Here is a 72,089-nt window from a genome sequence, read left to right as displayed (position 1 = left end):
TGTAGGTACTGTATATACTCGTGGATAAGCTGAGAATTTTAGCTTCCAAAATACATCCCCACAAATGGGTTCCGCCTATCTGCAGATGGGCTTATCCATGAGTATGTATGGTAATTTTTAATCAAAATAATTTGAAAAATGTGCCATCCGCGGATAAACCAATTGTGAAAATTAAAACATGAAAATGTTAAGGGTCAGCTTATCCATGGATGGGCTTATGTGTGAGTATAGAGCCCAGTACTTCGTTTATAAGTGTGCCCCAGCCTGGAGAAACACTAAGTCCTAGAAGTTAAAGGACAGCAGACCGGTCCTTCCTGATTAGGGCTACCGGATGTGTGGCAAAAGGAGAACATGTCCTCCTTTTTGGCCTCATATCCTTCGTCTGGCAGGCATAGCCTTAAATCAAATATTGTCCAGCTTTTTGAGTGTCTTGGTGGTTCTTTGGATCTTTTGGGGGGTGGGACTGTTTTCACAGCAGAAGTCGTTTAAACTTTCGGTTATTGTGACCTTGTGAATTGCCTGCTTCTTTCTTTTCCTCATTTGTCGACAGACTCAACAGCCTAAATGTACGTAATTTATTTCCTGATTCCAGCAATTGGCTTCAATCCAGCCCCTTCAAATCTATGCTCACTGTAGTCTATAGACTACATGACTCTTCATATGTTTCTAGGGTGAAATTTGAAAAGTGCATTGTCGATTCTATGTTATCCTAGCATTAATTCTTGAAAATAAATATTTGTTGAAAAAATATTGCAATTGGAAAACCAGTCTTTCTGATGCTGGAAAAAATAATTTCATATACACGCAGGCTGAAGTATTTTTTAAAATTAAAGAGTTAGTGTGTCCTCCTTCGCCTCACCCTTTGTCCTCCTTTCCAATTGTCCATGTCCACCTTTGCCTGTTCAGATACCCAGTAACCCTATTTCCAATTGGTCTTCTACTAATTTGATCTTTGAGACTGGCCATTTGTGGCACTCTGCTCTTGCTTTGAGCTCTCAAAACATCAAACGTGCTTACTGGCCCTTGACACTTATTTACTAATTTATAGCATTTATATGACTGCCCAACTCAGTGTGACTCTGGATGGGGAACGAAAGCCAGTAGACTAAAATGCAAGAGAGAAACAAGCATATACAACTCAGTTGCCATTCTGTATTTGTATTATTTTTTATTATACAGTCTCTGTTAACTGCCCAGAGTCACTACTGTGAGATGGCTGGCCATATAAATTGATTAAAATCTAAATAAAATGATGAAATGGCAATTTAATTGTTCAGAAGCTAAAGTCGGTTATATCCCATAACATGGGAACTCTTCTGATCCTAACACAAGTGCCCAAGGAAAGAGCTAGATCTTAACTGCCCCTCTAAAGGCCTGCAGGGTTGGGGTCAACCATGTTTGGGAGGAGGGTGTTCCAAAGGGTTGGCACTGCCATAGAGAAGGCACATCCCACAAAACGCCATTGTTCCAAAGATGGGACATAGAGCATGCCCTCCCTATTCAAGTATGTAGGATGGGCAGATACCCTTGAGAAAAGGTGGTCCCACAACTAACCCAGTGCTATGCCAGGCAGGACTTTATAGGTGATAACCAGCATCTTGGAGTGCCCTCAGAAGTCTATAGGAAGCCAATGTAGCTTACACTGTAATAGAGTTTAACTGAACATGGCAGACTGCAGCTGAAAGGTGGGGAGAATGGCAGGAAAAAGATGGCACAACAATGTTCCAGAATTGACAGATACTTTCTTCCTTTTTGCCTAACATCAATATGCCTCTTCTTTAAAACCCAGCAATCTGGAATTTCATCTTTGGTCAACTATGCATGTCATTCATATGGTATATGTCACCTGAAGGACCTTCCAGTACTTAATATCTTTCTAGTTAGTCTGGAGAAATAAGACATCATTTGTACTGACATAGAACTCATAGGTTAGGCGAATTCCACTCTTTAAAAACAAGCATGTGTGCACGCCTGCACACACACATACACAATCTAATATTAGGCATGGTGTGTTACAAAGTAAACTTTCTTTCCACATGTAGGGCAAGTGGTTTCTATAGAAACTAATGCTTTACTTGCAGTAAATTCTACTTCAGAGTTGCTATAGTAATATATCAAAAGAGTTAAATGAAACATATAAGAGAACTTAATTTCACATCATCTCTCTCTATTTTTACTGTATCCCTTATGCTGGTGGAGTTCAAGTATGGAAGATATTTTCTTGGAACAGGAACAGTCTGAAAAGAATTTCTCACCACCAAGAGACACACACTTCCTTGAATCTCTTCAGTTAAGTGAAATGACTCACCCCAAATCAATTGAATGCTTCATGCAGTACATTCAGATAGCAAGTTTGAAATGGCTAAAACACGTTTATTCACTACCTGGTTGTGCTGTGTGATTGACCAACACCCATGTTGGAAGAGCATGGAGCTTGGGAGTCAGGAGTGGGGTACATAGCTATAGTATCCTGGTAGTGTCAACCCATGGGAGATTTAGCAGGAGATATTGGGCAGTCTGTTCCAGGAAAAGGATAATCTCTAACTTGGTGGCAATCTTCTCTTTTAACTCGGAAATCCGATCCTGGGGTCCTGGTGGCTGGATTGTTGCTGTGCCTGATGTATCTTCAATAAGGCCACATCCATTCAGGTTTAGGTGGTGGATGAGCAGCAGACCTGGAGGGTGCTACTGAGACCTGGCTGGCCAAGTTTGCTCTCTCTGAAATCAGTTTTGGGACATGCATCAGCCTCAAGGCAAGAGCCAGGAAAGGGGATGTCATTGATCTATCACAAGACCTTACCTGTGAACAGGTTTCCTGTTCCTGCAGTGGCAGGCTTACATGAGGTGGTCAAGCCAGATATCCTGTTGGCATGCCAGTTGCCCAGCAGAATCCCTCCCTGGGCTTATTGGATTGGAGGCAGAGATCTCCATCTTTCGGTATTAAGGGATTTCAACCCTCATGTTATGGGTGCTAGGTTCAGTTAGGCCCAGGAGTTCATGGCATCCCTGGCAACCATCGGCTTCTCTCAGATGATCTCAAGCCTGACTCACGTAGGCAAACACACTTGGACCTTGCCTTTGTTTCAGAGCAGTTGTAATATGAGCTGGATGTGGGATCCCTTTGCCATAGTTAGATCACTTAGTGATCTAAATACAATTGACTGCCACCAGGACCTTCATAGAGCCAGGCCTATGTGAATGGTCCATCCTGGGAACTAGATGGCTTTCAGCAGATGCTTTCTTACAATCAGGCAGATGAATCCATTGAGGTCCTGTTATACTATTGACATCATGAGGTGACCCAAGCCTTTGACCATATTATCCCTTCCTTCCCTCTAGTGCTATAGTGCCTCATACCCTTGTCATCACTCACTTAGACTACTGCAGTAGCTCTACATGGAGCTACTTGAAGATCCCTCAGAGGCTGAAGTTGGTTCAGAGTGCAAAGACCCTTTTATTGACCAGAATTCACTGGTGGGAGCACATTTCACCAGTGCTTTGGGCCCTACATTGTTTACTAATAGGCTTCCAGGTACAATTTAAAGTGCTGGTGCTAAAGCTGTACATAGCTTTGTGTCTAGTTATTTGCAGGCCTACATTCTTCTATTGGAATCAATCTACTGCTAGCAGGGCCCCACTTTGGGGGTGAGGGGGAGCCAAGGCTTGGAAGCACTGTTCTCTGATCATTGCACCAGAGCTTTGGAACAACCTCCCAGTGGACATCTGGTTGGCTTCCATCCTGGCTGAAGCAGCTCAAACAGAGCTCTTCCCTAGGGTGTTTGGACCTTGATTCCATCTTTGTTGGGTTATAGTTTGGTTTGTTAATTTAGTTTTTTTCCCCCCTATGTTATCATTGGTCTGTGGACCTTTTATTTGTGTATTTTTATTGTATGTTGTTTATTGTGCATTTTCTCTTGTCTACTGCCAAGAGTTCTTTGGGATTTGGTAGTCTACAAATGTGATAAATAAAACAAATAAGCAAACAAACCAGTGACTAACTTCCAAATCTAATTCATTATTGTGTTCCTTTATCTTCTGGACAGCAACATGAACAACAAATGGTGTATGGGAAGATAGTAACTATGTTCACATTGTGCACCAAGATGCAAGGGAAGCTGGAGCACTCATCATTTTCAGCCTGGGCACTTCCTAGAAGCAAACCAGGAATAAAACATAGTTTACTATCCATCTTCAAGGGAACAACAATCCAAGGATCTGACAGCACATACATACTTTTTTTTTCATTTTCCTGGGTTATATTCCAAAGCGAATAAGGGCACCAATTCAAGAGGATAGCCACAAACAAGCAATCCCTCTAAAGCATATTGATACTGTCACGTGGGTGACTGCACCATGAAAATGTTTCGCCGTCATACAGAGATAGAGTAAGGTCATACAACATCTGCCTTGTAAAGAACAAAAAAAATTATTGAGGAAACTCCAGCAAAGTCAAGTAAGCTGATTATAGGTATAAATGGTGCCACACCCTGGATTTACTCATTTTGAGCCAATTTTCTGAGACCACCCTTATCAAGCCCATTAACCTACGGACTTGTTTGCACTCTACTGAAGCATGGCTTAACATTAAAGATGTGTATGATACCTACCCAAACCACACAGAAAACCACAACCGGTCTCCTTTTCTTCCATTAATATTGCTAATCTTTTCAAGGTAGCTTAGCCATTTTTTTTCTCAGAACAAAACAAAAATCCTACAAAAAACATGTAGGCTCATCCTTCCCATTGTGGTCAGGACACTGTGCAGAGGGTGGGGGAAAGCTAAATAGCTCCTCACTGTTTCTGTTCACAATACAGCTCCACATCCTCGTCAGCAGATGAAAATAAAGCAGGGTAGCAAAGACGCTGTTGCAAGAGCGCCTCCCTTTGCAGTCGCTCCTGCATCATCATTTTCCTGGCACTAATCACTTCTTAACCGTAAACTAGCTATTTCTCTGGGTTCCAAAGGCCTGCTAAAGTAAGCTAACCTGAACCAAGCAATGGTTACAGTTCCTGGTTAAGATGCTGCTCCTTAACCATAATTAAGGAATGGATTAGACTCGGATGAAATATTAAGCCCAATTGTGATATGGCTTAATGTGTTCTGTGAACAAGATTGCATATCCAAGTTATAAATGTAGGTTAGATGGTGCCTTTGGACCAATTCCCAATAGTTCAATTAATGGGAAGAGATTTATATCTCTTCCTTGCAGGATTATAATAGCTTTTCATTTTTGTTTGAAAATTGTTTGTGTTTCTAATTGTGCATATAATGAAAAACCTACTGTAACCCATATTGGACTTTGAAGGTTCTCCCCTTTATGATCAAGCATATCAATTATCAGTTAATGCCATTTCAGAATCAGCTTTTGAACCCTTCTCTCTCTCTCTGCACAGGTCTAGAATAACAAAAAGTCAAGGCCGATATTGACCTAAGAAACCTATCCTAAGATTCTTTATCCCAGTTTAGGCCAACACGATTACATTTCAAAATTTAAAAATGGCATAATCCAGACAAGCATATTTTTTGCATCATCATATTCCCATCAAATAGGTGATCAGGGCCCCACCCCTTTTTACACATGTGGCAAAAGGGGCAGTACTTAGATAGTCATGACCACCATCGTGACCTTTCTGAAGCTCTTAAGAAAAGTAGGCAGGAGAAAGTCCGTCTAATACCCATTAATAACTGTTATGCTTACAATATATGTAATGGTGAAAGAACCAAACTGAGTAATAAATTTGTACATTATTAGGATATATCTGCTTTCCTGGATTATGTTAAGGTAGCAGTATTAACAGAAAGTACAAACCTATGACGTTTAAAAAATTATTTTTATTGTCCTGCACATACCTATAGTGCATATCACTATTGACTCTGTATTTCCAATACATGGCTGGGAAAATTATAAATCACTGAATGACAAATATGGCTTCTTACAAGGAATAGGCTATAGAATCTTACAACGATAAATAATCTGTTTAAAAAAGGAACCTCAAAGGCATGTCTTCTATAACACAGTTCTTCACAAGGCCAGAATTTTTCATCTAGCGATTCAGTTTAGGGTTCAAATTATGCTAACATTAATACTGGTTAATCAATGATAATAATAACTCAAATGCACAAATCATAGCTGAAATGTAAGGGTTCATGCACAACCTCTTGATTGATTGATTATGTGCCATCAAGTTGTTTTCAACTCCTAGCAACCACATAGATAGATTTTTCTCCATGACAATCTGTCCCTAACCTGTTCTTTCAAGTCTCCCAATGGTGCATTCATTGCCACTGCAGCTGAGTCCATCCATCTCACTGCCGGTCATCCTCTTTTTCTCTTTCCTTCCATCTTTCTAAACATTAGAGCCTTTTTCAGAGAGCTGGTCTTCACATAATGTGTCTGAAGTAGGATAATTTGAGCCTGGTCATTTGTGCTTCGAGCAAGAACTCTGGGTTAATTTGTTTGATGATCCATCAGTTTGTTTTCTTGGCTGTCCTTGGCATTCTCAGGAGTCTTCTCCAACACCAGAGTTCACAGGTGTCAATACTTTTCCTATCCTACTTCTTTAAAGTCCAACTTTTGCTTCCATAGAGTGTCACAGGGAATACCACGACTTGCATGATTCCGATCTTTGTAGGTACAGATACACCATGGCATTTGAATATTTTATCCAAGGTCTTCATGACTGCTCTACCAAGTGCTAGTCTACAGTGTATTTCTTGACTGCTTGTTCCTTTAATGTTGATGGTTGATCCTAATAGGCAGAAGCCATCCACCACTTCAATATCTTCATTGCCAATTCTAAGGCTGGTTGTTCTACCTGTTGTTATTAGTTTGGTCTTTATATTTAATTTCAGTCCCATTTTTTCACAGTGCTCTTTGACTTTTAGTACTAGGGCTTGCAGATCCTTTGCATTTTCAGCTATCAGGGTAGTGTCATCAACATAGTGCAGGTTATTGATGTTTCTTCCTCCAGTTTTAAAACCATGCTCATCTTCCTCCAGACCAGCTTCCCTTAATATATATTCAGCATATAGATTGAATAAATAAGGGGAGAGTATACAGCCTTGTCACACTCCTTTGCCAACCTGGATCCAGTCTATTTTGCCATGTTCTGTCTGTTTTCATTGCTTCCTGACCCCTATGTAAGTTTATCATGAGGATAATGAGATGTTTTGGGATTCCCATTTTTCTGAGCACTTTCCACAGCTTGACATGATTGACACAATCAAAGGATTTCTATAATTGATGAAGCACATACTTCATTTCATAAATTCTTTTTGAAATTCTTTGGCTTTCTCATCAGCAATAATATCTCATGTTCCTCGGCTTTTTTAAAGCCAGCTTGAACATCTGGCATCTATTTTTCCATGCAGAGCTATAATCTACATTGGCTTATCCTAAGCATTATTTTGCTAGCATGTGAAATTAAGCATATTGAACAATAGTTTGTACCCTCTGTTAAGTCTCCGTTGTTGTTGTTGGTTTTTTTGGTATTGGAATGTAGATTGACCTCTTCCAATCATTTGGCCACTATGTTGTTCTCCAGATTTGCTGGCACAGCTTGGTTAGAACTTTGACTGATTCTTTTTCTGTTGCTTGCCATATTTCAGTAGGTATTCCATCAGCTCCTGCAGCCTTCTGGCTTGGTAATGAGTGGAGTGCTGACCTTCTTGTAGGGTTGAGGTTCTTGTCAGTAAGGAATATCTTCTAAGGTATCTTCGATGTTGACATTCTACTGTTTAGTGTTTCAGTATACTACTTCCATCTTCCTTTGATCTCCTTTGAATTCGTTATTATCTGTCCATTTATGTCCTTTAGCATACCAATTCAAGGTTGGAACCTACTTCTGAGTTCAGAGATCTTTTGAAAAACTTTCCTTGTTTTTCCATGGCTGTTTCCATCTTCAGTGTCTTTACATATGTTGTTGTAATACTGCCTCTTGTCTTTTCCAACAGCTCTCTGAAACTCTTAAGTTCCTTTCTGAGATTTTTGTCTTACTTGGCTTTGGCTTCTCTTTTCTTCTTGGCAATTTCCATGGTTTGTTCTGACATCCAGTTTGCTTTCTTCTCTTTCTTAATTTTTGGCAGTCTCTTTTCACATTCATCCTTAATGGTTTCTTTAAGTTCATTCCATAATTCCTCTGGTTCTCTATCAATGAAGTTCAGGACTTCAGAGCGATTCCTGACGTTCTCCTTCAAAATGGTAGGTATATGTTCAAGATCATATCATGGAAACTGACTGGCTTTCTTCTTCTTCTTGGGGTTGTGTTAGCATATACTGTACATCAGGGAGTTATGTAAATTGTAGTCCAATACATCTGGAAGGTATTAGGTTACTTCTCAAAGTTCATCCTTCTCTCCATCATTAAGACCAAACTATCTGCAAGTGGTGGTTATGATCTGGCCACTCTTTGTCTTTCCCAGGGCAGCATGTGAGTATGTGCATAGACACTACACATAATGTAGCAATGCCAACTTAACGTGATGGTAGGAATATGCTACCTGTAAAACACTGGGAGTAGCTTTCTGTTGGAAGCATTGGGAATCAACTACCACTTCCTACACCCCTTTTCTGGACATACAGAATGAGTGAACATGCAGACCCTTTAACATGGACACCAGGGAGCTATATAGATTACCATTGTTCCTTCTTGATTCTTGGATTGTTGTAGAAAAACATTTAGATGCATATTTCTGCCAAAGGAAGTAGAATGAGTAATTCCTGTCGCATATTTCATTTAATAACACTATAGTGTTGTTACATTAAATTACTCAGTGTGAGTAATTTGTTGGTATTACAAGATGGGATCTTTGGAAAGTTTATACCCAAATGTGTTGGAGAGAAACAGGCAAGTCCTCCTTTCTTAACTGATGGATCAATCACTAGTTATTGATTATTTTTCATCTTTAAAGAGCAATGGGCTTATTTCAGTACAATGTGTAATTATGTGGTAATTTTTCTACTCAAATATGCCTATATTTTACATTTTAATTACTATACATATAAACACTAAATATTCACCATATATAGCATCAGATATAATAAATACTTAAAACTGAAAAAATGAGTGTGCATAGTTTCTCATGGAAAAATGTTTAATTACACATCCTAAATCAAAAGATGTACAATTATTAATCAGTAGTGAAATCTCTCTCATGAAAGATAGCACTAATTAAAATCTGATTTTAAATATCTACATTTATAATCTGCAGCTATTGCATTTGTTGAGTAAGTCAACTGACGTGTTCTTTTATCAACCTATTAAAAATCAACCTATTAAAAACAATCTATTTAACTTCATTTTCTATCAATTTTGATAGATCTATTTGCATAATTTATTTAGTCACAATGTATAGAGATAAAACTTGGTTGATGTGATCATAGATGTATAAATATCAGAGTAATCCTATACTTGCTGTCTTGCAACAGACAGACTTTATGATGTGCATGGTACTCTGCAAAGGGGAATGAAAAACCACTCAAGCATTTTGGGTGTATCTGCTCCAGTAGTACAAATATGGCACTATGTCTGAAACTGGGAAGAGTTGTGAATGGAATGGACATGGCCCAAAGATGGAGCATCTTGATGCTATATACAATATGCAGCCAGATCTCAGTCACAACCCGCTCCGATGCAGAATTTTACATCAGCTATGGCCTTCATACAAGAAATTTGCAGGTTTTCTGATCTGATTACAGTTTTTAAAATATCTGCAATAAACTTGCTTATTGTGAGTTGTGTCCTGCAAGCTTTCTAGTTTGAGTATTATTGTTCTGGGTGAAGCCTGATCAAGCCTGAATCAGACTCATGGAATTGGATATGGCCACTGAGGTCACTGAACCAAACCTCTGCGTAATGCAGAAATCTAAATTAAGTCTTACCCAACTGATGGCTGTCAAGCTTTGCTTGAGCACATTCACAGGAGAGGCCACCATTCTTCTGGGTAATTGGTTTCATTGTCAGACTGCTCTAATGACTGTGACTTTTTTCTAACAGCCAGAATGTCTGTTATTTAATTTAAGGCCACTATGTCATGTCCTGCCTCCTGGGACAAGAGAAAAGAGGGCCTGACCTTCTGAGTGCCACTCATTAGATCCAGGTTTCTCAACCTTAGTAACTTTAAGATGTGCGAACTTCAATTTCCAGAATTGAATTCTGGGAGTTGAAGTCCACACATCTTAAAGTTGCCAAGGCTGAGAAACCTTGCTTTAGAGACTTGAGAAGTGCTGTGCTACCATCACTGTTTTGTTTTTTCTCAAGTCTAAACTTTTCAGTGTAAAACTTAACATTAAACAGGCAGCAACTGATGGCGAATGTTTGGAATTCTAATGTCTCATAAGGAAATTACATTTATCTTTTTTTTTAAAAAGCAGATCAAAACTATGGCAAAGTTAATTATCTTCTTGTCATTGAAAGACAAAAATACCAGCTTCGGTCTCCCACACAGTTACCTCTCAGGATTTTAAATGCTACCGCAGAATATGCTGAAGCTACAGGCATCTTTTGTATAAAACAAATACAACTGGTTCCATTTTGAGGTTTAGAATTGCATTATTAAAAGTTTCTTTTTCTCAACCAAATGGAAATTTATAGTCAACTTATGTGTTACAGAAGCAAGTGCGGGAGAGGGCTTGGCAAATAAAAATAAATTATTGATTATAACAGAACAGAAGAGGCTTCAGTTATGTTTTGTAAAGTTGCATGCGTAAAAACAGGTCTATATTTAAGAACAAGGACATTCTAATAAAAATGTTTCTATTTTCATCTGGGAAGTGTGAATTGGAAATTATGTTTTAAGATGAGGTGGACAACCTGTGGACCAAACACAGCTCAGCACAGGTGTCCACGGGGTATGGCAAAAAAAATTGAGATGGCATTTCCAATGGTGCAGTCAAAGCTTTGCCCTTTTTATATGCAACCCAAGGAATTTGTTTTCTGCAACTACCGAAACATATGTGCAGTGCACCACTGCATCAGATTCATGAAATGTTTTAGAAATATTCATGAACTGTCTATGAAAATTGATAAGCATACAACTAAACTATGGAGTCTTCGGGGTTCTCTGAGCTTGGTTGTTTTCTTGTAAACATTTCATTACCTGGCTAGGTAACATCTTCAGTGCTCTGAAGATACCTAGTCGGGTAATTAAACATTTGCAAGAAAACAATCAAGCTCAGAGAACCCCAAGGACTGCACAGTTCAACCCTGAGCTACACATATTCGCTTCTATTGGTACAGTTAAACTAGCTGGGGAGACAGGGGATCATTTTTTTTAAAAAAATAGGTAGAACAAAAAAAGGAAAACAAAAGGCAACACACACTAACAGAATACAAAAGAACACAAGATCCATTTAGAACATGAGAGCCCTCCTGATGATATAATTTTTTTTTTCCTGGATAGATAAACTTCAATATTCGACACCTGCATTCCTGAATCATATAAAAAGTGTTGTGATCTAAAATTCTAATTCTTACCCAGTTCTGATCCTCTGGGAAGCAAGGTGGTCAAACTGGTGGAAAGACTCTAGCTCCAGAATGGAAACATCTGGGCTCAACAGAACAGATGCAGGATTAAGAGTGTGTATGCATGTACGTATGCACGTGTATGTATGTGTGTGTGTGTGTGTGTGTAACCACAATATTAAAAATGATCCCATCATGCTGATGTATACTCCATTGAGAAATACCAGACCATAAAGTGGAGCCTAAGAAGGTGGAAAAGTTGCTTGGCCATGTTTACTTGCATGACTGCCCTTCTTTGCTTATTACATCAAATAAGGCAAGGAATATCCAGCTGGGCTCAGAACACTGAAAATTCTTCGTTGTCAGACAAAGTACAAATTGCTTTTTAAAATGCTGTGATTAGCCCATTTTTGAAAAGACCTCACCCGAACCCAGAAAATGAAACAAGCCCTGGCCAATGCCCTCTTCTTGCACACGATATTTCAATGGGTGGTTGCTGATCAATTTTGGATGAAACTGATTTACTAGATCCATTTCAGACCTAAATTTATGAGGGCTGGGCAGATGGAAAATAAAACTGGAAAAGCAGTTCTAAGCCACTGTTTGCCGTAAATCTGGAAGCTGAAGCATTGTGTGGTTAGTCCAAACCACTCTGTGATCTCTGGATCGATCCACTGACTGCAGATCTTCCACACCAGAACTGTTATATCCTGTTGCTTTTCAGAACCTCTGCAGCCATCTTCCATTATATATGAGAAAGTTTGACCAAGAGTATTGCTGGAAATTTCACACTTTCACAAGCAAGAGTAACATAAGTAATGTCATAGGGTTTCGTTTCCTCTGAATGAGAAAATCAGTTCCTTATGATGAATTTTTAATAACTTCCCTCCCTATGCAAATATACAAAAAATGTATATTTAGAGTCCCCAAGGACTCTACAATACAAAAATGTGCACAAAAGGAGCAAACACATTTTTAGAGCCAACAGGACAACTCCTAACTGTATCAGATCCCCAAAGGCAGTAGGACAGTGATAGCCAAGGCTGCCTCCAGTCTATCTGTTATGTTACCCAAAAGACAAATGCCCCCTCCCACCAGTCTGAAAAAACAGTCTTACCTTTTTGTTCACTAGCCATTAATTTACAATTCTGCTCTCAGTGATTTCTCAATGTATCCTTCAACTCTGATGGAGGCTGGAAGTAGGTCACTACAGAAGATTCCAGCTCCTTTAGCAACTCCATGTTTACTATCGTCTTCATCAAGAGACAAGCTCATTCCCAAAAAAACAGAGGGGGATCAGATTGGTCCTAGAAATTTGGAAGGAACCTCAAAGGTTATCAGGTCCAACTTTCTACATGTGCAAAAAATCTGTAATAACAGCATCCTTGATTAAAAACTCCCCCCAACCCCAGCTCTCGCCTTTCCTTCCCTCCACCTTTACCCACAACTTCTTGGTTACTTTGTAGGATGTAAGCAGAACAAAATGCTATCAAGATCTTGACACTAAGACAAGACCTTCATTTTGGGCTTCCAAGTCCATCTTTCTTCTGAACCCCATGGTCTCCTCCTTTCATCACACCAGTTCTTGACTCCTCTACCCTTTCCATAAAAGATCAATTTATTGCAAAGAAACCAGCCTGCTCCTCTGCCTCGTCCTGCACTATAGTGAGCCCCCAAAAACACAGACTGGTATGAGATACCAAAATACGAAGAGGCCACCAAAATTTCCACCACAGCAAACTATGAAGGGCACAGTGACGCATACACAGCATATTAATTAGTGTGGAGTGAGAAGCAGGGTAGCTTGTATTTTAAATCTCAATTAATAGAAATGTTCCATTTCATCATCTACATCTGTAAAAGAAGCTATTAGCATATTTTATATTATTCCATCGAAATGCCAAGCAACAGATTACTTGGCTGGCATAAAGGACTGAGCCACAATTATAAAATGTATTTAGCAAACATTAATCCTGGGAAGTTTTGATAATAATGATGTTAATTTGGCCAGCCAAACAAGCAAGCAAGCTTTCATTCCACTAATTAAACCCAAGCCCATCAAATAAACACCACTGATTAACTTGCACATGACTCCTACCAGAGGCAAGGGGAATCTAAGTGGCACCTATCCTGCCCTACATTATTTAAGAGCATAGGCCAGGCAGGAACCCATGAAAAGGTTCTGCTTTCTTGGGCTCAGCATCCAATATTTTCCCTCTCCAGATTATAATAATTGATGTTTTGCGTTCCTTTCTTCCCCTTTTTGAATAAGCATTTAAACTGGGATGCTTGCAAACAAAGATTTTGCATCCCAACTCTCTAAATCACTCACAGAAATCTGTAGGGAACAAAACCATGTTGAAAAATGAAAGAGGTTGTTCTCTCTCTCCTGTAATGATGATGCCTTAAAACCACTCAGCCAAGCTAAACAATGGGAGATTCTAAACAGATAAAAAGAAATGTCTCTTCACATAGTACGTGGTTTTAGTGTGAAGTTCACTTCCAAAAGTAAAGCCACCTTGGATGGCTTAGAACGCCTGCAAAGTAAGGCTACCTATGACGATGAATCACAATGGCAGATGGTGTAGCTGCTGTTCTAATCCTGAAGTTGTCTTGAGTTCAAGAAACCGAAATCCCAGATGGGATCTCTCCAGTTCTTTTTCAATTTGCTTTAAACAAAGCCTGCTGCTGAGCCTTTAGCCAACAAGGAGGGAAGTTTTGGGAGATTTCCCTCCTGCCCTCTTTTGAAAATCTAAGAAAAAACCTCTGTGAAAAGTAAGAACAGCTTTACTACTTGCGATAAACAAACAACTAATATATTATTATCACACAGGTAAAAGAATAACTTGAAACAACACTTATCTGCTGAACTTGTTGAGGCGCATCAACAAGAGAAGGCTGGCTGAGATCTAGCAATCCAACTTCTGTCTCATATACATGGGTGTCCACAGGGGGGGGTCAAAGAAGTCAACATGGTGGTCCTTCCTGGCAAAGTCCTTCCTGTGAAGTTTGTCAGCCTCTCATCCCTTGGTTGAGCACTGCCAACCAGTATTCTTCCTCCAGTTACAAACTCAGATCCTTGGCACCCAGATTTTAATTTTCATACTTCTGCTGAACTCCTACCAGTTTGAATCAAATTTTTACTGTTTTAATTATTTCTCAATACTACCATAACTAAGCAGGTTGCCTATATTATCTCTTGTAACTAGGGAATATGAGATAGCCCTTTCCTCTGATTTAGCAGAGTTCTCTTATGTTCCTTATCTTTCTGTGTCTTTACATCTTTTCTACTTTTTTTAACTCCCCCTCCAAAAAAAAAAAAAATCAAAAAGGAAAAGATGGAATAGCTTTGCAATATCTTTTGACTGACAGCACTGAGTCTCCTTGGACTGAAAGCAACCTAGGTTAGCAGTGGAGTTGGTACATTGCTTTCTTTCAATATGCAGTGAGATATGAAATACACAGTTCCAGTTAAATAGAGATTAGGACTGTGCAACACTTTGATTTTATCCCTAAATGTACTTTGGAGCACATAGAAGCACAAACATGGCACTTAAAGCAGCTGTATCTTTTCCTGTGGTCACATGTCAGCCAGGAAAAGGCTATGTGCAATATTCACATTCCTGCATGCTCGGAAACACTTTGAGGAGATCAATTCCAAAGTGTTGCACAGCTCTAGTGAAGATAATAATTGCACTGCATTACATTTACATCTCACTTTTCCTGTGCCAGTACCATTTTGATATTGGTTTTACCTTTTATTACCCAGAGACCCTTTTGGTTCTGTAAATTGGAATAGAAATCCCTGACTCTGTAAATTGAGCTATTTCTATAAATCAGTGTTTTTCAAACTTGGCAACTTTAAGATGTGTAGACTTTAACTCCCAGAATTCAGTACCAAATTCAGTACCAAAATACACAAATCTCCCCAAACATTGGATCATTGTTCACTGCTACTGTTAAAAGTGTTGATTTTTATGCTAACAACAAGGTTAAACCTAGGTTCTAAAAACTTCTGTCTGATGGGATATTAAAGTTGTCAAGTTTGAAAAACCCTGCTATCAATGGAGCTACTGGAGTAAACACCCTAAGCCAGTATCTCTCAAGATGTGGCAAAGGGATTAGTGGCTGGTTCTGTGGCTGAAGAAACAAGCTGGGGGAGATGAATGGGGATGAGTGGAGATTACTCATCTTTTTCTGTGTGCTAAACAAAGAAACCAAGAACTAACAGAGGTGAATATGTGTAGCTCAGGGTTGAACTGTGGAGTCTTTGGGGTTCTCTGAGCTTGAGATGCTATGTATAGTATGTAGATGTAGATTAACAGCATCTACATACTATTCAAAAGAGACAAAAGACCAGAAGATCGCCTCACCAACAATCAATCACCAGCAATCATCACCCAGATAAGCAAAGGTTACCCACCAGGCACACAATCAAGCAGCAAACATATGCTAATCAAAGAACTACCGGAGGAGCAAAACAAAACCCCTACCCCCACCAGCACTGGCAAGGCAGGCCACAGCACATAAATAGAGAGCAAACCCCAACCCATTTTAGCACTGAAGACGTTACCTAGCCAGGTAATGAAACGTTTGCAAGAAAAGAACCAAGCTCAGAGAGCCCCAAGGACTCCACAAACCAAGAACTGTCTTTATCTTAAGAAACCTATGATATATGTGCTTCCCTGGAAATCTGATGGATGTGGCTGTGTGGATCACATCTGGTCCACTGTCCAAGGTCATGACTGATCTGTAGAAGCTACCTGTTTACTTTATTTATTTAAAAGATGTGCATGGGCACCCATCTTAAAGCACAACTCTGGGTGGCTCACAGCCATGTTCTTATAAATAGGGCAGCCACTCTGCTCCTGTCTTTAGAAACAAGGTACCACTTTGCTCTGGTATTTCTGCATGAAAGTATACTGCATGTTCAACCTAGCATATATTCCCAAGGTATCCTTCTAGGTTGGACAGCAAGGCATCCAGGCTGGCCAGCCTCTGCCTTGACTTTCCTGTTGAAGTTAACCATTGTCTCCATTTCTTCTGACAGCATCCTAGGACCGCACTTCCAAAATACTGTTTAATTTTTTTTTTTTTTTTTGGTAATGCTTCTGTAGCCCTTGAGAAAATTCTAGAATCAGTCCCTGATATTTTTTGCCAAAAGCTTTTCTGGTGCCTTCCCATCAACGAAGAACCTCATGACTGAGACAAATAGCAGAAAATAAAGTTCTGCTCTTCAGCTCCGACTCTTCAGATTTTGGCACAATTGCAATGATCCAAAAATATTTATCACAAGTATGGGATGCATTAATTATCAAGAAAAAAAATGAGAGGAAGAGATGCCTAGAAAGTACCAACACGATGAAAGCATCTGTTTCAGGTCAGGTTTGCTCATGGATGTAGTTAGCTACAGTAGTCAATGGAAAGGCTTATTTAAAATCCTGAAAGCTTTAACAGCCAGTAACAGACAATTAATGACTTCTTCACTCTCTTCTTGTTTCTATTTATAAGTTATATGTATACATAATGGCATCCTTTGCCCCTTTCTCACTGCATTCCATGTGCCAGAGCAGTGACTCCGATAAAAATAGAAACAGCTTTCCCATTTCAACCCCATGAGCTGACAAACAAGTAAATGAGGTCAGAACAATGTGTTGCCTTTGCCAACACATCACCGTGGCAAACAAAAGCATGGAGAGGCATTTGTATGGATGCATCAAGTAGGAAGCGAAGCAGCATCTTGAGAGGACACTTTCTGCATCTGAACAACCTCCCTCGCAATTCTACCCTGAAGCTTGTTTTACTGTAGTTCAGTTTGCTAATGATATAGAAGTCCAGGTGGGGGGGAAAGAAACTAAAAATGGAACGGCACCCATTCAGTAGAGAAGAGAATCAATTGGTGGGTATGAATTGGTCCAGCTTTCTCCAGTCCAATACTATCCAAGGATGTGACTACAGTTTTCGTGACCAGTATAAGGACGCTATTTGGAGATGATGTGATTAAGCCAAATATGATATGACCATTATAGAACAAATATATTCAGATTAATCTAATAAACTAGTATCTAAGAAATTAGGAGAGGGAGAAGGCTCTATAAACCCACACAAAATACTGCAGAGAAATGTGAGTTAGAAGCACATGAAGTTGTTTTACACCAAGTCAACCTTATGATTTGTCTGCTTTGCATTGTCCACAATGACCCGCAGGTCCCTCCAAGGCTTCAAACAGGAGTCTTTTATGAAAATGCTAAAAAGACAGTTAAATTTGAATTTTTTTTTTTTTTTACCTTTCTCATTCTATCAGCTGAAAAAGAAATTGCTTTGGACCATTTTTTTTCCAAAAGAGAAGGAAAAAAATCTGTTAAATTTCTATGGGTGGAGATTAGGGCTTTGAGCTCACCTTGATTACATGATGGCCATGGAGACAGATCTGCCACGTGTTTCTGTTTCCACTGATCTGCACCCTTGCTGACTTCTCATGCTTCCAATAAATCCCAAGAAAAGTCATCCTGAGGGAATTCCTTCCAGGGGCCTTTTTTCATGTCATAAAGCAAGGTTTGCTAATGCTGCAGTGTGAAAGACAGGAATAACAGAAAACAGCAACACTACCCTGTGCCACATTGCAGCTGTAAAATAAGTTCAGAAATATTGTACTGCTAAATATTCCATAGAAACTTTAACGTGCACTGAGAATGAAGTTTAAAAGCAAAAGCCTCTTTTGTAGGACAGAGAACACTCTCAGGAAATTAGAAGAAAGATTTCATCATAACATTATTTCCCAACCTCGTCTGCAGAAGCTACATGCTTTTGTATGCAAAGCAGTTGTTCTATTCACTGAGCTATAATCTTCTTTCTGGTATTCTGGATTTAAGAGGGACAATTACACGATAACCTATAGATGCCTGTAGAACTCCAGTATATGCAGAGCAAATGGTGATGATCTTATCTGGGTGGCATTTAAGTAAAGTCATTTGGTTCATTGTGAACAACCTTGAGGGGATCAAATTTCTGCCCCTAAACTATAATGATAGAGCCAATATGATGTGGTGGTTAAAGGTACTAGACTCAAAGCTGGGAGACCATGAGTTCTTCTCCTGCCTTAGGCACAAACACCAGCTGGATGACTTTGGGCCAGTCACTCTTTCTCAGCCCTAGGAAGAAGTAACTGGTAAGCCACTTCTGAAAATGTTGCCTAGAAAACTGCATGGACTTCTCCATATAGCTGCAGTCCATGTAGACTGACTCAAAGGCACAAAACAGAACGACTAAGTTATCTAGAAGAGCATGATTAGAGATTCTCAAAGATGTGGTTAGATAAAATTCAAACCAAAGGTTAGTTAATTTAAACAACAATTACCATAAGCCATAACCATCATAATCGATGGTCATGCATTTTAGACGTTGTAGACCATAACTTATATTGCAGCCCTGAACATGGACAGTACCAGATTATCTAACCAAGGGGAAAAAATAAACTCTCCTTGCCTTCATTTGGCTTCCTCACTTGGTAGCATATACTGTACATCCACTACTATCCATTTCATCCACTTTTAAATATGTTTAAATGTTTATGTTCTAAAGATTTATACTGAAACATTTCTTCCTTCTTGATTTTTTTTTAATGGGGCATCATCTTGTCCTGTAAAAGAGCAGCTGAAAGCAATCTCCACATCTTATTTAGCAGGCTATAATCAACCTTCACAGTGTTGAACAGAAATGCTTATTACTTGGATGGAGAGGGGGTGGGGTATGGGTAGAATTTTTAATTTTCGTGGTGTGTTAGAAGCCCTGCACCTGATAATAATATTCCATCTGTTCCAATTAAGGAAGAGGAGGAGAATTCCATGGAAAATGGGGAGTGACCCAAACATTTCAATAGAATTATGGCACACTAATATCTGCATAGCTGTGATTTAGAAAGTATAATATTTTGTAGGTTTGCAATCATTGTGTTTTGAGGGGTGTGTTTAAAACCTGTATTTAAGCAAAAAGGCAGAAACTATTTAGACGTTGGAGGTAGGATGTTGGATCATGAGCCTTCCTAAACTAGCATTCTCCAGATGTTCTTAACTATCATTCTCTGAATGACCACTGGTGATTTGGATCATAGTCTCTGCAGGTGGTGACAGGATGACAGCTGGGGGAAAATTGGATTGGTTGCTCTATGCATATGAATTATCACCAGTAAAGTGCCCATTCTTGGATACAGAATCTAGAGCTGGAGGCCATCAGTTCAACTCCTGCTCAATACATAATACAAATTAAAGGATCTCCAGCAGATGAGCGTCCATTCAACTTGGATGTATCAAGTCAAGGGATCCCACAACCAAGAGAGGTTATCTAAATTAGGCAACAACTGGCCTCTACAAATGTTCACAACTCGCAGAGGGAGGAGCCAGATTTGGTCTGGCAGGCAGAAAGCTAGCTTCACTTGTTGGACTCCATGGCGCAGGATACGATTGGCTTGGTGTGCTCCTGCTGGGCATGCAGGGCTGTTGCAAATACTACCACCACCTCAAGCCACCACTGTTTTCATAGGTGTGTTCCTATGTAAGACTGGGGTCTCCTCCCCTTGGCTCTGGGGCCAGGCCACCCCACAGAGGCTATTATTAAAAGGTCTGGAGGATGCAACACCACATGGATAATATCAGCAGTGCCCAAGGTAAGTTGATATCAAAGTGCATGCAATGTGCCTCATCGGGGGGCTGGTCAGAGCCCTTTCTTTAGAAGGGAGCCCAGTCTTACTCCAGGCTGTCCATTTAACACTTGGTTTGCATTCACTGGACTGAACTAGCTAGATAACATCCCTGCTCACAATCTTGCTGGATAACTGATTCTACTGTTGAACAGCTTTTACTGTCAGAATTTCTCTTCCAGAATTTTGTTCTGTATTAACCATGAGGGCAGATTTTAAGAAAGAAGTCCAGTGCTTCGAACAGAAGAGTGAGCAGGAAGATTGTCCAAGGGACCTAGATCGACTGAAAACATTTAAAAGTGAAATATAAAGACATTGTACTTGCCCCCATACTTCTGTAAGACCATTACACTGAGAACCTAAAATTGTCAAACTGCACAATAGGCTAACAGAGATGGGCTAAAAAATTCCAGAAAAATATAAGATGACAGCAAAGATTTAGGGTTTCCATATTTCTTTGCTGACTTTTAGTGGTGGTCTGGATTCTTGCAAGCCAGATCTGGTAGCCCTTTTTTAAAAAAGTATATTCTTTACACAAATATTCAAAACAAGAAACTGAAACAAACAGGAAAAAGAGTGAAGAAAGAAGTGAAGACAAAAAAGTGCATCTTTATCTTGTTTAAATTACAAACAATTCTGTTTTTAAATACAACATTAAACCTGGATTACATGGAATGCTCCTGATCAGCTTTTCATTTCATTCCATTGATAGAGGACTAGACCACAAGTACAGAGCAAACATCAATCCAAGATTGTAAATTCAGGGTGGCACAATTTTAGAATTATCCATTTTGCTAAACCCCTTGCTTGATAAATCCACAATTCATATATTGATATATTCAAAAGGTTTAATATGTACCACATTCACACCTTCAAACTCTTATTATTTTTCCTAAAATATTCACAAACATATGCATCTTAAACTAAAACAGGACAATAATGGGGTGTGTCCATATCATAAATATAACTGTCCCTTCTCTCATATTACATTTCTGGCATAATAGTGTTGAAAAATAACTCTTTTAAAATATCATTTGAAATGGCTAATTAATTTGAAAAAAAAAAGCTGAATTGACTCATCTTAAGATCATAAGAAATATACTTAATATTATTTATGTTCCTTCAACATTAGGTTTTTAACATGGAACATTCCAACTCTGTATTCCAAAGATCTTGCAAATTATTAATATTTGCCTTAAAAATATTATGTTGTTCATAATACCTTATTTCCTCCTTGTAATTTAAAATTGTTCAAAATACATTGCCGTGCTGATAATAATTCAGGAGTTCTAGATGTTGCTAATGTGCCTGGATGAAACATTGAAAGCAAAAGGTGTTTTAATTGAATATATTGCTGTTCTGCATTTTAGACAAAATTCCTTTTGCAGTAACTCAAAAGTTTAAATTTTGATTAGCAATTAAGTGATTTAAAATATTAATATAATTATTCTCCCATGAGTTCAAAAACAGGTTTAAACTGGGTTTGTCCAAAACTGTAAATAAAAGTCAGAATTAAGTGTATATCCCAGACTGCAGTGCTGGACCTACAGTAGAATTTTACTAAATGAAGACCAAACCCCATTGTATCCATATCGTTTTTTGAACATAGTGACTGAATTCCATGAAAAAATAGAAATAATGTGTGTGTGTGTGTGGGGGGGGGTGTATCCTATATCCTAAAAGCTGAAAGCAGAAAAGTTAAAACTCCTGTCCTCATATGATAGCTGCAATTTAGAGTTTTAAAAATCTAGGGGACTGTCCTCCCTATTAAAACTTTCCTAATAACTTCTCAATCTGTTTAAAATTAATCTGGTGGCCATAAGCATACCAATTTTGGGGAATAGGGCTGAGATGTCACCATTAAGCAGTGGCGTCTACATTGTCACAACTGCTGTCCTGCTTTTTTTTTTTTATTCCCCCCACATACGCCCCTCTCTTTAAGCCGCATTTATGGGCTTCCCAAAGGCACCTGATTGGCTGTTATGAGAAACAAGTTATTCCACTAGTTGGATCTTTGATATGACTCAAGCAGCGTTCTTCTCATCTTCTTATAAATTGTACTTAGTATAAGGAAAGGGGGAGAGGGGGAAAGAAATAAATGGTAGAAGACTGACCTTTTTATATACCTGTTTTATCGCTCTGTGGGAAATTGTTCTTTTAATTTATAGTCTGGCAGAAGGAAGAAAAGCTATTTTCCACAGACTAAAACCTCATTGTCAGACTTAAAATATGAAATCTACATCCTGTGAAGATTGCTGGTTATTTGCAAGCACAAACGTTTGAAGAGATTTCATTTGCTGTGCTGAACCAGCAGAGGAAGGGAGGGTTGGATATGCTCTAACAGAAGGAAGGGCAGATAATTTAACAAGCTCTCTTTTGGTTGCTGCTGTCAGTAAGAGCTTCCTTTTCCTTCAGCCCTTCTTTCATAGAAGACATTTGCTCATCCATTCCTGATTACCTGGCTTGACATTTGCAGTCAAATAATGCGTAAGTTTTAATCTCTGAAATTAAAAAAAAAAGTATTTCCTTGGAAAAACATTGGGTGGACATGATTAACATAACCTGCTTCAATTAAAGTAGGCTTAAAGCTGTTGTTAATAAATTACTGCAGTACAATCCTAAGAATATGTACTTAGAAGGAAACTACACTGTATTCAATGTACAATCTGCAAGCCTTATGGTCCCTTCCTTCATTTTTATTATTGTTTTTGGTCCAATAAGTTTTAAAAGTTTTGGTAGCTTCCAAATCGAGATAATTCGTTTGGTACAAATATATGGTAGAGATGAACAGTGAGGGATTTTATGTATGTATGTATGTATGTATGTATGTATGTATGTATGTATGTATGTATTTATCTTTCTATCTATCTATCTATCTATCTATCTATCTATCTATCTATCTATCTATCTATCTATCCATCCAGTTGATATGGCCACACATTTCAAACATATGTCTCTGGGCGGCTAACCAAGAATAAAAACAAGCTAAAATCATCATAAAAAACAATAAAGGACAAGTATAGGAGCCAAGATAAAAACACTGGCAACATAAGCAAGATATGGGCTCAACCCCACAACCCGGGCCCCAGGCTTGGCAACAAAACAAGGTTTTTAAGGCCTTACAGAAAGCCAATAGGATTAGGGCAAGTCTAATCTCTGGGGGAATGATGTTCTAGAGCAGTGTCTCTCAATCTTAGTAGCTTGAAGATGGGTGGACTTCAACTCCCAGAATTCCCCAGCTAGAATTCTTCAGCCAGAATTCTCTAGCCAGAATTCTAGGAGTTGAAGTCCACCCATCTTCAAGCTGCCAAGTTTGAAAAATACTGCTCTAGTCACATGAGATAACACAAAAAAAATCAACTCCAATGAGATTGTAGCGTTTGTCTGTGTGAGTGAGTGACAGGGAAAATGAAGAGGGTCCACAGAGAACTAAATCTGAAATTGCCACAATTAAGGCCAGTGCTATAGTCAATACTAAACCATCTGGGCATAAGTCTTACACAAACACACACACACACACATCTTTTGCTGCTAAATGCACACCAGTTGAACTGCTCTTTCAGGTGTCGCTGAGCACAAGTTCCAGCAGCTCCTGGCAATAGTGAGCGATATTGGAAGAGCATTCAGCAACATCTGGAGAGAAGAAGATTCATACTCTTGTCCTAAAAGCTTGACACAGACTAATGAGACTCTTTTACCTTAACAAATAGATAGCCCACCCTCTTCAAATTCAGCATGCCAAGTTTATGGGGTAGAAGTAGAGTGTCCGCAAGGTATGGTCAAAAATGTCAATGTGGCAGATGTGACACACATAAAAAACAGGCAGAGTTTCAAGCACAATATTGTGGGTGCCATCTTGACTTTTTTGACCATAACCTGAGGACACTCCTAGGTAGAAGGACAGGACCACACTCTCCAGGATGACCGAGTGGAGTAATCAAATATTACAGGATTGGTTTGTTGCATTTTGAGTGAAATGGAAGTAACATTTGATAAACTAAAGTGTTTATTCACCAGGGCTTGTTTTAGATGGGGATGATCTAGTAACCGCCCAACATCCCATAGGCCATGGACCCTCCATGTAAAATATAGTTCCATATTTGCAGTAAACAGATGGATTAATGCCTTTTACTCAGTGCTGCTTAACTAATCAAATTAATTAAAGCATAATTGCAAGGATAATTTTAGTGTTTTGAGTTTTTCCTAACTTTAACAATTACATACAATGAGATGTTTAGTGGAAGGGTCAGATGAATATTCTGCCTCCAAGGTACCCAGCATCTTAAAGGGAACCTTCACAATAATCCAGGATTTATGCACAGGCCCGTGCCTTCTCCCGGATTTTTAAAAAATCTTAGGAGAAGGCACGGGCCTGTGTATAAAGTCACCAGAAGTCAAGCTTTACTTTGTTTTACCTCCTAAATCAGTAAATCCAAAATTTAAAGATGCGCCACTACTCAACCACACTTTCTATGGGCATCCAGCGGTCAACAAACAGGCACATTAAGGTCTTTCTTCTCTGCAAACAGTAGTTAAGTAACTTGCGTTTCTCTGCAGCACTTGTCCTCAAAATACCTGGGCACCAATTTTCCTGTTAAACCTAGCTGTTTCTCCATTTCCTCTGATTAACTGTGTTAGTCAAACTGACAGGATAAATGACATTAACCTAATATGTATTTATCACCTAAATGATGTATTTAAAATAAAGCTGCAGTGAAATTGCACACCATTCTACATGACAACATCTCAGAGATATGCTGTAGGCAGACTAAAATCCACAGAGAAAAATTATAAAAGTCTCATCTTTTTTTTCACACTTAATGAACACAGGATTTCTGGCTGCTATTTTGAAACTGGAAACTGACAATAGTTTTGTCTTTCCCTTAATAATTTCTTGAGGCAGACTTCCTTTTCCAGGTACTCCTCTGAATAAAGTATCTGTACAAAGATCATTTCTCATCTGGCTCCACCTCCTTTGTCTACAGCCTTGCAGGCCATGATTGCTCAGTCAAATGCAAACCAAGGTTTGGCTTGGGTGGGAAGATGCATTAAGATGCTCTCAGATGCATTCTGCAGAATCTCACTGTGAAATACAGTTTTAATTTTTTTTTTAAATTTTACAGAAGCTGAAATCTTCTACAGGTTGTTGATGTTGAAGATTTTTGGTACTCTTGGATGAGACCTTGCAAATGTGGGGGTGGGAATGTTACAGTTTTGCAAGATTGCCTGGGATGTTTTCATTCTTACTTGACTGTATGCAAGATCTTGAGCAAGAGATCACCAAAACCTTGCATGAGATTATCTTCACTGTGTGTATGAGAGAGACAGATATACAGAGAGAAAACTAATGTTATCATATGATATGGTGGCTGAAAACCTTGCAGATCTCTGGCTTTGTGAGATGGGTTGTTATCTTTGCCAAGTGAAGACGGTAATTGAGAAGCCCTTGAGAGATCAGCAATGGCTTCTTCATGGCTGGTTTACAGTAGAAGCTCTTCAGTTCTGAACTGGTTTATACTGACTGGGAATTCTCAGAGATGTAATCCCAACAAAGGATGTCCATGACAGGAAATAAAAAAAATAAATAAAAGATGGTGGGCATGATCATGTGATCAAAGCCCTGCCCCTTTTTTTTGTATCATAAAAGTCAAAATGGCAGCACATACTATGTGATGCATCTACAAAAAGGGTGAGGTTTTGATTATACTGTACTGTCACAGGTGCCATCTTGATTTTTTTATGAATTCCCTCTGTGGACAACTGTGCTCCAACCCATCTGGTTGGGATCTGATTATGGAAAACTGAAAGCACTAGGCTAAAGTGTAGAAAGGGACTCTTGTATCCACTTATCAACTGAGTATTATTCATTGAAACGTTATCAGGATGTCACCACTGTCCATAGTGATGAATAAGGCTTTCTTTACCCTAAACAAGATTTTAAGACTGTCTGTTAAAGATAAACTTGATTAACTGCCACAGCTCTCCTGCCTCCCACTGCATAAACTCTAGGGCACAGCATGCTTCAAAAATAAGCAAGATGTCATAAGAATCCAGTAACTCCTTAATAGTCATTAAATTAGCCCATTTTTTTCAACCTGCACAGAAGCCTGAAAAAAGATGAGCTGTTTTAATGAACCACACAGAACTGCTGTGCTTGTGCTCATATGAGATCTGAAGCACATCTTCTTAAGCATTTTCAGAGTTTGAATAAATTCTTGCTTGTTGTCATCCTCTCTGGCCCCCAGCTAGATCACTCAACTCCAGCAGGTGCAAATCTGCCATTTGTTTTCATCATTTGGGATTCAGACCTGTGGAAATCCAGGTCACATTGGAGGGGAAAAAAAGGAAAACAGATGCGACTCTATCATATACAAAATAGGCTTCTTCTCTTCAAAGGTTGTGAAATTTCATCCATATGAAGTAGCCAGTGAGAGAATTTTGCTGATTTTACTGTTAAAAACTAACTTCTTCTCCAGACCCCAAAACATTCCTCCTTAAAATGAGATATTCATCTCAGAATACTTTAGAATACAGTAAAAAAGGGAAGTGGAGGATTTTACCTTCCTTTTTTTAAACAGTGGATTTTCTTAAATTTAGGAGCAAATTTCCTTAAATACAGTAATTTGCTCATTAATGATTCGGCCGTATTTTTATTCCTAAAAGACAATCGTGGCCTTACCTAGTAAAACTCCTTTACATTAGAGGCAGATTGCAAGCTTTTAGCCCAGGATGAGTCCCTAAGCAGAAAAAGATGCATGTAATTCGAAAGGAGAGATGGAGATTCAGGCAGATGTTTATTTTTAGATAAAGGTTTAGAAAGTTCAGGAAATGAGGAAGATTTATGGTACAATTACCGTGAAGTACCATGATCAGATTCTTGTGTCCGCTTAATAAAGAACTTATTTTAGAATAATGTTTCCAAGATTTAATTTGTGAGGGCAAGAGTCATTACCCAGATAGCTGGACTGCATTTTGTGATAATTTTGCTCTGTGCAAGCCATATCTGCACAATTGTATTATGTAGGATTGATATATTTGTGTCTTTGTACGTTTTAATGCTGAATTAGAAGAAACACAAACACTGCTTGAATTTTTCATTATCTCCCCAACCCCATTATTATAACCATCTGTTCTTTACTCTCAGCTGAATAAATCAGTACAACTACCTTATATTCTTAAATTCATTGGTGTAAGTAGAGTGGAGGCAGGGGAGGCAGGGGAGGCAGCTGTCTTGGGACCCACCAGCACAAGGGGCCTGCTGGCTCTCCCTTGCCCCTCACTCCTTGCCCCACACTTGCAATAAACTTGGTCTAACAATGTAGGGCTATCACAGCTGAGCTGCAAAACATGGGATAACTGCTAGATGGCAGCAACAAGTTAAGAGTTTTCTGTATCTCTGTGAGGGAATGTATCTACGAGGAGGAGAGTGAGGTGGGAGATCAAGGCTGTCAGGAAGGAGGGGGTGCATTCCAGGAGGGGAAAGGAGACAAGAGACAACACAGTCCGCAGGGGGAGTGTGGGAAGTGAAAGAGGTTCAGGATAGCCACTCCCTAGAATCTCACAGGGTATATCCACTAGTTGCTGTAGTATAGATTTAGTTTGGCAAGATTCTGTCTCTAAGGTGTAAGCTAATAAAGGAATGGACTGGACTGGATTGTTTCATCCTTGTTCTTGGGCTGGGCCTGACAATTTCTTTGCTGCACTTAGGAGCTGTAGCAGAAGTGCAGTGAGGAAGGAAGGAAGGAAGGAAGGAAGGAAGGAAGGAAGGAAGGAAGGAAGGAAGGAAGGAAGGAAGGAAGGAAGGAAGGAAGGAAGGAAGGAAGGAAGGAAGGAAGGAAGGAAGGAGTCAGTCACTGGTGCTGGAGAAGCCATTGCACAGCTATATTGTTTTCAAACACCTTATACAAATGCTTTCATGCTGTTTGTCCATTTTGTCCCACTCCACTGTATGGTTCTCCCTTCCTGGCTTCCAAATTTAATTTCAGGAAAAAAACAGGAATCCCCAACAACCTTTCTAGTGAGGGGCCCCTTTCCTTGATGCCACCATCTCCCACTCCTTCTATTCTACCATTTCTGCCCCTACTTACCTTCTCACCTGAAAAGAGAAGTCCCACAGAAGGAGGTGCTAACCTAAACTACAGCTCTGTGCATCCAGTCGAGGAAGTGATGCAACCAGAATTCCAGAAGGGAGCATTTTCCTCCTTACTCCAACACTATCCAAGGGCAGCCTCACGGTGTATAAGGTCTATTAAGCTTTGTCATCCTTTACCCTGAGGGAGCTGTCAGGGTGAGATAGGGATAGGTAATGAAGTCAGAAAATTTCAGGTAAGTGTAATTTACTGTCCGACTCAGTCATGGATGGATACTATTAAGTAATGGATAAAAAGCTCTTCATCATTCAGTAATCAGATCTTCAACTCTGGGCTTCTTCTGAAGAAGAGATTGACAGAAAAACAGAAAGGAGCAGCTTTTTTACAAGACCTTGGTATGAATTCTGAAGAATATTAAAAAGAAAAAAAAGTGCATATTTTTTGATGCTACTTTAAATGGAGAGGTAAGAAAACTAAGCAAATGAATAAGTGATGTTTGTTATTGCTCATTAAATGTCAGTTTTACCCATAGAGATTGCTTCTGTCAGTCATGTTTTCATGTAGGGCATTTCTAGGATGAGCAGTGGCTACTTTCTACTGTTGCAGGGAAAAACATTCTCCTCTCCCCGCCCTCCCTAATAGTTGCCATTCCATTTGATGAAAGTGAAATTGCATTTGAAGATTCTTCAAAGAACAAAGAACTGGAGAAATTCTTATGGGTGGAGTGCCATCTCGCTTAGCAGTAAGTGTGTGAACAAGGCTCTATCTTTCATTGTACAAGCTTCTCTCCTGCAGCCTGTAGCCTCCCTGGCTTCCCATATTTCAATTAAATCATATGGAAAGACATCACAAGGCTTTTTTCATACTCAGAAGGGTGGACAGCCAGATGCAGGCCAATATGAAGGAAGGATGTATAACAGAAGATAATCGCAATAGTCCCCTCAACCAACAATAAAGAAAGCTCAAAACACCACCAAAAGAAGCTCAAAAGAAATTTTGAAACACCCCAAAAATATGGCAAAAAAATAGAGGTCTCCAATAGAAGAGAATATCTGTAGTTCAGGGTTGAATTGTGGAGTTCTTGTTGCTCTCTGAGCTTTATTGTTTGCTTGCAGACGTTTCATTACCCAACTAGGTAGCATCATCAGGGTGAGTGAGTGTGGGGTTTTCTGCCTCTTTATATGCAGTAACTTGCCCTGCAAGCTTTAGGGGGGGTATAGTTTTCTCCTGGATGGTTCCTTGACAGATGGGATGAAGCAAAGGGTCTCCCTCTCCCTCACCAAAGGCCTGGGTGAAGAGCCAGGTCTTCACAGCTCTTCTAAACAAGCAATCAATTCCTGAAGCACCTAGCTGACCTTGGATGATCTCAAAAGAAGCTAAGCAAGGTCAGATTTGATTAATACTTGACTGGGAAACCACCAGGCTAGAAATCTTGGAAAAAGGCAATGACAGGCCTTTTCCTTATTATTGCTTTCCAAAATGGGCATAGGCATCAAGTCACCAGGAACTGATATTGACTTGAAGGAGAATTTACTGATGCTAGCCCTGACCTTTCTCTGTATAGGGTTAATCACAGCATACAGTTATGTCTGGCGATGCATATTTGTACTCGCCAGTAACCCTACATTTGAAAAAAGAGCTTGAAATCAATTTCTAATCCTGATTCAGCAATACAACACAGCATGTGGTTACTCCCAATAAGTACACATAGGAACGCAAATTCTGATTGAATAGCTCATTGTGGTTAGCAGAAACCGTGATTAAGCTTATGCAGAGATAATACTGGGCTGTTGCTGACATTAGCCAGGGAGGAGGGGAGACCTTCACCAATGATGGAGAGATCCAGCAGGAAAACGTGGCCTGCCATTATATTACAGTCAGATCTAAGTTCCCAATGTGTTTTCTCCCAGAAGGAACTAATAACATGAAAAAGTTGTCCTGGGTTTCCCACTGGTTGACTTAGGCCAGGAGGAGGAACACACAGCAGCACTATTCTCCAACAATAACTTTCCAAGAAGTTTTGCCACTCTCAAAATTATGGTAATTTATTTCTCTGTGCAGCCTTCAGTCTAATCAAACTAGTATATTTCAATTAAAAAAATAGCAGAGCAGCACAATGTGAACGGTATAATGAAATGCTCATTCATGCGGCCTCAGTTAAAGAACAGAGCAAAACACAAAAAAACAGCAAGAAACTTTTTCAGGGAACAGACGGGAAATGAGCAGATCCACATGGTTGCTAGGGCACGTTATAGATACAAAGGGAAAAGTTACTAAAGGAAAAAAAAACCGCAAACCATTAAGAGGGGCAGGGAAGAAATTTAGATTAGGCAAGATGAAGTAATTTGGATGCCTTGGAAGGAGAAAAGTCATGGCTAAAACAGAAAGGCAAGATAAGGGCCAGTCAGTTTATGGCAGCTTTCCCCAATGTGGTAGTCTTCATATCGGCTGGAAATCAACGTATTATGGTGTCTGGGAATTCTAGACGCTGCCATTCGCTTCAGGGCCTTTTAAGAGAGGGAGTTGCCTTGGGGCACACCTGCTGAGGACGTCATCTCAAATAAAGTTCTTTATTTCAGATGATCAGATGGAATGAGGTTTTCCATTCAAAGCACTAAATTTAGTCTGCCAAAATATAAATCAAAGAGTTATTCAGTAAGTCGGGCTGTGCAGGCAGGAGCATCCTCAGGGAGTGGTATAAATATTCAAGATGGTGGTGACCACCATGTGATCAAAGCCTTGCTCTTTTTTATGAGCATTGCAACAGGACTTCAACTGCATGATTCTGGCTGCCATCTTGACTTTTTTGACCACCTCCCCCCACAGACACTGCTGTGTGCAGGAAAACTTCCAAACAAATGATTCAGCTCAGATATGCAACTTTCTAGATTGTGGTCCTTGTGAAGGAAGCAAAGGTATATTGTCTTCAGTTTCATTTATATTCTTGTTCTGAAAGGTTATTTATTTTCACAGTGCTTGAACAAATGAGGGGAAAAATATTTTTCTTAAATTAATTTCAGATTAATTTTATATACATTAATTTGAAAAACTCAGGACACTCTGTACAACTAAGCAATAAAACAGGCATTATACTGAATGTTTTATATATATTTACAGATAAAATATGTTCTTAATTCAAGAAAACCCTGCAGTTTTTCCTCTGTAGGTGAAAAAATATGCTTTCTGTCTGGAATTCTCTCCCCACCTCCATCCTCACCAATATCTATAAGACGCCTCCTAGCATATACAGTATTTTAGGCACCTACTGAAAACATCCTCTTCGCTCATGATTTCCATGTGTGAATGTAATGAGTCTCTGTGTGTGATTTCTCCTCCTTTCCCTGTTTGAAAGCATGTTTTTATGTGAACTATTTTTCATTCATATTAATTTTATTGTTGTATCTGAATAATTTTCATGATGATATATGGACGCTGTTTTAGGCTGACTATATGGGAAGAGATGGATGGATGGATGGATGGATGGATGGATGGAAGGAAGGAAGGAAGGAAGGAAGGAAGGAAGGAAGGAAGGAAGGAAGGAAGGAAGGAAGATTTTAAACTCTTCTAGGGAAACAACTGTTTAATGAGTGATCTGGAATGTGGATTACAGGTTTGAACCCATCTCTGTAAGCCTCTTTCCTCTCATGTGCTCCATCCTAAAGCAGCCTTTTTCATTGTAAGGAAGACCCTGGAAGTCATAGTACTTCACCTCTGGGTCATCCAGTGATGCTAAGAAGTAAAAGGTTCATGGATGATAAAAGCAAATAATTTTTTACCCAACAAGAGGTTTATCCACAGCAAACTTCAAAAGTATTCACAGATACATGTCTGGACACTTCTTTCCCTCATAAGTTTTTGTGCCTTCGAGTCAGTGTTGACTCTTGGCGACTGCCTGGAGAAATCCCTGCAGTTTTCTTAGGAAGATTTCAGAACTGGCTTGCTACTGCCTTCTTCTTCCTAAGGCTGAGAGAGGGGGACTGGCCCAAGGTTACCCAGCTGGCATTGTACCTAGGGCGGGACTAGAACTCATGGCTTCCCGGATTCTATCCTGGTGCCTTAACACTACACCAAACTGGCTCTTTTCCCTCATAAAGTTACTGCAAAAAGGATAAAATGACTATTAATATTTTATTGTATTGTATCAAATGCATATTGATTTGTCAAGAAATAATCTCTAGCTTTTGTAAACATTTAGTGAGTTAAGAGCAGTTTCTTTGCTCACAATTCTTTTAATCTCCCCTGAGAAATAAGTTCATTCTGAAATCCATTCCACATGGTATCTTGCAATAACTTCATCTCCACCAATGGAGTTTAACCAGATGCATCTGCCTAGAGATGGGTTGACTTGGGAACATAAACAGACATGTTGCAGTTGCAAATGACAGCTGTATGTCGACTTCTCTCTTTTCAGCCTTCATCACTGCTTTATCCCATCTCCTTTGTATGCCATTCACTATCATCTAGTTGGGCAAGAAGTAAAGATATAGAAAATGTCATGTTCAAAAGAGGACAAGGCCTGAAGATAATACAGCATCCCGTCCAGAAGGAGGTCAGTGTTCATTGTATAACACTGTAGTTTTTTTTTTAAAGTACATTTTCTTGATATACTGTTTCTTAAATAAAAACGGAAAATAAGAAGGCCATTAGACAAATTCATGGTGGATAAGTGTATCAGAAACTGTGTTTCTGTAAATAGCAGTTGTAATTGGAGGATACCTTTAGACATACTGTATATCATGTTTATAAGCTTCTTATCAGGTTGGCGTCTGTGAAAACAAACACTGGTTAGATAAATCTTTGGCCTGATCCAATAAAGTTCTTCATCTATCAACAGAATATTCTGAATCTTTAAAAAGGGGAGAGAGTGGTATGTTCCATTTATTTCAAAGGAACCCTGAAATAATTTTTTTCTATTTGAGATAGGCAAGGAAGTAATAGGGTTAAACCACAAGAATGTAGAATTCTTTTAGCATGAGGGGCCAGAAAAAAAGCTTCTTAAATATAAGAGCATCTTTAAAATAAAACATCTTGGAGATGGCAGGCCAGGGATCCCACGTTGTCTAGAATTAAGTCCTGTCTGGAATGATTCCATATGGTTGGGAAGGTGGAGACAGACAGGAAAATCTATAAACAGCCAAGACACAAATTAGGATAGACTCAGAAGAATTATGTGTATTATATATCCTGGATTATACCCCAAATCTGATGCTGAACATGCATGACAGTGGTTTTAAGCCACTGCTGTTGGGCTTCAATCTTTAAAGATGTCCTATACCTGGTTAAGCATGGAGAATCAGGTTTTAATTTTCTTCTAGCTCATATATTTCTCCCCAACAGAGCAAAAAGTGGAAAGAACACAGAACACCCTCCCTTTTCCAAAGCATCTGATAAGAACCTTTAGCCCCCAGAGTTAGTCCTCCTGTCCTCTAATATGGGTGACTTTTTCCTGGACATCCAGTTTGGAGAGAGATCCTGGTGCCAAGTTAATTGGGTTTAGAAGGAAATATTTGATAGGAAAATGAAGGAGAAATACCTTTGGCTATGGGGGTCCAGCATGTGGGTCTCATCACCAAAGTCCTCCTTCAGAGATTTTTATGGCCTTAGGGGCACAGCTGCTAATGTGTTCAATCTAGATGCAGACCCTATACTACTTTATTAGCATTTCTGCCACTTTCTTCTAAAAGCTCAATATGGTCACAAATCTGTCCTGTAGTTCTGATGCTTTCTGCAGCCTTCTTGAAACATGCATTCCTTCTATCCAATTTGCTACATTTAGGAAGTGCTCTGGTTTGGTTTTTTGTTTTTTGTTTTTCCCTTCCCACTAGGTGGTTTGGCGTGAAAAGCTTTTAAAAGCTTCCTCATTATAACTTTCTTTCTTATATATTTACATACATCTTCAACAAACCACCTCCTGCTAACTTGAAAAACCTACAGTAATTTTCCTGAGATGACTCACTTAAAATTGGGAACCAATAAAGAGTTATGGATATCAGACAATATGGCAATAAATATGTCACTTTCAGATGACAAAAGTCCTGGATACTCAGGAACAAATTTTCCAGTTCTGGGCATGGTCTTATGAGTTGGGAGAAAAGGATAGTTCCTTTAGGATAGGGACCAACTCAGTATTTGAGAACCCATCATGCATACACAATGCCTAGTGCCTCTTATTCAAAAGATTAGGTAACATTGATTGGAAAAGACTTCTGGCTGAGATGCTGGACAGCTGTGGCCAATTTCAATAGATAAAACTTTGCTTTTTTTTCTCCAGTTGTCCTGTAGACATGTGAACTCTCAAAATGTTCAGAATTGGTCATGGTGGCTGGGTGATTCTGGAAACTGAAGTCCACACCACTGGGATTTCACACAACTGACATACCCAATAAGATAGCTTGTGACTTGCAGATCCTGCCAATTCAGACTGCCAGAGGGCAACTTTATCTATGGTTCCCCAAAATCATAGAACCAGGGCTGTTGAAGCAGTAGTCTATGCAATCACAGACAGAATTTCCATGTGCAATGATGAAGAATAAAAATGCTCTTGAGTGAAGCTCAACTGCATGTCAGTAGATGAATCCATTGGTGTAGATTCCTTGACAAATGGTTTGCCACTGCCTTCCCCTGGGATTTTTTTTTTAGTTCCCAGACTAGCTTACAGCTTTGGAATTCCCCGCAGGAATCCCAGCCCAACCAAGTACTAACCAGCCCCGCTTAGCTGCCAAACCCAACAAGATCTTCCAGGGGCTGCCACCTTTTGAGCCACAGCATTTCAAGGAATGAATTTGATTTCTGATTTCTTTGAATGGATGGGATCACTAAAGTGATACAACAAAGACCTCTTATGGATCACCATAAAAGAGGAACTGCATCACTAAGACATAGGAATCAAGGAGGACATTTGCATACAAATTGCATATGTATAAGATGTAGACATAAGTTAGATAATATAAGCAAAAGAGGGAAGACTGTGATCAGGAGAACAGTCAAGTATCCACAAAGAGCAATGTCAAGCTCTGCCATTCTCCCTTTTTATGTTTTCTTCTTTTCATACATAAGTCAAACTTGGAACAAAAGCCCCTTGAAAAAGAGGAATATCATTTGACAGCCCTTTGAATTAACTAATGGCATCTGTTCTCTGCAAAGTAGGACAAACAGCCAACATCTCTACTCCCAAATCATGCATTCAGAAATGCAGTATTATTGCAAACAAGATCTATGGGCGTAGCCTGCCATCTCATCGCTCTGAAAGTTCATCATTATGATGCTTTTGCTTAACATGCCACTTGATGTGGGATTGCTAATATTCTTTAATATCATTGGAAGTTTTTCTCTAAAAGGCAACTCACCTACTCATTTTGGGTTTTGGTCCAAAATCCACCAACGGAGTCTACTGCTTTTTGTAACTGGTGGTACAGTGGACAGCTAACGGTAGACTTTAGTGAGATTCCAGTAGATCAGTGTTTCTCTCAACCTTGGCAACTTTAAGATGTATGGACTTCAACTCCCAGAATTCCCCAGCCAGCATGAATTCTGGGAGTTGAAGTCCACACATCTTAAAGTTGCTAAGGTTGAGAAACACTGCAGTAGAGAGAACAAGTGAAATCTAAGTATCTCGTCTTCCTCTTTTTAAAGTTCATAAGAACACTTCATCACAACAATTTATAGTTACATAGCATGGCTATCTAAGCTTTGAAACTGATCCAGAAAAAAGTATTGGGACTGCTCTATGATGTATTAAAGCAACCGGTCTTTTTTCAAGCTTCTGTGTGGGCCTGAAAAGAAAATACGTGGCTGCTCTAGGAGTCACATGAACTTGACTCCTTAAAGTTGTGGAATCTTTTTTCAAGCTCATGCAGAAGTTTGCTAAGTCAGACGGCATTAATAAACAACAGGGAGGTGCAGTGGTACAAAGAAATCCTTCCAAATTGTTTTTCAGGGGTGTGTGACCCTACTGCCTAGGATCTAACTTAACAGAGGTATAATGTCTGAACTGGTGATTTAGAAAGGCTGGATGTTGTTGTCCTGGCTTCTGCCCTGGGGCAAGTGTGATGTAGCTTGTAGCCCACCTATATCCAGCTACTCCAGTGTTGTCCAAACTTGGCCACTTTAAGATGAGTGGACTTCAACTCCCAGAATTCCCCAGCCAGCCATGCTGGCTGGGGAATTCTGGGAGTTGAAGTCCACTCATCTTAAAGTGGCCAAGTTTGGACAACACTGAGCTACTCCAACCTTCAGCCACACAGCCCTCCTTGAAAAAGGAATCTGCCTACAAAACTTTGCCTGGGCCTTCAAAATTGTTTTTTTTTTTAATTTCCTCCTCCCTCCCCATCCCTTAATTTAGAAGCTACATGCTGAACTTTTGCCTTTTAACTAAAAAGCACGGTAAAAATGCCACATATAAAAGAAATAAATACTGAGGCTTTGAATTGTGTGTGTAGCAGTTGGTGTTTGGAACAGAATAGTTCTGGGGAGGAGAGATCTATGCAGCAATATTTAAAGCACTCTTTTGACTCCCCAGAAACTCTTCATTGCTCATAAAGATAAACTAAGGCAAACAACTAAGTTATGGCATGCAGTTTAGAGTGAGTTTTAATATGACAGTTGCAAACAGAGAGGTTTTAAATGGAGTTTGATCAAACTAAGGTGTAACTTACAGGGATCATAGAACTTGTTCAGTTAAGAAGGATTCTCTGGCTGACAACATGGTCTTTGTAATTCCATTATGTTCTGTAGTACATTTGTAAATGAAGCATATACTGTAATATAAGACACCATAAGCCTTCTGTTCCCTTTTACTGAAAGGACATTCTCACTACAGGGAGTTTCCAACAATATACATCTTTAATTATTAAAGAGACAGCAGTGCAAAATAAAATTAGCAGCCAGGTTTACTCAGAAAGCTGTTCAGGATCAGGAAGACCTACAAGATTTGTTCTATAAAGTGATGATCAAAGTGCATTATATTGAGAATAGCTCATATGCTGTCCAGGTGTGTAGTTTAAAATTGAAATGGGAAACCAAGCTGCCTCATTAGCACATCGTGAAAAGTTCAAGGGTTCTCCAAATTGTTAAGGATTTTCATTCCTTTTCACCACAGTTTTGGAGATCACCTAAAAAGTCTATCAGAGATCTTCTACTTTGGTAGACTCCACATATTTCTAGTTTCAGTCCAGATGGTTCTTTGATTAGTAATGTTCCCTGAAATACCTCATGGTTTAGTAAACTTCCATCCTTGTAAGTTGCGTTGTCTGATTGAAGACAAAGCCTACTAATATATTAAACATTGCTTTCATTATACAAACTTTTGTTGCTACATTCTTACGTTTACAATCATTGTGCACATTACCTGTACTCTGGGTGAAGAATACAAATAGCTATGTTATTTTATTGATGGGTATTTTCAGCCAATCCTTTCTCAAGAACTGATGCAACCACAACAGATTAAATACAACTCTACACTATATCCTGTTTTAATGAATGGCTAAAAACAGAATTTTTAAAAATTTCTAGTCTTCCATTGAAAGCAGCCCACAAAGAAAAGTCCTACAGTGTTTTCAGAAGTTGGTGGGACATCCAGTGAAAAGATAGATTCCTAAGCGTGAAGAGTCCAGCAGTAGAGTACAGGGTTTGTGGTAGCACTGCCAGTAGGCCCAGAATACTTAGTACTCAGCTGGACACTGAGCAATTTGTTCTTTCAAAACTGAGATGTAATAATTTGCACCCAAATGTAACCCTTATTCTTTTACTGTAGACCAGTGTTTTTCATCCTTGACAACTTTAAGACGTGTGAACTTCAACTCCCAGAATTCCCCAGCCAGCCTGGCTGGGGAATTCTGGGAGATGAAGTCTACACATCTTAAAATTGCCAAGGTTGAGAAACACTGCTGTAGACAGAATGTTGGTTTCACTACTTTTTTTTCATTTTTTTTTAATAGTTGTATTAGCAGTTTGCAGGACTACTAATTGCAGGAGTAACCATTGCTGAATTTCATGGTGGATGAGCTTCAACAGTAGAGACAAGTCCCAGGCTGCAGGATCACAACACAGCCTGGCACATTTTCCTTCCTGTGTGATCTTGTGCATGCCCCTTCAGGAATAATTCAATAGTGCATCCTTGTAGATTCAGAAAGGAGTTCTTCTGAAGCTGCTTCTCCCTTCCCCCTGTGGAAGCCAGGTGACCAGTCTCTTCTCCAACTGAAGCCAAAATAGCCATGGAAGGCAATAATGAATGACCAGAAGGGAGAGAGCTTGTCCACAGCGGCCTCAAGTTGCCAACAAAAACTGGCAGATCCCAGCCCCTACCTGCATCATTGCCAGCAACATCAAGATGTCAAAGTTCATACAGCAAGACTTTGTGCAAAGAGAAAAGGGGAAACACTATTTCTAAACCAGAACAGCTAAATTTGAATGTCTGCCTCCCTGATAGGGAATAAGACAAAGACAACCACCATCCTGAGGGTTTTTCCTTTCAAAGTTAGCAAGGTTTCTTTGTGCAAGATCTCAGGATAAACCCTCCCCCTGCAGTAATACATAATGCCAGAGTCTTCTGGGCAGAATCTAATCCTGCATGAGTGAAGACTACAATCATTTACTTTTCTCCTTTACAACATCTTGTTGCTTATCTTCAGGATTTGCTTCAGAGTATGGGATAGGTGGTGGGAGAGACACTCCATAGCTGATCTGAGAGAAAGAAATTGCCCCTAATCCTATTCCATCAATACATTATGCTGCATTTGGTTGGTGCATTAGACTGAATAAAATTACATACTGTGGATGTTTTAAAAGCACCAAAAGAAGTAAGCCAGTCTTCCTTAATGTGGTTGTTGCCCCTCAGATATCTTGGACTTCAACACTCATAATCTTTAACCAGCATGGCCTCCTGGTTTGGGTAGACTGAACTAACCAAGCTAAATAATCAGATACTCTGTGGGAAGAAAGGGGGAATTAAACTACCAGATGTTGATGACTCACATCTGATGGCAATTCATTTATATTCTCCCACAATTTCAGTGAGAACTTTTGAAAACCAAGCCCACTCTAATCTGTATAGGATTCCAATTCTTTCTCTTGCTATAGGGTGACAAAGATATTTGAACTGGATGGTTCTATCTTGAATTCTAAATTTATCTTGATTTCTAAATTAATACCCTAAAACTTTCCAGTGTTTGGAATAGGGTATGAAAACTACAAATGACATGCTTCAGCTTTTGATTCTATATATCATTTGCAGGAAACAACATTGTGCTTACCTAATTGTAGCTCACTGCTGTCATTTACATTCTACATCTGTCTAACACTTGTAATACTTCACCACTGATCTTTGCATAACACACTGAGTTTACATTCAACCTTGCAAGGAACAAATCAGTCCTCCTGTTTTGCAGAGGGAATGTAACACAGACTAAAATCATTATGGTTCACCTTCAGCACTGCAACTGACTGCAAAATTGTGCTGGATTTATCTGTGAGAACCAGGGAGAAAATAAGACAGGATCTCAGCTTGTAGCCCTCAAGCAATAAAAATAGTGAAAGAGGGATTGAACTTTTCTTTTGGAATTCAGTCTTGATAGAAGAGAGAATAGTTCAGGGAATCCACGGATAATCTTATGCAGTCAACTAATATGGAGAAAAAATATTCTAATAAGCCCTCTATATCAAGATATATAAAGGCATATATTTTTGATCCTGAACAGTGGTGGTGATTATGATGTTAACAAGGAATATTGCTCAAATATGATAGTCAACAGAAGTGATACTCTGTAGTGTCAAAGATCATTTCTCAGGTTAAAGCTTCATACTTCAAGTACAAACTTTAGGAAAATTAGTTCTGACTTTTATTATGTTTCAGAAACTATCCTATTTCCAAAACCTTGAAAACAAAGCGTGTCAAAGGTACACAGATATACACAAATTTCCTCAAGCCATTAAGCCAGTAAAATGAAGATATTTGTCATGCACTATAAAGAACAATATATTTGGGGGGATTATATGATTAGCCTCACATTAATTCTTCTTCATTAGTTCAACTCAATACTGTAAGCCATGAAGAGGCTGCAACCAATCTATTTAGTATAAGTTTTAAACCTGCCCAACCTAATATTCACAGATACTTTGAGACTGCAATTCTCATTGGCCACAATGGCAGGGGTTGAAGGCTAGTATAACTTTTTAAAACAAGGAAAACATACATTTTGAAGTCAGTCAATTCTTCTTCAACAATTGAGTGATCTGACTAATATGCAGCCTAGCAGACCAGTGTTTCTCAACCTTGGCAGCTTTAAGATGCATGGACTTCACAAGCTGCCAAGGTTGAGAAATACTGTAATAGACAATTTAAAAAGGAAATGCATTTAATGCAGATTTTGACAGCCTGGAAGTTGGAGACTGCAACTATTAGCTTTCATCAGAATGTAACTATATACTTTGACAGCATCTGCAGAGGACATTAAAACAGAGAAAAATTAACACCACTATTCTTTGAGAACTGCAGTGTAAAATAAAGTCTTTCTCCCATTCTAAAAACCATAAAATCTAGATTATGTGAATCTTAAAGCTATAATACAACCAATATTATATAACCAGTGGTTGTAAATTAGGTTATGTACCTCCAGCTTAGTTCTTCCTCCTAGAAGATGTTCTAGTTTGTTTAATATAAAATGTTAACTGTTGATGGCTCTTTGACAACATGATGATGAATGGTGTCATCCACTTGAATTGGGAGCCTGATGGTGGTAGAACCTCCTGAAAGCACTAAATCAAATCCCAGAGATCAACAATTAAAAGAATCAAAAAACAGGAGATGGACATGGCCAATGTCATGATTTAATCCAAGTTAAATCAAGACAGACAATATTGGGCCAGCTGTATCAATAGTTTAACCAGATACAAGGCAACTCCTTGTGTTGCATCACCAAAACCTGTGCAGGAACACAATCCCATCCCCCCCCCCCCCCAAAAAAAGAATGCCTTGCTTTATGTCCAGACTAGGACCTGAAATCAGTTAATCATTTTGTTGACTCTGGACCAAAACCACAATAGCAAATCAAATTTAACAATCAATGTTGATGATGATGATCAACATCATGCCATTCTCTGACATTTATTGATTTTTGGAAAATAAAAGAAATACTGTAATTTCCAAAGCTTCAGTGCTATTTTAATTGAAGAATCTTAATTCTGGTTGATTTCCCATTTTTTGAACTGGTAGGGAAGTGAATTCTCTTTCAGTTCTAATAGTATGAACAAGTTCTGTTGGAGAATACTTAATTGTGGTCATTTATCAAAGTTATTTTTGCTTTAAAAATATAGTTCTAAATTGTCTCAACATGAGTGGAAAGCAAATTACAATGCTTTTTCAAATAAAGGGTCAGATTATTAATAGTAGAAGGGGTACAGTAAGAAGCATATGTGCTGGAAGCCTGCTGTTCAGACAAATTTGTGAAGATTCAAGAGCACAAGACCCCCTCCCCAGCCCTCCAGATCCAGCTCGCAGCGATGCAGCGACACCTAGTGTTCCTGTGTACTGAAAGACTATCCATCTGTAAGAAAAGATTCTGAGTGCAAATGTGTCTTCCTTTGAGAAACAGCATAAAGAAAACATTTAAGATGCAGTGTTCAAATCAGTTAAGCCCTATTATATAAAATGAAACCATGTAACAGCTGACATAGAAAGCAACACAATAGTCAAAATAAAGTGATCAATAATTAATAACAACATCAAACACCTGCAGGAGGAAAATCATACTAGCTTCTTGGAACATGTCCAACTAACTCTCATGACTGAAAGTATGTTCTACGGGCAATAGGATTTGGGACGTAGGTAGTTGTCCCTGAGTGAGGTTCATTTTTTGGCGACTCAGGAACAAATGCCATCTTAATCTGATCCCAACAACTCATAGCTCTTCCAAGGGCATTCTACTAATCTGCCCATCCACTTTATCCACTTCTCCTTCTTCTTCTACTTTCCCTGGTTTGCCAACCCTAATCATGCAAAATGTAATCCCTAGCCTTTCCAGAAGAGGCTGCAAAGGTACCAGTTGGACATTCCACTCAGATGAGCGAAAAGCTTCGCCATGATGCTTGGGAATTCTGGGAGTTGAAGTTCAGCACCTCTGAGAGGCATCAGCTTGGGGAAGGGTAAATGAGATGGCCGAACAGCATGAGCCAGTACGCAGATGCTGACTTCCTATGTGTGTCTAACTGTGCAAAAGACAACAAGCTGAGTGAACCATGAATGGTCTCCTTTCACATTCTCTGTTGTATTTTCAGAACCAATAAAATCCTAACTGGAGTGTTGTGGGGTTCTGCATAACTTCCTTCCACTAATATGAGACAAGCAGAGGTGTTTGTGGAATAAGCCTGCATTCTCAGAAAGGGCACTGATGATTTTGAGCATCTTTCACACGTACCACTGCCTAAATTTCCCACACTGGTTCCTGATGCATAGGAAAAGCCGCTCATCTGCTACCACAGCTGTTCCCCCACGTGCAGATTGTCCATTGTCCTTGACAAATTCAGTGTTTACTGCACTGTCATCTTCTAGTTAATGGAGTTTAGACTCCCTATCGGAAAATTTATAAATTAAGCACAAAACCAGTGACAGAAGCACGTCATCCCACCATCGTATGGATTGATGGGCGCATTTGCGTAAGCATAACTGCAGGGAGCACAGGGCCAGCGGAGTAAAAACGCGGAAAAGTCACGGAAAAGACATGTTCAGATCGAGGAAGTTGCAAGCCCCTTCTCCGCGAGAGCTGTTTTTGAACCTTTGCTGCCGCGGTATGCTCACGTCTGTTGCACGATCACTTGTTACGTGATGCTGCGTTCGTGCTCCCCTTGGAAACGACTGGATGAAAGAGGCTGGCGCCGGCTCTCAATTCCAAGCGATATGCCAAGAAAAGTGTACGTGGCCTTTGAGGGGCGGCGGGGGGTGCGTGGGTTGTCGGAGGACTTGTTGCAGGCGGTGCGTCTGAGAGCCTGTTGCACGGCACGTGCGAGCGGGGAGGGTTCTGCCCGCGGCTGCTGCGCGCGCGGGGCGCGTCCTCCTTCCTTCGACGGCCGCTCCGCCTGCCTCGCCTGTCGGGCGCGGGAGCGGCGCCCAGGCCCCCTCGCGAGCTCCGGTCTTCCCCGGGCGCCCGAGCCTCCGTTGCCATGAGCGCGCGCTCTCGGCGCCCAGGGCAGCAGCAAAAGAGGTCCCGCGGGCGGAGCCCCGCCGCCGCGACCCACTTCTGCGCTTTCGGGCGCGGTGCCTCTGCCGGGCGCGCGCGCGCTCGTTCGCTCGCTCGCTCCCCGGCTCTTTTCCTCACCTGCTGCTCCCAGTCCGGAGAACCGGAGCTGCTGCTACCGCGGCAAGTAAGTGTGCTTGGTCTGTTCCTCTCTTCTTTTGCTTCCTCGTCCTCTGCTCCCTTCTCTTCCAGAGGCGATCCTGTACCACCTGCTCAGCCGAACTAGCCGGCCAAGTTGCTGGCGAAACTTTCTGCAGTGCCCCGAAACAAGACGCCCCGTTTTTGCCGCCTCGTCAATTCGAGGATGAAAGAAATTAGGCGGCTCCGACGACTGAACGCAGATATGCCATAGCAGCTTCCTTCTCTGGTCCCGGAGAGCGGGGAGACTGAAGGGCTGATGCGCGCGGGGCTTCCCTCTTCCTTCTCCCCCCCCCCCCCCCCGTCTTCCGCAACTTGGCTTCGTAAACGCAAGTTTACAGTTTCAGGAATGTCGAGTTTTCATCCATTTTGGAACCCGGAGCTGAAAGGAAAGGGTCTTGTATTAATCCGGATTCACGCGGATAGAGTGTGCAGTTGCTGCAATCGTTTCTTTGCTCGGTGCACCATTTGTACTTAATTTGAGTCTGGAAGCTGGAGGAGCTCTTCTGCGTATAGGTGTGTGTGTGTATCTGTTGTGTGTATTCCTGTTATTTCCATAACCGTCCAGTTATCTTTTTGCAGTCGCACTTTGGGGAAGTTTCATTTTTAAGTGCCTTTCTCCCTTCCTCATTCTATCCGTGCTTTTCAGGAAAAAAGATCTCACTCTGCTGACCCCAGATTTCAGTCACTCTCACTTCCAAGTGAGGTGCCTGGGACTGTAGCTTTTATTTGGCACGGCCCCTTCTCTTTTTCACGTTCTCCCGTGACATAGCAGTTATCCCAATGTAGAATCCCACAATTGCAACATGGTTGTTTGAGCTGACTAGTAGAACATGAGAGGGTTTGGTTGCATGGAGCAGTATTTTAGCGGTCTTGGATTCTATATGTGGAAAGTCACTTTCGTGGGACCCCGGCTCTCCCAGTAAATCAAAGCTACTTGCTTTGTTTTGGTTGAGGGGCTAAAGTATGTTCAAATAACAGAATTTACTTGCTTTTCGAGCTGCAGTTCATTCCGGACAGTTGTCATGGCTTTACCCCTACTTTTTTCTCTCTCCACCCCCCTGCTTTTTCTTTAACTTGAGTGCACTTTCTCTCAGTTTGAACTGTGGAATAGGAAAAAGCTGGTTTTCAGCTTGATACCCCCTGATTAGCAGTTCTGAGAAGGAAATACATTCATTATTACTTTCATTTATCCTGATTGAGAGTTTTTGTTCACCGACTTCGTCACATCACAAATGCATTTCCGTTGCTTGTCCTTTGCAGCATTTTCTGTTGCAATGTCCTTGATTTCACCATGGTTGTAATGTATCTGAAACCTGTTTATTGAGAATATTATGGACTGCTTCTTTATCCCCACTTCATCTTCTCTCAGCAAGTGCAACTCGGTAGCTAGAGTTAATTGTGAATAGCTTGGTTTTGTTTGCAGAACTCTGCTCTAGAACGAAAGAGTTAACTTTTCAGTAGTTAGGGTCTGGGGTTTGTTATCGTTTTTGTTTTCATTTTAAATAGCAGACTAAGCTAAAACATTGACTTGGTATTGAATTTATGGATTAGTTTCCCCAGACTGCTTGGGATAAAATTTGACCATTTAATAGCTGCAAGTTAGATAATTAAGCAAAATTATTATTCTCATATATTGGTGAAAACTCAGATATGCCACCGCTCTCATTTTCGCTACGTCTTCCATAACTCACTTTTATAACTGCAGAGCTGAAGTTTGAGGTTACTGTATGGGTTTTAAAGCTGGCAAATGAGAATTTGGAAACTGCTTTGAATGACAGGTACATAGTATATCTCTCTGGCTGGTTTTTAAGGCTGCTCTTCATGTCATGATGCTTTCTCTGTGTGTTGGGCTTGACTTCTCATTATCCCTACAGGGACAGTCATTGGAGAAAGCTAGTTAAGTGCTATGTTTGTTTATGCAATGGAGATCAATCTTTTGAAATTTTGAGCTCTGCTGGGTTTTATTGCTATAATGTACATCAGGTCAAAGAGCTATTGGATCAGCGATAATGTCTAATCTAGCACTTTGTTCCAAATAGCCACTCAATCCCTTCCACTCTTGTTCTCCATCAACTGATATCCAAAGCTTCTGGCCTGTGGACATTGCATAAGGCCATCACAACTTTCAGCTATCAGCAGCTATTTCTTCCATAAAAACGACAAGTACTTTAATTTCTCATGGTAATGCCTTTTTGCAAAGGCCATTCATTACATTGGGACTTGAACACATTTTACTATAGGGAGGAATAATAAATGGCAGTTAAGCTTTTCCAGCTCTCAAAAGTCTGTTCAGACTTTCATGGTTTATAGCATTTTATAGCACATTATCATTTTCATCCAAGAAACTGCTCTGCAGTTGCCTGCACCACAAAATGGTAGCAAGTTCTTTTCACAGGATCACTGATTACATCAGAGATGCATTGCAGAAATCAGAAATGCTGCAGAGGAAATTTGAAAGAGGTGGAGGGGGGGAGAACCAAAAGTGGCATTTTAACACTGAAGTTGCTGCTTCTATTCCCTCATTTGAGGAGGGCAAATATCTCTGTTCCATTTAGCTTGACAAAGTCTTCCTGATTCTTGCAGATAGAGGACTACTCATACAGCTTCCTAAATTTGATTTTATGAATACAGTGATGGTGGGGCTTTTTCCCTTTATTTCACAGAATGAGTTCAGTTGCTTAGGAGATATGCTGTCCAATTCTGTGCAGACTTCCTGAAAAATAAGTAATTCTGTTCAACGGGGTTTGTTCTTAATTCAGTGTGTAAGGATTGTATCCTATATATTTTTCAGCTTTATGGTTTTAATAGGGTCCCTGTATGTTTCCCATTCTTTTGTGTACATACCGACAGAAAGATGCTACAGCATGGAATGGAACATGAATGCCATTCGGTAGTACTTTCTTCCCAAACTCACAAATAGTTGTTAGACATCAACTTTCCTCAAGTTGGCGTCCTCCAGCTGGGCTGGACTGTAGTTGTGGTCTCCTGGATATCATGGCTAAAGAGAATTGTGTTTGTGATCCAGCACAGGTAGAGGGTGCCAGATTAAGAGAAAGCTAATATACCTTACAGCTGGGTTTGCAGATCCTTAACTGAGTTACTGAATAGGCATTTTTCTGGACTCGTACAATATATAGTCACATGGCAAACAAAAGGGCTATTATTTCCCAATACCCAAGACCCCAAGAAAGTAACCAAATCTATCAGGCAGTGTGAATAAAGCCGATACGTCTTAAATATATTTTGTGAACCTGGTCAATCTATATCATCATACTGTTCTATAAACAACTTCTGCTAGCTGCTGGACAGAGACTGTAGAATGTGAAGCATGTTTTCACTTATTTATTTCTCTGCAGGATAGCACATGAAATTGTCTATCTGCTTTCACAAAGCTCTCTCCAGGCTCAGCACATCATATCTGCAAGCCTACGTAGAAGTTACCCTTCTTTTCCTTAAGATTGCAAAGATCTTTCCCTATCTAAAGATACTTTTTCATTCCACAAAGCCCTGTTTTGTCAGACAGGATTCACAGTGAACTTTGAAAAGACAGTGAAACCTTCACTTGAACAAGGTGGCAAGGATTGGAAGCTGAATTTAGGTGTCTGTCTGTCACAAATGGATGGCCAGTTCTTCCCATGCAACTTGAATGGGAATCTTAGAGGATGGAGGTCAGAATATCAATGCCCTGGAGAACTCTTTGTCCATTCCCTCACAAAAGCAAAAGCCAGTCATGGTAAGATGTGGAAAGAGATTCTGGAAACTCTTCTTCCAGATGGTGTCAAGGGAAACTCCAGCCATCCTCTTTCACACATAAACATATGTCCTGCTGGTTAAATATGGAGGAGTGCTACCAACTAGCGTAAAAGAAATTGACCGTTTCACATTCTGTTATTCATCATATTAATGGAGCATAGTAAATATGGCTTAACATTAACCAAGCTAATCCAGGATATGGACTCCAGACAACACACACCTGGCTATGGTTTGCCAATCTCCCTTATTTCTGGTTGGTATTTCAGAAACCTTTGTATGACTGGCTAGCATTTCCCCTTTATAAACCTATTTTTGCAAATGTCCATCCTCCAAAAGATTGGTTCACCTATATCATCACTCTGCCCCTGCACAAGATTAGAGCTGAGCCTTCAGAAGAAAGGAGGCAGAAGGCTGATTTTTGCCCCCACCTCCTTTGTAAGCCATTCCTTCCTTCAAAGTGAAGGAATGGCGTACCTTGAGAAATTAAAAATGAATAGGAAGCAGTAAAACGGGTTCAGCTGTCCAATTGCTCCTGGACCCTGCATCATTTTCTTGAAGGAATAAGGTATGCCATGTGCACTATCATGTGTCAATACATATTGTTATGTATCTAAAAGACATTGTCAAAAACTGATTTATTGTAGTTTTCTGGAGAAGAAGGACACATTGGATAGGACAGTGACCACAAATAATGTCAAAGGGGAGAAGTAATAATATCAAATGGGGCCCTTGAGCTAAATTCCTAGTGAATGTATTCATTGAGTTTTCTTGGCAGCATTATGGATTTGCCAATTCCTTCTTCTGTATCTAACCCATCCTGGCTGTCTTTGAAAAAACAAATTGGGTTTGGACTTGGTTTGTTCTGGGTGGAACGCCATCAGAAAACCTCAGAGTGATTGGCTAGACTGGGAAGTAGAACATCTGGAAGGTAGAACATCTGGAAGGCCAAGAAAAGCACATTGGACATGTCTGTGAAGTCAGCAGAGAGCTGAGCTCAGCAGAGTAGAGCCTTTCCTATTCCTGAATGGGGGCAGTAAAATAAATAAAATGTTTTCCTCAAAAGACTTGCTACATCCAAGCAACAGCTAAAATGGTGAATGCCTTCCAAATTTTACTAACAACCGGCATTGTTGAAATTTGGCAGCATAATCCAGAGAGGAAAATACTGCCTCAAGAGCTATAAGCAGGCTATGGATCATGAACAGAAGGAACAGAGAAAAGGGCAGAAAATGAACACATGCACCCTCCCCCTCCTCTCCTATATATGCACCAAAGATATGTCCACACAACACATTTGAATTCAGAGATAGATACTCTGCACACAGGAGATGCATCCTGTCACTGCAGTTTCAGCAGACTTTAGAACTCTTGCCTGATGTCTGCCCCAAAACATCCATTTACTTACTGCCATAGTAGAAATATGTGTCTCATATCACCCTGTCTCTTGCTCTCCCCACTGCAAAATACCCATCTACCTCTATTCTGCATTGGTCAGTCCACTACAGGATTATATCCAGTTTAAGAGTCACTTTATAAGAAGGATGTTGACAGAATTGACCACAAGAAGTTGACAAAGCTGAAGAGGGGGCTAGAGACCAAATCAGAGAAAAGTTGGAGTATAGTAAGGTTAAGAAGCAATGCAGTGCTATCTTCAAATATTCATTAGCCATAAATATATGCCTTCATTCTTGCTGACCTGCCTCGCTCCAGGAGTTCTTGATTCATTAAGTTTAAATGGCACTTAAACAGAACACTTGCTGGTTTTGAGAGAAGAGAAAGGTCATAGCTGAACTGGAAGCAACTTGTACGATACAGGTTTCCCAGACTTTACTTTCCTGATCTCTCCCCTAAACTAATGTAAGATGGATGGCAAATAGTGCCTATATATTGTACTTGATATGAAGGCTCGATTGCCTGGTCATTCTGCACCATTTCCAAATGATGTTGATAAATTGCTGAGAATATTACTGTTTCTTTTTTTTCTTTGTTAATGTTTTTATTAGAATTTTACAGTACAATAAAAATATGAAAAAATGAAAAGAAAGAAAAAGAAAAAAGATAGGAAATAAGAAAAAAGAAATGAAATGAAATGAAGAAAGAGAAAGAAAGAAAGAAAGAAAGAAAGAAAGAAAGAAAGAAAGAAAGAAAGAAAGAAAGAAAGAAAGACAGACTTCTGCCCTTCTTTCTATTGAGTAATTGCCATCTTATTTTTCCCCTCCCTCTTTAACCCTTTCTAAACCCCAAATCCATAAGTCATTAGTTCAGTCTTTCCTTCTTTCAGCAAAAAGAATTTAAGGCTTCCAGTCTTTTAAAAAAGTCTTTGGCGCTTTTGAGAATATTACTGTTTCAGTGTATTTATTTAAGAAATGTATATGCTGTCTTTCAGTATTTTTTAACCTTCATAGTAAATATATCCTCAAATTGAGCAGGAGAGGCCTGTGTGAATCAACCCTTGTCTGATTCAGGTTGGAAGTTTGTGTTTCAAGAATGTGGCTTCATTCAAGTTTGTGATTTGGGATTCAGTATCAATCTGATTCAGTTTACTCACCTTCAAGATTCAGTGTGGAAAAAAAAGATCGCTCCATAGGCTGTAATGGGAAAACTTCAACATGTCTGAAGCTGCTTCATTTTTGGCAGATGAAGATAAAAGTAGCAAGGATGGTAGACCCTGCCAAAGACTTAACCCTGCCAAGTTCATTTCGGAAACTTTCAAGGGTTTTATTACAATGCCATTTTAAAATACAGCCCCATCACCTTTAAGGAGAAAGTTGGCAGAAATGATGAAAGAACGGGGCAACAGCTTCTAAACTTATTGTGCCCAAAATAGGATAATTGGAGCTTGGTCATGTGTGCCTCAAATGAGAACTCTGAATTGATTTGTTCAATGATCCATCATTTGTTTTGTCAGAAGTCTTCTCCAACACCAACATTCAGAAGCATCAGTTCTTTATCTATCCTGCTTCTTCAAAGTCCAAGGCAAACTTGTTGTTGTTTAGTCGTTAAGTCGTGTCCGACTCTTCGTGACCCCATGAACCATATTGCGCCAGGCCTTCCTGTCCTTCACTGCCTCCCTGAGTTTGCTCAGTTTCATGCTCATTGCTTCAGTGATGCTATCTAACCATCTCATCCTCTGCCGTCCTCTTCTCCTTTTGCCTTCAATCTTTCCCAGCATCAGGGTCTTTTCCAAAAAAAGACTTCTCAGGTAGGAATTGGTTGTGTTGGATTGTGGACTTGCTGGCAATATTCAAAATCAGGAGGGTAGCAGAAGCAGGATCACCGAATGAGCTGCAGTGCTATAGACAAGCCACAGAGAAAGCAGCATTGATAGCCTTGCCATCCAATCCCTTTCTTTGGAGCAGTAAAAATTTGGACCATTCCCTGTAAGTACATCCATTCACTTATTGTCCACCCCAGAGGCCTGAGACTGAACTGAGCTTCCATGTGTTGAGAGGATCAGCATGGAAATATAACATTGTATGAGCACATAAAAAGCAGAATTAAGGTTTATGGCTGGCCACATTAAATAATTAAGAGTTGAAAAAGTAACGTTAGCTTTGTTGTTCATCAAGTCAGTCCTGACTTCTAGTACCTATAGGGATGAGTCCCTGTAGTTTTCTTGGAAACATTTTTCGGGAGTGACTTGCCAGTACCTTGCGGGCTTCATGCCTAAGGCAGGACTAGAACTCATGGTATCCTGGTTTCTAGCCAGTGCCTTTTTTGTTACCTTCAAAGAGCTCTAACAAGCAGAGGGTTTGAACAGATGATAAAACTCTTGGGATGACTGCTCCTGTCAATATCACAGAGCCCATCATATCCCTCAATCCCTCCCCAGTGTTCTCCATATAAAGGACCGAAGTTACATCACTGTATATTCTCTGCAAGAATCTCCAAAGCAGCAGCAATCTCTAAAACATTTCTGAGCTCCCAGAATTTATTGCTTCAAAGCAAATCCCCTTTTTGATTCATGAATCTGCTCTGCTGAAGTGATTCACTCACAGTTTTTGTTAGCTCTGCATGAAGCACAACTGGGAGTCCTTGCTCTATCTTTATTGTGAGGTTACATTAACAGAATCTTGCAAGACTGAAAGTATTTCTCCCCTCCTTTCCTTTGACTCTCTGGAAAACTAGGGAGGGTCCCTTCTGAAATGTTTCCTACGCCACCCCTCCTTCTGTGGTCTGAGATATCTTTTGTACACCGGTTGTCCAGTCTGCAGCTCTCCCTCTTGTCTCCTCAGGTCATTCCCACATACCATTACATCTTTGTTGAAGAGAATCACCCTTTTAAAGCTTTGTGCAGCCCTAGGGTTCAGAAGCCATGCAGTTTTACTGATAGTTGTTCTGAAATGCTTTTGCCATTGCTTTCTTCCAGCATGTTTTTTTTTTTTCAACTTCCAAGGTTAGCTTGCAGCTCCAACTTGGACTGACCCTGCTTAACTTTGGGGGATCAGCCCAGGTCAGCTTGGTCCTGTTATCTGTTATAGATCACACTGCCTTATAAATATACTTTAAAGAATACAATTTTGCTGCATAGAAAGCAGTCCAGTGGAAAACAGAAAAAAGGTGTTTCAAATCCAAGAAACACTCCTAGTAAAGTACAGTTTGAGAAAAAGATCCTTCCTTCCTTCCTTCCTTCCCTCCCTCCCTCCCTCCCTCCCTGAAAAGGAAAAAAAAACGTAGAAAGTGCTTTAACAAAAAAGCGAAAAAGTTTCACTTTTTTGAGAAGAAAATACTTCTAATGCTTATTTAGAAGCTAGTGAAGATAAGAATCATATGTTTCTTTCATAAGAGATTACCAACAAAATGGATCATCATGAAAAATTGCTGTTTTGCATAGCCACCAGCCTGAAGAGATGATAGGGCCAAGGCTAATCTGCAAATCTGAAAAATTAATAAATATCTTTCAAATAACATGTCCCATGTTTTATATTTCCCAATTAATGTTCATAGCCCTGTATTTCTGTATTTGTATAGAAGAGCTACGGAATGTGGCAATTACTACACAATTTATCTTTTTAATAATCTTTGATTACTTAAAAAATAACTAGTCTGGCAGAGATGTGTTTTAAATTATGGAAGCAACATTTGGTAAGATGTCAGAAGAATTACTAAATGAGATTTTTAGGGTTCAGTCAATATTCCTCTCCTTCCTCATGACAGGCAGAACAAATTACACATCGTAATAAGATTTGCAAAACATTGTTTAAAAAATTCCAATTATGTAGACTTACTTAAATGGGAGGATGTATATTGATCACAGAATTTGGGCAACCTTGATGCAGAACCATGATCAATTTATTGTTTTAGGACTAATAGCACTCTGCCCTGCTTGCCCACCATCGAATCAGTTTCCACACCCAGAAATTTGTGGAATGGAAAATAACACAGTACTTTGATTATTGTATAGTGCACAGTAAATCTCACCATAAGGGACTGCATGATTGAGGGAAAGGGTTCTGTAAAGAGACTTCCCACCCAGACGGTCCCTAGTAGAACCTAGCAAGAATTAATGAGTAATATCATCAGCCTGCATTAGTGGCATCATTCATGATATGATCACTCATGGGCTCTAAATCTAGAAATGAGATTTATTGGTGTCATAGCTGCTGTTCTAGCTGGTGCTGCATGTACAGCCCCAGATTATATCTTCTAATAAGAGATATTCCACCAGGAATGTAGATTTGACTACTGCATGTATTTGCTACTTTTCTGGCATCTTTTTCCTTAGATCCATTCTCATATCAAATCCTTTATGTAATTTTACCTTCGTACCCTCACAAATTCTTTCCACTTCATACTATGTGTACATCCACGATCTGCAAGATTGCAGTGGTGGTGCCAAAGTCCCCATAATATTCCCCAAAAGTATCCATGAACCCCAAATAAAAAATTTAAAAGGGTGGAATCTCATGAGGTTTCTAGATTTTTACATGAAGTCTTTCAAGATTTTTGTAAGCAACAGTAATAACATTTTGCAAGAGCTGGAGGGAGGATGTGGAAATTTCCCAATATTTGGCCACTTTCCATTGTTTAATTTTTATTTCTTGGTTCTTGTGCCATCATGCAAATCCTGGTATGTGCACACTGTTTCCTCCCCACCTCCCCCAATACCCAGCATTGTATGGGGTAAACACATGAGCTGATAATCTGTTTTCCCCCCCCCCTCCATTGTAGAAATTTGTATCTGGAGCCCTAAAGTGATGTGAAGTAAGCTGGTGATCAAGATGACTCTTCTCCCGGGAGAAAATTCAGACTATGACTACAGTGCCCTAAGCTGTGCTTCAGATGCCTCCTTCAACCACCCTTTCTTTGCTGAAAGAGAAACTCTGAAAGGGGTCTTCTACCAAAGAGCCAAACGTCTTCACCCCGGCAAAGAACTCTATGAAAATGTTCACCCAGAAGAGCGGAAGCACCATATCATCATTAACGTCGGTGGCTTTAAATACCTGCTTCCCTGGACCACTCTTGATGAATTCCCCATGACTCGCTTGGGACAGCTAAAATTTTGCAACAATTTTGACGACATCCTCAACATTTGTGATGATTATGATGTGACTTGCAATGAGTTCTTCTTTGATCGCAACCCAGGAGCATTTAGGACCATCTTGACTTTTCTGCGGGCAGGGAAGCTACGGCTCTTGAGGGAGATGTGTGCCCTTTCCTTCCAAGAAGAGCTGCTTTACTGGGGCATTGAGGAGGACAGCCTAGAGTGGTGCTGCAAGAGAAGATACCTCCAGAAGATGGAGGAATTTGCAGAAATGAATGAAGCAGAGGATGAGTTTGTTGACTCTGAAAACCCGTCTGAAGCAGCAGCAGAGGCAAAAGCCAGCCTGTGCATGAAAAAGTTACAGGACATGGTGGAGAAGCCTCAGTCAGGGATCCCTGGGAAAGTGTTTGCCTGTTTATCAGTCCTCTTTGTGACTGTCACAGCAGTTAATCTGTCTATCAGCACCATGCCTGGGTTACGAGAAGAAGAGGAACGAGTAAGTTGACTTTTTTGGGGGGGGGGAGTTACCTGATAGCAAGCCTCTTCAGAGTGCTTGTTCAGCTTCTCCTTGAGGAGAATAAAATTGTTGCTCACCCTTTTGATCAGCTTTTTGTGTGAGTGACCTATTGGTATGCTCTGTGCTCCCACTGAGTTCTCCAGGTGTCTCTCCAGCTGACCAGTAGAAAGGCTCACATTCTTCCCTCACTGTGATTTTTGGGGAGGGGGAGGGGGAGGGGGAAGAGAGATACAACTGGCCACTGTGCACCATGGAATGGCAAAAGCTGTCCCACGCAGCAACTGGGAAGAAAGCTGGGACTAGTGATCTTGGCTATGGGGGGAGGAAAAAATCCCAAGAAGCCAGTGGTGTCAGTGAGAAGCCAGTGACTTGTAGATGCAGATCTTTGCCACATTTTCTTTGGCGAAGCATGCCTCATGCAATCCCCATGGTGTTGGCATAAGGGGATGCAGAGAACAGCACAAGCATATGAAGGGCACGCAGGCATTTTTGAAGGTCTTCTGGATTCTCAAACAGAATGTCTTCTTGTTTCCACTGATTCAAGCATCCTGGAGGTTGTCAAATTAAGAAAGGTTGTGGGAACTTTCTGTGCAAGTACTTGAGTTTTAGTATTAAATGGAAAAAAACTGTTTTAGGCTCATGTAATATTCCTTGCATAATTTGCATAAGTAGTCTCTACTGCTGCTCTGTGGCTGATGAGATAAAGGTGCCCCTGCAGCTGCCTCTTTCCCCCAAAACAGTGCACTTGGAAGCACCTCATTTTCCTCTCCCATCTTACCCCACAAGCAGCCAAATAACTGGGATGCAAGAGCTCACAGCAGCAAAATGGATAGCTGTATCTCTTAGTTGCATGTTGACAGATCTACAAAGAAGTATGTGCAACTCTTCTTTCCTCCCCCACTTCCCTGTTCAAAAGATTCACGTACTTGTTTTGAATTGAGTTTTGGTTTCCACTTTCACTTCACATCTCTCACCTTGGTTCAGGTAGGTTGCTAGTAGAGATACTTAACCACTGTTCAGTTGCATGCTGGAAATCTTCAGTTGAAGGGCTGGGGTGTCTTGGAGCATTTAATACAAGACCAGGGCCAAAGTTAAGCCAACATGCATCCTTCAAGGGATTTATAATCAGTATTAATACATATTTTAGCATTACAGAGGCTTTGGAAAAACCAAAGAGTGTTGGATTGCGACTTTGGGCTGGTCACTTTCTCTCAGCCTCACCTGTCACAAAGTTACTGGGAAAGTAAAATGAAGGATGACCTCATCAATGCAGCCTTAAGCTTCTTAGAGGAATGGTACCATAGAAATGTAATTTATGTAACAGAAACATTATGCTTTCTTTCTACTGCATTGCAATTCAGCATGTAATATGGATTTTGCTGATTGTGGTGCTGGATGTCGATGCTAGACCCAGTTGTTTATGCACTATACAAGGAACAAATATGACAGGTCTCCAAGGGAATTTTCAGTCTAACATAGATGGGAATTGGAAGTGGGGGAATGGAGATAAGGATATGCAGGGGAAAATATACAATTATTTTAATTACACATAGAGTGGCTGAGTTACAGTAAGGAATAAGGCAATCCGTAGTTAATTTTATTGAAAGGATATAGCTCAAGTGGTCCATGAAAAGAGTAAGATCTTAGATTGTAACTACTTTCTGAGTGATAAAAACAGTCATTCTAGGGGGAACCAGGAAAATGTAAATGGAGAAAAACCCCAAACAATTCTACTTGTTTGAATTGGATAAACTCAGAGAGGAATGTGGGGGTCCGTCATGACTGCTAGGCTTCTCCATATGTGAAAAAACCCTGCAGGAAAGATACCGTACAGCATTACCGGATTAGTTTCTCCACCTCCACCCAATGTTATTTTAAAATGGGAGAATCATTGTAGATTCATTTGTTGAGAATACATTAAAGGAAGTAAATGAGGTGGGGTAGTTTGTTTTTATTTTTGTTTTATTTTTGTTTTATTCTAAACTGCCTTTTGGCAGGGAGATTATCTTAAATTCAGGTTTATCTTTCTTTCTGGTAACTATGTTAAAATGAACTACTTGCCAGGTCTCATTACACAGACAGGAATGAAATCTGTCAGACATGCTCACTGATATGTAATGTTTATTGAAGAAAAGTTAAGAAGCCTCAACCAAAGGATTCTAGCAACTGCCGTGTTTTAAGAGCAGTCTCTCTCTATAGAAACCATATTCAAACCCTTTTACACCTCTTTTTGTAATTCCTGCCCTATATTATGGGCTGCCTGGTCCCCTGTTTTGCTGGAGGGAGGGAAGGGACGGTTGTCATCTGTCCTTTGTTTTTGCAACAGTCAAGTTTGCTATCATGTTGCTTTTCACTGACTGTGTGAGAACTAATTGTCACGCCACTGACCTAAGTATGCCTTGGTTTGCAGTAGCAGGATAATTTTTCTGTTTTTTGTGAACTGTTTCTGTGACATTTGCCAGCTGACTTGATGTTCATATGCTGTAACTTTCTCTCCTACTCCAGGGCGAGTGCTCTCAGATGTGCTACAACATTTTCATTGTGGAATCGGTCTGTGTTGGATGGTTTTCCTTGGAGTTCCTCTTGAGGTTCATCCAGGCACCAAGCAAATTTGTATTTCTGCGGCACCCCCTGACATTAATTGATATAGTTGCCATCCTGCCCTATTATATCACTTTACTACTAGACAGTGCTTCAGTGAGCAGTAACAAAAAGCCAAGCTCTGGCAACATCTACCTGGACAAGGTAGGCCTGGTGCTCCGTATACTCCGTGCCTTGAGGATTCTCTACGTCATGCGGCTCGCCAGGCATTCGCTAGGTCTGCAGACACTGGGACTCACTGCTCGTAGGTGCACACGTGAATTTGGGCTGTTGCTGCTGTTCCTTTGCGTAGCCATTGCACTTTTTGCGCCCCTCCTGTATGTGATTGAAAATGAGATGGCAGACTCTCAAGAGTTCACCAGTATCCCTGCTTGCTATTGGTGGGCAGTCATCACTATGACAACAGTGGGCTACGGTGACATGGTACCCAGAAGCATACCAGGCCAGGTGGTGGCTCTGAGCAGCATCTTGAGTGGCATCCTTCTCATGGCCTTTCCTGTCACTTCCATCTTCCACACATTCTCCCGTTCATACCTTGAGCTAAAGCAAGAGCAAGAGAGAATTATGTACAGGAGGGCACAGTTCTTAATGAAAACCAAGTCTCAGTTAAGCAACGCCTCACAAGGGAGTGACATGTTTCCGATTATCTCTTCAGAGACCAGAGACAATGTCTGATACGGAAGTTTCCACATCTGCCTGTTGCTGAGCAAACAGGAATGGATTTCCTCTTGGCATTTGCGCCTGGAGGCACTTGGGAAACATATTGTACAAATAACATGCAAAGGGCTTTTAGCCATGATGACAGTGGGAACTTAATCATTATGCATATTCACACTATTATTAGGAGTTGAAATAAGATTATTGCTTTTGGGTAGACTCCACAAAGAGGGAGAGACTCTTTCATAAGATCACAAAGCCATTTTAAAAGGAAAAAGAAAATAAGTATTGTTGGCCAGAAGGAGAAGAGTGAAAAATTACATGCAGGCTACAAATATTCAATTTGTAATATAAAGAAATGAGCCATTTCCTTAGAAAACGACGGTGAATGTAAGAGTTTGGCCATTTGGTTAATTGAGTTTTGTTGTTCATTTCTGTTAAGACGTGTGAACTTTAACCTTTCAGAGATCCAAATGAATTCTTGGGTGTATAAGTGTCATTTGTAATGGAGTGAACAGTTTGTGCTGCACTCACAGAGAAGATAAATTCTGTTTTAAAAAAAATAAAATGTTGGTGTTTGCTCCAGAGTGCAGAGAAATCTCTCCAGCTCACTCTCTCTTTCAGTTGCTGACATCCTTAGCTTCAAATGCAGAACACATTAAACAGATACAGATCATCCAAATCATTTTACTGAGTTTCTCTTTTTCAGGCATAATTTAAATAACAGCAGAAAACTTTGTTTCTAAGCAGCCACCTGATTAGGTATTTACTTGCTCATTGTTGACAACCTGTTTTTTTCTTCTGATGACTCCTGTCTTTCCTCCAAGGTATTTCATGGAGATTTCATATAACCAGTTCTATCATGTTTGCCACTGAAGCTTAGTTTTCTGTTTGCACAATTTCCCCTTGGATGGGTTGGAACTAGGGCCCTTTAAAGGCAAAACCATTCAGTGCCCTTCATGCTCATCAGCCTGTGAATGAGTACAGAGTTCTCATTCACTGTCTCTTGGATACTGACTAGCAGGAGTAGCTAGAAATGGTTTCCTCCTGTTCCCCCTGGCGTTCATAGTAAAAGAAAAGTAGGAATTTGCAAAACAAGCAAGTGTGCACTGAAATATTATACTTTCTCAGCCATTGTCTCATGGTTGTTGGGTTTTTTAAAAAACATTGGGTAGAAGAAAATATTATGTCTAGCTCAGTTGCCAGACGTGTTAGGTTGTCACTGATAACTCATTTAGAGGAGCAAAAATTATCTCAATAATTTCTAGAAGCATTTCATATACATACATACAGACACACGCATACATATATAGGATGATTCCTTTGCAACTCAGTAGGTCTCCTATGAATAAGACGTAATGCCTTCTGCTATCTGCTTCATCTTCTCCTAGTATGAAAACTTTCATAATAAAACACATATAGAACACTGAAAAGCAATTAAGCATCTTTCCCAGGTAACGTGCTTTTTCATTTGGGAGTAATGCACACCAGCATAAAGTGGGTTTGTTTTTCAGTAATCTGAGATGGCATCATTTTTGGCCTGAATTAAACTATGTGCTTGATGAACCTGTAGCATGACTTGGCCACAAGCAAAAGACTATTCCCCCTCCCCCCAATAAAGCTGGCTATGGCTCCAGTTAGAAAATCCACATGACTTCATCACATGTGCCTTTGCAATACAGACTTGCATTCAATAAACTATTTCTGCTCAGATAGCATAGTGATGCCCTAGGGCTGGGTTTATGCATGATGCATAAAGTAATAATATTGTGGCTTAATGTGGTATATGGAGCCAGTCATTTTGGTTTATAAACCATAGTTTATGCTTTGGTGTTATATGTGAACACAGCCATCATTACTTATTTAACAAATTATTATTAAAAACAAACCATGGCACAATGGTCTTGTACACATTTGTCAACCTAGGCAGATAACAATTACTGCCCAGATTGACAAAGATCTAAAATGTTGCCATATTTTAAATCAGCAACTTTCGTACTGAAGATGTTGCACTATCATGGATGGATAATAAACTGTGTTTTGGCAAAGATGGGAACTTTACGAGAGATTCTGTAGTGAGAAGAACAATAAGATCAGACAGACCTCTCCTCTGAAATAACATTGGTCTTCTATGATTGATCTCTTACAATGTACAATTCCAAAAAAATTCCTGTTTCTTAATGCTTTGTAAATTCAAAGACCATTAATAAAATCCCTAATAACAGCTTATTAACCATCCATCCAATTTTTATATCCCTTGTTTCTTCTTAAAACTGTTCTATAATTCACATTTATTTTTGTATACAACTTTCCCTAAACATATGTATTTTATATGTCTCTCTCTCTCTAAAATACATATATAGACGTAAGCGTATTTGTTTTTGAATGCACTGACAAACTGTAGCACAGTATATGAAAGAAAGGTGATTTGAATTCAGGAATTTAGGAGAAAAGTAAATATTAATTTAGAAAATATATATTCTCTTTGCTAAAAGTGCAGTCCAGACAAAACTCTTCACATTTCCCAGATGAACTTGATTTCTTTTGTGGAAAGAAAGTGCTGGTTTATATTATGGTTTATATTATTTGTCAATTAGGTGGGGCAAATAATAGAACTCTTTACAATGGTTTTAGTTCCGTGGTATTTATATGGAAGATCAAGCCCTCAAATGGAGATGCATGCAAATCTGAAAGATGAGGAACTAGATACCACGATGATACATATGAATATACAATACTAATTTACAATGCATATGAGAACCTGGTGAGTTGGTTTATTTACAACAGCAAGAAATTGTCATATTCTGTTGTATTTCAGATGCACACCATGCAGGCCTGTCATCTGCCTATTTATTCCAAATTAACTCTTTGGGGCTTTCTTCCTAGCAGGTAAACATAGAATCACAAATTTAATTAGACAAAAGTTGGAATCCAGAATGAACTGGGATTAGGGCACATTTTGCACAATGCTGGATACCATTTTAATCTGCCAAATAAGCAGACTTCTCCTGCTCTTTAGGGCAAGAGTCTGGACTAGAACTGTGGAAGTTGGAATAAAATGGGGAAAGAACTTCAGCGGAAGGAATGTACCCAGGACCTTGGCAGCTGGGGCATTCTAATGAGTTCATAATTTATCTTGCATGATGCTGTTTAGCAGGAGGTTACCATCTCCACTCTGCTATCTCAACAGATGGAGCACCAGTAGCAGTAGCTACAAATAAGGCTACAGTCCTGCTCATGTTAACTTGGTGTTAAGTCTTCTTGAATAGAGTACAGGTAGTCCTTGACTTATGCCCACAATTGGGACCAGAATGCGGTCATTAAGTGAGTCGTGTCCAATTTTAGGACCTTTTTTGCTGCGGTCGTTAAGCAAATCACATGGTTGTTAAGCGAATCTGGCTTCCCCCATTGACATTGTTTGTCAGAAGCCCCTTGGGAAGGTCCAAACGGCAATCACATAACCCTAGGATGCTGCAACTGTCATAAATACATGCTGGTTGCCAAGTGCCCGAATTTTGATCATGTGACTGCAGGGACACTGCAACGGTCATAGGTGTGAGGACCGGTCGTAAGTCACTTTTTTCAGTGCCATTGTAACTTTGAACAGTTGTTAGACAAATGGTTGTAAGTCGAGGACTACCTGTACAAATATTTGTGAGCGAATGTGCAGGGGATTGGACCTTCTACAACATTATTTAGCTTGTTTTGGTCTTGTACCTTGTAATTAAATTACTTGTAAGTTTAAAAGATGACTATTAATCAATCTATAATAAATTACTTTTTTTTCCCATTTTCAGAACTTCAAAGCAAGGCATGCTGTGGTTTACACTAAATTAATACTGTGTATCTGACTCAGAAATCATAATATTAGCACTGAAGCCCCATATTATCCCACTTCCAACTGTGGAGATTTAAAAAAAAATACTATTAACACTAACCAGGACTTAAGTGTATTTGATTTTTAAAATCTACTATTCTGTATTAAGATTATAAAAAAGAAAGCATTTCTCCAGCTTAATGTCCCCAGTTTTTTAAAGACATAAGAAAAGCAAGATATCATCTAGAAAAAAGCAATGTTATTTTAGAAGCTACAACAGCATGCCTGGAATTGCCACCTGGTAAGGTGTGGTAAGCGTGAAATGGAAACATGAATATGTGACAACACATAAAAATCAGTCTTTATCAGTGGCAATTAAAGATTACTATTTTGTTTTATTAACTTGTATGTATTTGTGTCTCGCAAATAGTGTGCATATTTTCAACTCAAGCTGTAGTTGATTTAATAAAAAGGACATTTGATTTTCATTTTTATTCATTGCTTTGTATTTATGTCTCATTTTCCCCTTGGATTGCGTAGTACCACTGTTCATGCTTGTACATCTGTGACATTATGAACTGATGTAACAAGGATTGGTGAAAAGGCAGGTAAATTGGGAATTGGAGAGTACTAGTGCCCTAGATTTTTTTATATAAGTACAATTAGGTATTATTGGGTATTATTATAGAGGCACCCAGTTTGGTGTAGTGGTTAGAAACTGGAAGACCGTGAGTTCTAGTCCCACCTTAGGCACAAAACCAACTGGGTGACCGTGGGCCAGTCATTCTCTCCCAGCCCTAGGAAGAAGGCAATGGCAAACCACTTCTGAAAAAACTTGTCAAGAAAACTGCAGGGACTTGTCCAGGCAGTCACCGGGAGTTGCTACTGACTTTGAGGCATGCACACACGCGTGCGCACGCACGTACACACACACATATTTAGGTATAGTAGGTAAGTCACGGTCATGGCAAAGGAAGAGAGCAAAGTAGGGCAATGGGTGACCTTGCAACTAAAAGCCCAGCAATTTCTGAAATCAGGAGCAGGCAATAGGCTGATTTCTGCTGTATGTCATTTGGGTGGGTTTTAGGGCTAATACTTAATGTCCTTGCCACTTTTCCAGTTATTATTTCAAGATTCAGTCTGTATATTTGTATTTGGGGAGTGGGTTTGGGATAATGTTAAGAAAGGCTGTTCTTCCTTTTCTCTCCAATACAACAGAATGTTGGAAAGCAATTATGTGAAGGGGCTCAGGACTGTCTCTCTGTCAGCGGATTAACTCTCCAAAACCTGCATTTGGAGTGGTGGGAAGAGCCACCCCAAAAAAAGATTGTGTTCAAAAATGGGCTGTGGAGGAAAAAAAAAAATCCAGGTTCCCCAATGGAAAAGGCAGTTGAGCAGCGGCTCAAGATGCTGTCAGTTCCTCGATTCTGAGCTCATCCTAATTCCTGGTCATGTGACTCTGAGTGGGGTGATTATTAGGAAATGGAGAGAATCCTGGAAACCATGCCTTGCAAGCTCTCCCTCCCTCATTTCTGGATTTGGTTATTTTTGCATCTTTGCTGCATTCCAGTTGCCATTATATGTTTCCTGCAGTCAGTCCTCTAATAGTCACCTTACTCTGAGTCACTGTAGTGAACAACAGATTTTAAAAAAGGTTTCTATATGGATTACACAAGTAAACACCAAAATAATATACAGACTTAAGAGTATGCTAAGTAGTGGTTGCTGGAGAGCAACAGGTGAAGAGAGCTGTTGCCTCCAGGCCCAGTTTGTGATCTTGCTAAAAACACCTGATAGCCACAGTGGGAAACTAGACATTAAACTAAATGTAGCCACTTTCTCCAATCTGACTGCCTTCTAGTTGTATGGACTTCCATTCCCCAATTTCCCAGCTAGCATGGCCATGCATAATCCTTTTTTTGCAATTTCTGGGATTTGAAATACATTTGGATAATGTCCAGGTGCAGTTTAATAAACACTTTACCTTCAGATAATTTCTAATCTGCTTTGGGAATTGCAGAGGGCAAAAAATGTTGTTACTCAAACTGAGAAGCAAGAATGTTAAAACAGGTCTTCATTTAATTCTCTACCCTTCTGAACACATTTATTGGATCACCTGCCTATAAACTGCCATATTTTGGCATTGTGGAAAAGCTACTGTAATATTATGCTGAAATGCAGCTTGATCAATGCACTTCAGAGAAAATTCTGTCAAGTATTTGGTCCTCTTTTAACTGCCACTGATTTTTAAGTCTTTGCTAGGTACCTAGCCAATCTTTTAGTTATATCTACCTAAATACATAACATTTGTGTGTGGCTGAGTCATAACTGCATGCCTCACTCAATACATATGACAGTGAAAGAAAATTGGCATAAATTCTGGCATGAGTTCTGGATATGCAATCTGTGTGGGCAGATTTTAGTTGATGTGTAAACCAAGCAATACTGAGGAGAACAATGCCTCTGTACAACTTGTCCACTCTGCTTTAAAAAAGTACATTTTATTGGAATCCATTGTATGGGGTTTCTCCCTAAATGTATAGAATCCATGCTTTATTAATAGCTACACCATTTTATTCTTCATTTTCCTGCCACAAAATTCACAGATAAATCCTAGTCCTGTTTAATCTTAGCCCAGCAACTGACTTCTACAGAAAATCCGTCAATCGCATAGAACTTCAACTATTACAATACATGAATGTTCGTTTCTTCAGTGCTACAGCAATTGGTCACTTGCATTCTAGGCCTTGTGTATTTTCACACAGACATTTCCTTCTCTGTGCAAAGGATTGTAGGGTACAAGTAGCAATAACCCTATATACCCTTGAGTATGGTAGTAATTCATTGTTAAATTATTACCTACTTGAATATTATCTTTTATTTTAAGCCATACTGTCAACATGATCATTGGAGGAAATTATCATTCCAGTGACCATACAGAATGGGTTAACTTGCTGTCTATGATACATCTGCTGAACCCCAAAATTAAATATATATTTTTAAATAAATGGGAGAACTCTTAGGAGATTTGGGCACTCTCATGTGAGATTACATTATAGCACCAAATTTCCATGCATTTGGCAATTTCACAATATTTCTACTATTTATTTGGGGCACCCAACTCTCAAGGAGGTTGTCAATCCCAAATATAAAAGAAATTGTGCAACTTTAATCAAGCATGTATCAATTAGGATAACACATGTTCTAGATGTGACAATCTTCTACATACCCTAAATGGAACAATTTTAGTCAAATAATTGATTAGAGGGGAAGAATCCTCAGTTAATTTAGCTCTCAGGGGCTTTTCAAATCCTGCTACTAGACCAATTTGGAAAGAGTGACCAACAAGTGGGCAATTCTTAAAGAAGTTCAGTAGAGTCACCATCAACTTCAACAGAACAAATTTCTCACAAAGAATGGAGAGAAGTTGAAAGGGTGAGTCAAGAGGATCAGTTACTATATTTATTTTATTTATTTACAGGACGTATTGGCTGCTTCAGTCAAAGTGACTCTTAGCAATGTGCAGTTCCCCAAATCTGTAATTCTAGTTCTCTCCAGAATTCCCAGTGTGACATGCTTTTTTGGAAGTTTTTGTTTCATCCAATGGCTAGGTTCTGTTACCACACTAAGCTGTGTTGGCTTGTTTCATTTCTGATGAATGAAATACAGCCAATTTTGGCTTGGTCGACAAATCATGGTTAAACAAACTGTGGCACAGTGCATTGTATGAATCAAGCCAATCAGAACACAAGCTATGAAATGCAGAATACAGAAACACTAATGTTTTCATAATATCATCTCAGCCCGCCCCACTCGGTCCAGCAGAAGGGGCAGGTTGCAGACCCCACCCGTCAAGGAATTTTGATTGGTGGGGTCTAGGCAGAGAGCCTTTTCTGCTGTAGCGCCCGCCCTATGGAACATCTTGCCGCCTGAGGTGCGGTGTGCCCCTTCCCTCATGGCCTTCAGGAAAGAGATCAAATCCTGGCTCTGCCAGAAGGCCTGGGGGCCAGATGGGGGCCCGCACCTGTGGAGATGGCTGGTGGGGTGAGGGTTTGTCCCCCCCCCCCAGCATCTTACAGGTTTTTTGGGGCCAAATTATAGGAGGTTTTTAGCCCATTTTTAATATATGTTTTTTAACTATTTATAGATTATGTCCATGTCTGGAGAGTCCTGTGTTTTTTCTTCTTTTTTATTATTGTGAGCCGCCCAGAGTCACCCATTGGGGGAGATGGGCGGCATACAAATTTGAAAATAAATAAATAAATAAAAATAAAATAATATACAGTCTCATCAGTAGAATTTGCATCTCTATTAGGAATAGAAACTTACTAAATTGGACTAGATGCAAATGTTGTGCATAGTCAAAGGAGTAAATCTGGTGCTCTCCACCAATGGACCATCAGTATCAATCCATCATCCAGAATCTGGCTTTTCCTCCCCTCCCCCTGCCCCATCTTAACTTCCTTTAACTTCTTCCTAGGTTAGTGCTTTGGGCATCAGCTGGTACTCCTCTGACACAGGTTCAGGGGAAGTAGCTAGTTCCATCACAACGACAGAACACTGACTAAAATACCCAATAATGTATTAGCTTCATAGATCTTTATTCACATCTTCTAAAGGAATGCTCCTGTGCAATGCATCAGTCCTTTGAGTAGCTGCGGCTGTAAACCTTGGCAGGACTTTTCTCCTAAACTCCTCTGCAGCAGATCTGCCCTTTTTTCCCATTCCTTGGGGTTTTCTCTGATATGCACCATGCAACTTTATTTGCACCATTCAAATATAATGCTGTAGCCCAATGTTTTGATCAGGAATGTAAGTTTAGACTTCATAGATTGTAGAGTTGGAAGCTGCTGTTTAGACTTTTGAGTCCCACCTCCTGCCTAATGCCTGTGTTCCTGACAAATGGCAGTCTAGCATCCATATGGAAAAAGCCAGCAAAGGCGAGACCATGTCTTCTGTGGTAATAATCCATTTAATAATCATGCCATCCATCCCTCATTTAGCTAGATTCCCAAGCAGAATGGCATAGAATACTCTGTAAGATGATTTTCTGAAATCAAAATGCATCGTATCTACAGGATTCTCATAATCTATTGTGGAAGATGCCCCTAAAATGAAATAAGGTTAATACAACAAGACTTGTTCACAACAAATCCATGCTGACTTTTGGGGCTACAGCATTGTTTCCAAGGTCCTTACAGCTCCATCCCTTTATGATCTGCTCTAGAATCTTCCCAGGCATAGACGTCTGACTGACTGGTCTGTCTTTCCTTTGATTGGCCTTTCCCCCTTTTTTGAAAATAGGAACATTCACTTCAGCTCTTCTGGTTTTCTCAAAGTAAATATGTAATGACAAGGACACACCACCAGCTAGTTCCATCAGTACCTGGGATGTAATTCTTCTTGCCCTAGAGCTGTAAATTCATTCAAACTAAAGAGGTATTCCTTGACCATGTTTTTATCAGTCTCAAGTTTCAATCCTGCCTCTTCACTGTGCTCTTCACAGCTTCTTGGCAGAAAACCTCTCTCTTTTGTTGGTAAAGACAGAATTCTGCTTTTCCTTTATTATCTGCTGCATTTTGCCATTTTCATTGACTTTTTGCTCCTTTCCCCTTCTACTTATTTTAGTTCCTTTTTTCTATTAGCTTCTCTTACAATAGAATCATTGCTGTTAGCATATTAAGTCTGCTTTTTTGAAGTCAAAAATACATATACAACTATACTTAGCATTATACTGTCATTTTCCCCCCATGTTCCTGCTACTTCCATTTCCTCAACTAAATCTTCCATATTACCTCAGATGAAGAATAGATTATCATTTGGGACCTTCCTGTATCCTCTGAAGAAGACAGTTGTCAGCAAAACAAGCTAGGAATTTCCTGGAAGGACTAAGTTTGGCCAATTTGATTCCCTAGATGTCTGGGGAAATAAAGCCCTCCATTACTATGACTTCATGTCTTGTTGAAAAATCTGCATTTTTTTTTTTTTGAAAGGCATCATTCATATCTTCTCCTTGGTAGGCCAGGCAATAAAAGACCCCAATATCAATATGACTTTTATTTTGGCGCTCCTTATTTCAACTCAGATGCTCTCCATACCGTTATCAAATCTTGTTATTTTTAATACAAAGTTCAACTCCTCCTCTACAGTGTAGCAGCAGCCTTTTCTGGCCATAACCTTGCTAGGATTCCCCTTTCATGTAGTAGCCACAAAAAGTTCTTTACTTCCTTGCTTTTTTCATAATTATAATGCTAATTAAAAGTGTCTTCTGGCTCTCATCCTCCTACTGCTCCATCTTCTCTGTGTTTGGGTCATATCCCATAGATGAGACCTTAAGTAACATCAGTTTTCACTAATTCTTCCTAATTATACAAATTGCAGATTTGTTTAGCCCAAACAAATAATCAACAGTATTGTTCTTTAGTCCTTCATGCAACTTACCCAGAACTTTTTTTTTTGTTCCAGAGTCATCATAGATTTTTTTCTTTTTCTTTTTACCTGCGCTCAGTCGTTACCGACTCTGCAGTGACTGCTTGGATGGGTTCTTGCAGTTTTCAAGGCAATTGTTTCGGAAGTGGTTTGCCAGAGCCTCCTTCCTAGAGCAGAGCCCAGCTGGCGAGCGCAGGAGGCGGGGTTTCCGTTGCTTCACGCCTTTTTTGGGCGTGCACAGCTTCCGCGCTACCGGCAACTGCTCCTGTCTCTTTTTACAAGGCGCCGCCAGCATTTTTCCTCCCACCGGAGTGAGAGTCCCCATTTATCTACTCACGTGAGTTTTCGAACTGTTGGGTTGACAGGAACTGGGGAGGAAACAGGAGCTCACCCTGCTAACGCGAAGGCTGGACTCGAACCGCTGAAGCGTCGACCATTTCTGGCCGGCAACACAGAGTTCTTCACTTTAAGGCATACAGTTGGGGGCTATTCTAATTAATTAATTTTTAATTAATGATTGTCACCTAATACTTGTTTGCACAATCAAATATCCATAATTTTCAAGGCCCAATGCAATAATATGTACAAATTATATGTATAGAAAATTAGAGGTGGTGAGCAAATCAGTTCATAACAGAAACTAAGAAAGAACAAGATCACATAATATGATGTGTACCTCTTGTGAGGAAAAAAATGTGCATGTTTGCATCACCTCTTGTGGTTGTTTCTTGACCTCATGGATACTTACAGTTTGGGGATCATGTGAGGTATGAGAAAAATTTATCATGGATATTCAAATGGTAAACTTACATATGATAAGGAGATTCTATACCTACAAAATCATATTTGCTTTCCTGTCCTGGTGTTCAAGCTCATCTTGTTTATTCCTCATGCTCTGAGTAAAGTATACAGACAACAAATGTCATGCACTTCATGAGCCAATTATCTGATTTTTCAGTGGGTGATTTAATGAGCCTGATTGCTGTAATTCTCTTGCTTATTTTAGTGAAGTGTTTATCAACCTTAGCCATTTGAAGATGTGTGGACTTCAACTCCCAGAATTCCCTGTCTAGCCATGCTGGCTATGGAATTCTGGGAGTTGAAGTCCATACATCTTCAAGTCACCAAGGTTAAGAAACACTGTTTTAGAGTATACCAAAACTAAAATTTCTCTTTCAGAGTTTTCATCTCCAACTTTCCACAGGATTCATTTTAAAGCTCTTTAATCATAATCATAATGTTTCAGCCAAATGCATTTTCACCAATCCTTGTGAGATGCTACCATCTCATGCCAGTACTCCATCATCTAGGTAACCTAGACAACAGTCCCAGAAACCACATATGTTTTGTCAGCACCATCTGCATAACCAGTCATTCACTTGCAGTATTTTTCCCTTTCTGATCCTTTTTCAAGAAGAGGGGTTTTTTTCTAGTCCTCAAAATCCATAGTCATATGGACTTAGCTATTTTTTCCAATATCATTTGTCCCCACAATTATAAGAAGGAATAATTGCCAGTGGATTCCGTCAGTCTTGGAGGTTGTATTGTCATGTTCTTGATCTTTGCTCCTTGTTGACAACACATTACATGAACTGAAGGGTCTCATTAGCATTCATTGGTTTCAATTCCTTGAGTCACCAATGACCATGACTTTTCTTTTCTTAGAGCGAAGGCAAAGCTTCATTTCCTCTGCCCTTGAGGAACCACCATCCTATCTCTTATTCCACAGTGTCTCTTTCTGTTCCCAAAACACTCAAAGCCTGTTTCTTCTCCAAAGGTCTGAAAACTGTTTTTGAATTGCAAAAACATATTATGTACATAATATCTTCTGTGTCTTGCTTTTGGTCATTATGTTTGTCCCATGGGCTTGCTCCATTGATTGATTTGTGGAGTTTTGCTTCCTCTGTCAGTTTCTATTGCAATGTTTCCTTTCTTTGAATTGATAAACTTCAGTCTACTGTCATCAGCTGAAGTGTAGCCACTCACTTCTCACATCCTTTGACTTCTTCTTTAAGGGCTGATATGAGCTTACAAGAGCTACAAATACATACTTTCTGTAAGTACAGCAAATCACAATTCCAGATTCTTATCCAATTGTGTTCATTTTTGCTTCTTGGGGCATCATCAATGGAAAGGTTTATATTTCCTTTTGTTTCCTTTTCAGTCTCTCAGGTTAGCTAAGTACAAATTCTTGACTTACAGCCTTGCACCTAATAAATATGCCTGCCAATATCTTTTTGCCAAGGTTCCATGACATTGCCTTCATCTTGTCTCCAGCCCATGAGTGAGGTAAGTTTAAGTTGTCCATAAAGAAATACTTTCCCCTTATTCTGACATTGACCAGGTGTAGCCTCTGTTTGTAAAATCTGTTAAGCTTTACCACTCATTACCTTGGAAGGAAGTCAGTTAACTACATTGACTTAAAACAGAAGCAATAGAGGAAGGGCAGGGATTGGCAATGAAGACAGCTAATTGTGGGCCACCATAGTTTTCTGCTGACGCAAATATGGATGAATAGTACTTCAGCTCAGCAGTGGGGAAAAGCTCCCCTGAAACCCTACCACCACCACCACCAAATTCCATTGACAAACTCCTGTCAACTCTCTTTGTCTACTCATTCATTCAGCAAAGGACTTCAAAATATCTACAAGCAGCTAATACCTTTGCTTAGCATTTTAAAACTATAAGTGGCTTACTGAGCAAAAGAAAATCTCCTATTATAGATCCCATCAGACCACATTACCCTTGTCACAGAAATAAATCTACCTTTTGTGACAAACCTTAAGTGCTGTGGTGGATTTCAGCCAGCTTTGGTCATTTTGAGGACATGGAAGAAAATCACTTCCATCCCTTATTTTATTTTGCATGTTATGTAAAAGAACCTGGAGCTGTATTACCTCGTATTGATCAGGCTGTGGCCTCCAGTGACCTTTGATTAAATTAAACATAGACCATCTTAAAAAAGGGAAAGCCCTAGGACCATCCATTATTCTGCCAAATCAAAATTGTTGGGTCTTCCAATTGCTGCCTCACAAATTTAACTAATAATTTTATATTAATTCCCCCCTCCCTGCCCCATGGACTATTTTCTCTAATATGGTAAATCAGAGTCTGGATTATAGACTGTTCCAAGCAAACCATATTACAAAAACAAACAAACAACCCTAAAAATTGGTCACCTAATAATCATCAACTAGATGTCAAATGCCCATTTAAAAAGAAAGGTTTTCAGCCTCTTCCTGAACACCAAGAGCAGAGGAGCTGGGTGCATCTCTGGAGGCAGTGTATTCCATAACATTGAGGCCACAAGAAAGAATGCCTATTTTTTAGTCCACACCCTCTCCCCTTTACATGGGTCTCAACTTCAGGAGACCCTCCTTAGATGTCCTCAGGGGATGGGCAGAATCATAGCCAAATTTCATCACAAGTAAACCTGATGGAGCTCCATAGGGATTCATCCCAAGTAGGTGTGCACAGAATTGCAGCTATTGACTCATTTTCTATAGCCTAATGTGTATACAGCAGCATTAAAAGGCCAAGAACATTAGGAATGATAACATATTTGTACATTTCTGAGAACAAATAACTGCAGGAAAAACATGTGCATTTCTCACTTTATGGTGAGATTCTCTGTGAAAATGGCCACATATACATACCATGACTCACGTTAACATCTGTGAAAACAGAACTGAAGTACAATCTATCATTGGAATCCCAAAACAGAACTTAAAGAACATCCTTGCTGGTTCTTGACAAACAGCTTGAGCTGTACAGTTCAGTCTGCTGTTGACCGTTAAAAGCACAAGAACTGACTTGGCTGGCTGCTTCTAATCAGTTGGCAATTCCAGGCCCTATCCAGGTGATCCTTCCCCAGGTTAAAAAAAAGATTTGAATATTAGATCTGCCTTCTTCTCTTGTGTTCCATTTACTTCATTCATCTATCTTTAATCACTCAATCAGCACAGCACAGAACTGTCCACAGCCCTCACCATCAGTGCCAAAGCTGGAGGCTTCCTGATCAAATGCAGGCCAGAAAAGGAAACTTGACAGACTGAACTCATGCTGCAAGAGCAGCAGCAGCAACTGAGTTCTTCTTTTTAATAAAAGCTAAATACTATAGAAATAAACAGCTCAGCCTTGCTCTTGTCCATTACACTCACGTCATTTGCATCAGTGAGTCAAGCTTAGAACTACAAGCACCCTTCTAGGCAAAGCTTT

The 72,089-nt window shown here is 39.8% G+C and overlaps 1 protein-coding gene across 1 annotated transcript; it reads left to right on the top strand.

The window, feature by feature from the left end:
* Nucleotides 1–43,293: 43,293 nt before the first annotated feature.
* Nucleotides 43,294–61,908, top strand: KCNG1 (potassium voltage-gated channel modifier subfamily G member 1). Its single transcript, XM_007440291.3, has 3 exons — nt 43,294–43,599; nt 53,538–54,346; nt 56,873–61,908. Exons 2-3 carry the CDS (start codon nt 53,588–53,590, stop codon nt 57,641–57,643), a joined length of 1,530 nt encoding a protein of 509 aa, XP_007440353.1. The 5' UTR covers nt 43,294–43,599; nt 53,538–53,587; the 3' UTR covers nt 57,644–61,908.
* Nucleotides 61,909–72,089: the final 10,181 nt, after the last annotated feature.

This window comes from Python bivittatus, unplaced genomic scaffold (assembly GCF_059951505.1).
Source record: "Python bivittatus isolate LINGU-HERP-01145 unplaced genomic scaffold, Pbiv_v1 ctg000700_np1212, whole genome shotgun sequence".
Taxonomy (NCBI): Eukaryota; Metazoa; Chordata; class Lepidosauria; order Squamata; family Pythonidae; genus Python; species Python bivittatus.
This window is presented reverse-complemented; position numbering and strand designations above follow the sequence as displayed.

Excerpts from the sequence above, each read along its gene's own strand:
- KCNG1 (XM_007440291.3), top strand. The coding sequence starts at position 53,588 with ATGACTCTTCTCCCGGGAGAAAATTCAGACTATGACTACAGTGCCCTA. Across the intron at positions 54,347-56,872 it reads TACGAGAAGAAGAGGAACGA|GGCGAGTGCTCTCAGATGTG; the intron begins GTAAGTTGACTT and ends CTCCTACTCCAG.